Consider the following 72,089-nt stretch of genomic DNA (forward strand, 5'->3'; position numbering starts at 1 on the left):
AATACATCTTCCATGGAGTTATGCTTATTCTGGGCCTTGTAGGCCTTAAACGGGACAGACTCCATCTTGCCCTCTGCCTGGTAGCTTGAGAGGCTTTCTAGGTCAAGTGTAATGTTTTAGTTTTGAGGTGTTGTTCGCTTGGAGAGAACTGGTTCAGGCTGGCCCTTATCGAAAGACTGTATTTTTCTCCACTCCGAAGACACAACTCCAGGCCGGCCGGCTGGGAACGTGTCCTTGGTACGGGGAGGTACAAGAATTTGGTGGGCGGCAGGTTACTGGCCGTAACTTTCCATGAAGGGACAGGTTTTGATATTAGCGAGAGTGTTAGGCAATGAGTCAGTCAGTCTGTAGGCGGCAGCTAGCCGTTAGCATCTATGCCATTAATTATTTTCAAGGCAGACAGTCGCCATTTTGAAGTTCGAGAAAGATTTTGAAACCGAGACTCTTTCTGAGAAAGACTGAAGGAGAAGTAGCGCGGAGCGCACAGAGACAGAGAGAGAGAGAGAGAGAGAAAGAGACGGTAGTCAAGAGCAAGCAAGGTTCCAGTGACTTGGAGGGAAGCAGAGGAGATCGAGCATAGCGGTGCAGACGTGTACCCGTGACTGCTGACGTGTGATTCCGAGACGAGCCAAGACACAGAGACGAGAAGGGAACCTAGATGACTGCCGAACCCCAACTTCATATTAACCAGGTGACCTCCGCCCTTTCCCTTATAAAGCGCGCGTTCTAACCTTTACTTTTCTTTGCAGAATATACATTGTGTAGTATTGTGTTCATTTTTATTGTAATAAAACACCCCAGTTCTTAGTGAACCGACATGTGCCTTGTATTCTTGTTCAATCGGGGTAACCTTGTCTTCTAGTCAAACATTGTTTGCATGAGCGGATGCGAATCCCGATCAGGTAGGAGATGATTGAGTAATGAGGGAGGAAGGGAACATTTGATGTCAGGAGCAGAAGGTACATATTGCAATTTGGAAAGCCATACAAATTTCTATTATCGTAGTTTTATCCTGAGTAGATAATGAGAGACTTCTTCCCTAAGTGTTCATAGGAAAGTGATCGTCGTTGGTACACGGCATTAATGAGAGCACCTAAGATAGACGGTGTGTAGGTCTGCCGGATTGCGGACCGTGTGTGAATGAGAGCACCGGAAGGATACGGTGTGGAGGTCTGCTGGATTGCAGACCGTGTGTGTGGATGAGAGCACTGGGCCTGCAGGCCCATGTGTGTAGACACGCTGGATTGCGTGTCGAGTGAGCACTGAGGGAGATCAGTGTGTGAGAGTATATAATCAGACCTGCCCCAGGGTAGATTAGTCTGGGCCTAAGTGGCCGCGAGACTAGTTGGTGTGAATAGGATATTGTAGAAAACCTATGCATGTTTATTGCGATTTTCCCCATCCTTAGGTACGAGATGTACATACATATATCCATACCCAGTGTAAATACGTTCTAAGGAGGGAGGTGATTACGTTCTGGCTGGGTTAGAGGGGCTCCTAGGAGCTGATCCCATCTGGACCGAAAATCCGGTCGGTACACCACTGTAATATACCTATTATAGAAAAGACAGAGATCCGGCTGCAATTGCCTGCATTCTCCCCGTAAATGTCAAAAAAGTATTTTTCATTTCGGATTTGGAGATCATAGATGCTGCACCGGGATCAGCTAAAAGATTGAGACTAAAAATAGCTGAAAAACAAGCAACAACATATTTTAACCAGGGAATATTTTGGTATTTGTCCAGGCATAGACAATCCTCAACGATAGATCTATTAAATTGCTTATCATCCTCTAGCCAAATAGACCGCCAAGTCATCAAAGGCCTAAGGCATAATAGATCAGCTAAGTGATTGACTGCTAGCTCTCGATGAATTAGTTCAGTCGAAGCTGACATGGGCAAACAAAGGCGGTACAAAAGGGGGTGTTGATGGACGGAGCACCTGAATCAATCAAACACTCACACCCCGTCAAAAGATCTGGGTTTAATCCATCACCGTTCTTTAGCCCACTCTGCCACCCCAGTTCAGACATGGCTATATGCAAATCAGTCTGACCCTGTGCCTCATGGGAACAATCCAGCCCGAACTGCCAAGCCATGTCTTCCCTGGACCGGAAACAAGCTTCCAAGGACTGGTTTCTGGCATTCCAGCCGTCTTCATCCTGGCTTGCTTGAATCCTGTGGTAAAGTGAGCAAGGGACTCACGTCTGAGCATACCCTGCCACACTTATGGTGGCCAAAAGCGGTACAAAAGGGAGTGGTGATGGACAGAGCATCTGAATCAATCAAACACTCACACCCAGTCAAAAGATCTGGGTTTAATCCATCACCGTTCTTTAGCCCACTCTGCTACCCCAGTTCAGACATGGCTATATGCAAATCAGTCTGACCCTGTGCCTCATGGGAACAGTCCAGCCCGAACTGCCAAGCCATGTCTTCCCTGGACCAGAAACAAGCTTCCGGGGACCGGATTCTGGCATTCCAGCCGTCTTCAGCCCGGCTTGCTTGAATCCAGTGGCAAAGTGAGCAAGGGACTCACGTCTGAGCATACCCTGCCACACTTATGGCGACCAAAAGCGGTACAAAAGGGGGTGGTGCTCTGTGCTTTGACTAATTTTAAATGAACCCGACTCTTGTTCAGAGATTCGTATACTTGCTTCCGGACAAATATACAATGTCTTAACTGCTTGACAAATCTGTGGGCCAAATTCTTCCTAGGAGCGATAATAAAGTATTTTAGCCCACTAGTATGGTATTTCTAATTACTTTAATCCACTCCACCACATTGTGCACTACACATAGTCTTCCACTTAAAGTGCTCCTACGTAGTTTCTGCAAGTCGCAGTACGCCCCAGTTCGTAGAGAACTGGGATGGCCCCAATGATGAAGCATGTAACCATGGGGAAACCCTGGTGAGTGAGGGGACTCAAGAAAGACATTTTTCTTTCCTGAAGGCAATCTCTGATAAAATTGATTGGATTCCACAGCCTTACCCTATGACTAAGTCCTCAAACCCTAGAAGTCCGGTTTCATTTGAAGGAGTTCCCCCTTGAGCAGCCAAAAATAACATCATAAGTTCTGGTTTTGAAACTTGACAAAAAGCCTTGCCTGCTGCAAGTTAAGTTTTTGCCCCTTCTACTTCTTCCCAGGTGATATCTGCATCTAATTCTTCATTTTGATCATGTGTCAGTTTTTTAATTTCAATATCCGAGCAAAACTCATTCATTTTCTCTTCTGATCCTATTATTTCATCCTCTGAGTATAATTTGTGATAAAATTTATGAAACACATTGAGCACTTCCCCTAGGGAATCTTGTACCTGGCCAAGATGATCCTGAATCTTGTTGATCCTATTTACTGTTTCCTTCTGATGTAATTTTTTCGATAGGATCCTACCAGAATTCTCACCAACTTCATACATTTCAGATCTATGCATAGCGATTTTTGAGGCTAATTTCGTAGCAAAATTTTGATATATCTTCATTTTTTCAACGGCTATATCTTCTAATTTTTTTTCCATATTTTTACACCTAATTCCCGCCCCCATAAGTTCTATTTCTAGTAACCTTGACTTATTCATCCCATCCTGAATTTCACCACGTATTTTTCGCTGTTTAACAAGAGAATAGCTTAAAGTTTCCCCCCGGACCTCGGCCTTAATTGCAACCCAGACAATAGGGGTGGAAGAGGTACCCAGATAATTTTTTTTAAATTCCATAATCCACTTACACATATGCTCACAGTATACGGAATCCAACAAAAGTTTACACTCGAAAGTCCATGCCTTTGGCGGGGGTCTGCTACTGAAATCCTATTCTAACACAACTGAGTTGTGGTCTGAAATTATCTTAGGTTTAATCTCCATCTTAGCATTTGTTCCTTTTTCAACTGTTATAAAAAAATAGTCTGAGCGCAGATGTTTTCTACGGGGAGCAGAATAGAAAGTTTCCCCCGGAACTGTCTTACCACTAGCACACAATACATCCACCAACCCGAATTCTTTAACTAACCCTCTAGTAGCTTTAAAAACTTTAGTTTTTTTTTCCCCTAATATAAGCAATCACTAGTGATATCAAATCCTCCCCCCAAATGATGGTTAAAATCCATGCAAAGGATTAGTGGAGATGGCCATGCCGCTAATTCAACCATTGATCAATAATTCAGCAATAACCAAGCGTCCCCATAAATCTTCTTTAACCCCTTTGCAGAACCTTGAGGATGCATCCTAAATGAAATTGAGTGACCACATGGCACTACAGGTAGAAATAGTGCCCTCTTGTGGCCAATTGCGAAAGGAATTTGCCTTGATTTCACTTGAGGAATCTGTTCAGGCCTTGATTGCATGAAAATCAGGGTCGCTAGATGACTGCTGTCCTCCTTACATTCTTGCCACCAATTGAACCGCCATCAACCTTGTTCTGAACCAGCTTCAAAATAAGTCTGTTTGGCTACTGTGCCCAGTGGTTGGAAGCAGGCAAAGAACGGGTTCCTTCTTAAACAAACCCTAGGCATACAAGACCAATCCTGTCAATTTCTGTCTCATTTCTCTGCTGTTATCCTTTAACAAGATTTTAGAAAACTTAGTAAACAAGCAGCTCTCTTCTTTTTGAAACAAAATGAGCTTTTTCACCCAACCCAGTTGGGTTCGGCCCGGGTTTCAGCACAGAGACCACAATGTTAGAGGCTTCAGATACAATTAGGCTAGCAGTAGATCAAGGGAAGCAGGTGGCCCTGATCCTCCTCAATCTATCTGCTGCTTTTTACCTAATCTCATATTAAACACTCTTGCAGCACGTGGAAGCCACAGGTGTCTGTGGTTCTGCTTTGACATGGCTCTGTTGCTTTTTGACAGACAGATTCCAGTCAGTCTGGATGGTCCCCTTTGCCTCTGTCCCCCATGGTGTCTGCACCAAGCCCCATATTGGTTTCAAAGTGTATATGACCCCTTTTGCACCCCTAAATGAATCCTTTGAAGTATATACAATATCTCAGGCAATTAATAGGCAGCTGCTCCTCACCCTTGACAGAAATGCATTTAATGCCCTGTGTAACTTCAAGACCTGCTTGACGTCTGTGTTTCAGTGGATGTGTGGTAGTGACCCTTAATGTAATACAAATGGTAAACAGACAAAATATCGACTACAAAATATCGAATGGAGATAATATTGAGTACAAAATATAGGCTGGACAGAATATCGAATGGACAGAATATAGACATTAAAAATATCGTTTTGAAGGTAAGTAATGTAATATCGAATTTTAAATTATAGATAGTCAAAATATCGAAGTACATAATATAGGTTAATAAAAATATTGAACATTTAATAATATCACATTTTTTATAGTGTATTTTATGTATTAAAAGTGTTTATTTATGTTATAATGTAATTTAATTATAGAATTTAATGTTACTTAAATTGTGCGTAATTTAATTCTGTAGCGGGTTGTGGGTTTATAGGGGAATAGGGTGGGAAGTAATTTAATTATAATTAATTAAATATGTACATTTATTTATTGGTATTTGTTTATAATTAATTGTTAATTGATTGTTATTTTGTAATTAATTACATTTTAATTGCCAATTAATTTTATTTAATTGATTAATTGATAATTATGTTAATTTTACTAATGTAATTCCCTTAGCGGGTTGTGGGTTTATAGGGGAGTAGGGTTAGAAGTAATGTATTTTTAATTAATTAAATATGTTAATTTATGTAGTGTTATTTATTTATAATTAATTGTTAAATAATTTTTATTTGGTAAATAATTAAATTGTAATTGCCAATTAATTTTATGTAATTGATTAATTGATAATTATGTTAATTTAACTAATTTAATTTCTGTAGCGGGTTGTGGGTTTATAGGGGAATACTGTGGGAAGTAACTTAATCATATTTGATTAAATATGTTCATTTATGTAGTATTATTTATTTATAATTAATTGTTAAATAATTATTATTTGGTAATTATTTACATTTTAATTGAGAAATAATTATATTACATTGATTATTTGATAATTATGCTAATTTTACTAATTTATTTTCTGTAGTGGGTTGTGGGTTTATAGGGGAATAGGGTGGAAAGTAATTTAATTATAACTAATTACATATGTTAATTTATTTGGGTATTTATTAGATTTTAATCGTTAAAAAACGTTGTAATTACTAATTAATTAATTGTTTATTTTTAATGAATTAGTATTAATAGATAACTAATTGTAATGATTACATTAAATTAGTATTTGTAATTAATTAATTATTATATTATATTAAATTGGTAATTACTTTTAATAAACATTTTTATAGATATTAATATATATATATATTTAAATAATATATGAAGTAGCTACTTTCCCTACCGTTGCACTCACTGGAGTGGGAATAGTAATTTTTACCCCTACGCTATCCAACGCTTTCCCTACTGTTGCACTGTCTGGAGTGGGAATAGTAATTTTTACCCCTATGCTATCCAACACTTTCCCTACTGTTGCACTCTCTGGAGTGGGAATAGTAATTTTTACCCCTACGCTATCCAATCCTTTCCCTACTGTTGCACTCTCTGGAGTGGAAATAGTAATTTTTACCTCTACGCTGTCCAACGCTTTCCCTACTGTTGCACTCTATGGAGTGGGAATAGTAATTTTTACCTCTACGCTATCCAACGCCTTATCTAATGTTTCACTCTCTGGAGTGGGAATAGTAATTTTACACTTCCGCTATCCTACGGTAATAATATTGGATATTTTTTAATTATAATATGTTACTATATATATATGTTTTAACAAATATGATAGTAAACAATTTTTTATTACTTTAATTAATTATTTAATTATTATAAGGTAATTTAAGTATTTTTAAGTATATTTTAATACATAATTTTTAATATTAATTTAATTTAACATTGTTTTTAATAAAGTCGATATTTTTACAAACTATATTTTTGTAAACAATATTTTTTACTCAATATTTTTGTACTTACCTGTTTGTAGATACAAAGTCGATATTCTGTCTGTCGATATTTTTTCGCCGATATTTTTGGTAGTCGATATTATGTCCCTCGATATTATGTCAGTGATCCAATACAAACAAGACAAATATTCTGCTCAGCTGGGACAATTGCCATTGGCCCAAGGATGTCCTCCCCGCCCTTCCCCCTACCATGGTGCATGTAATCTTGGGGCAAAATTCAATGCTACTGCTTCTTTGTCCTCCACGGTGGGAGGGGGGGTGGTGGTGAGCCCATCCTTTGGCCTGACAAAAATGTTAAAGTTCCTCTAACTCCTCCTCCTCCCATCACAAAAAACTGTGATCCAGGCCTTGATCACCTGAAGGCTAGATTAGGCTCATTCTCTGTACTGATGCCTACCTGCCTAGCCCCTGAGGTGATTACAGGTGGTACAGAATGCTGCTGCCAGGCTTCTACTATGCCTTCCCAAGAGACGCCACATTCAGCCAGGCGTAAAAAAACTGCACTGGTTGCCAATAAAAGAATGTATGAGGTTCAAAGGTTTGTTTCTGGCACACACAGGGCTCGATTCCGATCCGGAAAAAAGCGCTTTGAATTTCCGTACAAAACGTTTTTCCCCGTACGAATCGTACCCGTACACATCTCCCTATGAATCTGCAAGTACGATCCCAATCCAAAGCGTCACTCCGTACGACTCGTAAAAAACTCCATACAAATCGAAAGTCCATATGAAATGCATTCGGCTGACGCTTCACGCTACGTCCGAACGTAAATAGACCGCGTCATCCATACCAGGAAGTACGATCTGTGTCGAAGACACTCCGTACGGCTCTTTTGCTACGAGAGTCGAAAACTGCTGTAAATTCAGAGTCCGGCACGACCCGCACCCCGGTACGTGACAAACAAGACATGAACCCCATCGCCCGTGTCATACCAGTCCTGTACGCCCACCACCTCGTACATAGAAACCTACGACGGTGCTGACGGTGAGTACAGCAAAGTCAAACATACCTGTACGTGGTGCCACTCGCGCACATCCCCATCAAACGTCTGTAATGTCGGGGGACACACGCTACCGCATATCATCAGTGTAATAGTGAGACGTGCCGCACCTACGTCATCGATCTCGGGGTACAGTACGCTAGCGCATATCACCAGTGTAATAGTCAGACGTGACACACCTACTTCATCAATCTCGGGGTACGGTACGCTTGCGCATATCACCAGTGTAATAGTCAGACGTGCCGCACCTACGTCATCGATCTTGGGGTGCGGTACTGTAGCGCATAACACCAGTGTAATAGTGAGACGTGCTGCACCTACGTCATCGATCTCGGGGTGCGGTACGCTACCGCATATCACCAGTGTAATAGTGAGACGTGCCGCACCAACGTCATCGATCTTGGGGTACGGTACGCTAGCGCATATCACCAGTGTAACAGTGAGATGTGCCGCACATATGTCATCCACCATGGGGTATGGTACGGTAATGCATAACAAATGTGTAATAGTGAGACGTGTGGGACTTATGTCTGCAGTGTCAGTGTAAGTCTAAGTGATGTGTAGAAAACATACCCAGCAGTGCCCAGCATTAGAATGTGTGTGTGGCTAAGACCCCCACCAGTGCCCAGCAGTGCCCAGCATTAGAGTGTGTGTGTGGCTAAGACCCTCACCAGTGCCCAGCCGTGCCCAGCATTACAGTGTGTGTGGGGCAAAGACCCCCCCCTAATGCCCAGCAGCATAGAGTGTGTGTGGCCAAGACCCCCAGCAGTGCCCAGCAGTTCCCAGCAGCATAGGGTGTGTGTGGCCAAGACCCCCACCAGTGCCCAGCAGTGCCCAGCATAACAGTGTGTGTGGCTAAGACCCCCACCTGTGCCCAGCATTAGAGTGTGGGTGTGGCTAAGACCCCCACCAGTGCCCAGCAGTGCCCAGCATAACAGTGTGCGTGGCTAAGACCCCTACCAGTACCCAGCAGTGCTCGGCATTAGAGTGTGTGTGTGGCTAAGACCCCCAGCAGTGTCCAGCAGTGCCCAGCAATGCCCATCATCACAGGGTGTGTTTGGCCAAGACTCCCACCAGTGCCCAGCAGTGCCCAGCATAACAGTGTCTGTGGCTAAGACCCCCACCAGTAGCCATCAGTGCCCAGCATTGGAGTGTGTGTGTGGCTAAGACCCCCAGCAGTGCCCAGCAGCATAGGTGGTGTGTGGCCAATACCCCCACCAGTGCCCAGCAGTGCCCAGCATAACAGTGTGTGTGGCTAAGACCCCCACCAGTGCCCAGCAGTGCCCAGCAGTGCCCAGCATTAGAGTGTGTGTGTGGCTAAGATCTCCAACAGTGCCCAGCAGTGCCCAGCATTAGAGTGTGTGTGTGGCTAAGACCCCACCAGTGCACAGCAGTAAAAGCAGAAACATACCATTGTTAACCTCATTACCATCAGGAAATAGACATATGTTACTATACCCAAATTTGAACATCACACCAGCTCCCAGGCACACAGCAGTCAAAGCCATTATCAGACAAACTAAAGTACACAAACAAAAAGAAATAGCTTTATTCAACTGGATCCAAAATTAAAACGCAAATAAGAGTCCTTGCTCACAGAAGGCCAATGGCCAGTCCAAACAAGTGAGAATAACAGTTTGTGCCTTCATGGATGTTGACACACCCAAACTTGCCTGCACATGGAGTTCAATCCGCAGTGGAAACAGTGGGGGCATCATCTGTGGAATCCTCCGGCACCGCAGGGACAGGAGAGGAAAGGACAGGTGTAGTGGGTGCAGGTGGTGTGGATTCATCCACACTGGCCGGTGCATTGCAGAAAGTTGAAAGATAAATTTGGCTGCACACTTCAGCCAGTTCTGAAAAACTAACACCTGAACCCGGGGACACATTGGGGGTGGAGGTAGAGGGTTGTGAGTCTGTTGTCGCGGGTCTGTGGATGTGTGTGTGATGTCTGTCCCATCTCCCTGTGGGTGTGCCTACATCCCCTTGAGATTGGGTGTGTGATGATTTGCGCTTTGCCTGGTGTGTGGGTGTGCTGGGTGTGTCTGTTGTGGTGTCTGACCTGTGGCGTCTGAGTGTACGTTGGGAAGGTATGGGAGAGGCTGAGGTTGATGGGTCAGAAGGATTGGAGTGGTTAGATGCTGCTGGGTGGACAGAGCTGCCGTCAGTGTTGACTCAATGGCAGCCACACTCCGACGTAGATCAGACATGCCAGATGACATGCCCTCCATGAACGACAGCAACTGTGTAATGAGTTGTGTATGTCCATGGAGGACAGTCAACATGGATGTCTGACCTACTACAATCTGCCGGAGTAGGTCCACAGACTCAGCACTGAGGGCAGCAGGGGACACAGGGGCAGGTGCTGCGGTGCCGGGACCAAAGGAGACACAGGGGCTAGCACAGACCCTAGGGACCCTAAGAACTGGGAGTGTGGAGATGGTATTGGAGGAGGAGAGGCCAGCCAAAGATGAAGAAGAGGCCATTTCTGCATATACCCCCTCCTCCTGAGAGTCTAATTCCGAGTCGTCCGCATGGTAGGAGGTGTCGGTCACATGGGGTCTGGCCCGTAGACTCTCCTCACCCTCCGTGCCACTACCTCCCTCTGACTCCTCAAAGCAGGTGGCACTGTCGCTTGGTCCCTCTGTGTGGTCGGTGCCTGTGTCTCCTCCAGATTGTGGTGATGATGCTGTTGGCAAGGAGTATAAGAAAAACATATCAGTCACCTGTACACATCTGACAAATCAGCAAAAAAAAACGTTTTCATTTCAAAACATGGCATGCATCATGAGTCACAAGCCACTGAACTATGCACAATGCTAAGCCTAGTCTTGGGCAATCTGAAGAGAACCTTTGTTCAATGTATAGTAGGATAGAAGTAACAGGCAAGGCAACAACTTGTATGAGAGACACATTGATGACCGACTGCCTGACAACCGGATAGCTGATGATGATTCACTGTTCATTTGCTCACCCTGCCACACAAAACCAGACCTGGTCAGGTTAGAATTGCTGTGACCCTGTGCCACATGCTAAAAGTCCTTCATGAACTGCCATGTGATGCCATCCTGGGACCTGGAGCCAAGTGTACCGTCACCTCACACTGGCATTACAGCTGTCTACACCCAAAGTCACATTGTGTGGCTGACCATCTATAAGATTTTCTAACAACATGCAACATATTTTGAGTATATGCACACACACACACTGCACAGTGTGAGTATGCACAATCCAAAATTAGTATACATGTACAGTGTGCTCCTGTAGCTAACATATGACAATTAGAAAGTACACCATGGAAAAAGACCACGGAGGCTGACTCGTGCAGAAAACACATGTTGAGACTCCAGATCAGTGCTAAAATATGAAGAAGGGCAGACACAGTGCACATGTGGTGCTACATGTAAGGTAACAACAGGTGTCACAGGCCTCCCTCCAACATGATGATGTGCTAAGGAATATGCATGCTAAGACATTGCACCTCAGGAGTACCTGTTAAAGAAAATGTTTTGGCAAAGGGCTGGGCAAATGTTGAGTAGGGCAAGGCATGTAAACAAGCATCAGCTGGAACTTGGGCATTCTCATGCCAATGCATTAAGTGCCTGTCTGACAATACCACTCCAATTGTGGGAGTGTTAGCATGCCTGGGAGCACTGCAGGGAGCATGTGACACACATGACAACAAACAGACATGTACCTATCCCCTTCTTGCTGCTGTCTCCGCTGCAACTGCCTATGGAGGTCTTGGAACACCACTTCCAGGACCCGGAGCATGTGGGGGGTGAGGTGCGCGATGCGGCTGGTCCAGCACCGGATGTCCTGCCACCTCTTCTTGATGTTTCTGAGCCTCCTGCGAGGCCCCCTCTCTCTCCTGACAGCCCTGGTGATGTCCAGCCAGATGTCACCCTTCTCATAGGCAGATACCTGTCATGAATGACATCAGTACACCTGGTCCATGTCCCAAAGACACACATTTGCACTAAATACTTGAGGACAACAGGGTATAGAATGATGAACACACTTGCATCATTGTCCAGGAGTATGTGACCTGTGAGCAAATAGAAATGCTCTACTTGCCATTGAAAGGCTACAGATGACATAAGGGGTGCAAACCCCTCTTTGAGCATGGCACTCACTGAGCAATATATGCCACATCAGGGTGCACTGCAGCACGTGACATGCTGTCACACACCCCACTACAACAAATAAACCTCTTCAGACAATACTGTGCACACTGGCACTATCTCCCAACAACATTGCATCTCTCAACTATACATACACAATGGCTGTAGTGTCACACACACAACAGGTGCACACTCCAAGGTAGTGCACACATCACTCACCTGATCCTCTGGTCTCCAATACAGATTGCTGTAGTTAGGCAGGAGGGCATCCAGCAGGGCCTTGTTCTCACCATCACTGAATGCAGGTGCCCTCTCCATGCTCAGCTAATCAGAGTCCAGAGGATACAGAGACAGCGGCTGTGTTTTCCACTCCAATGTTGTGCAGGCAAGTGCCCTCCCACAGCCACATGCTGCCTTATATCTGTGCTGCTGAGGGTCTGTGAGAGCAAGGGGGAGTGTGTGATAGGCCACAATAGTTTGCATCCTATGTTCCATCCAATCCGATGACACATAAGGCCATGACACACATATGCATGGTTTGAAAAGTGAGCCAAAGCTGAACAACAACTTTTGCAACATTGTATACTTTTGCCCAACTGAATTTTCAAGATCACCTGTAGGACACTCTCAAATCTATGTATCCATGACAACCTGACTGCATTCTAATCCTTCCACTGTTTTGAATCACCACACAAGTACGGTGCGATTGCCGTCACAAATGCAACTCATTCAATGGTGAAACGACCTGTACACACGCACGTACCATTGGGGTACGCTCTGCTCGCGTATGTCTACATTGCAATGGGGAACCGAGGCGTACACACGCACGTACCATTGGGGTACGCACTGCTCGCGTATGTCTACAATGCAATGGGGAACCGAGGCGTACACACGCACGTACCATTGGGGTACGCTCTGCTCGCGTATGTCTAAAAGGCAATGGGGAACCGAGGCGTACACACGCATGTACCATTGGGGTACGCTCTGCTCGCGTATGTCTACAATGCAATTGGGAAATGAGGCGTACACACGCACGTACCATTGGGGTACGCTCTGCTCGCGTATGTTTACAATGCAATGGGGAACCGAGGCGTACACATGCACGTACCATTGTGGTACGCTCTGCTCGCATATGTCTACAATGCAATGGGGAAACGAGGCGTACACACGCACGTACCATTGGGGTACGCTCTGCTCGCGTATGTCTACAATGCAATGGGGAAACAAGGCGTACACACGCACGTTCACTTTTGGTACAGTGCGTCAGACATGCTCAAGTGAATGCTTGCGTAGGCTGCGTCCATGACCTCATTCATGTCACCATTGGGAGAGTGACCCCAGTAAATCACATGGCAGGGATGTAGTGTACACTCAGGTTGACGATGTGGATGTATACATCAGCATGGCATTCTTCCATCAGCAGGCCCTAGGTGTGGCAGACAGTGAAGGAGCACAGGAAATGTGATGTTGTGGCTCAGTTGATGTGTGAAGAGCTGTTGAGACATGTCATTTATCATGGTGCACATGTTTTTCACATACATTCAACATTTCTCACCTGGATAATGTCTTGAACATATTTTGATGCACATCAACACTGGAATGGCACACCATTCAGTACATGGAACTGTCACATGATGACTGCAACATGCCCACTGTCACAGATGTGAAATTGACGCACAGCATGACCCTGTGATACCACGTCATGTGTGTGCCATGCTGTTTGCATATGAAAGAAATAGGTCAGTATTATATTCCTCACCTTACAATATCCCCAAGCGTCAGATTGGATCTGCCAATTTGTGCTTAGCAGTACCCTTGTGCGTCGGTAGGCGACGTCTGCGGCTCCCCGTGTGTCGTAGGGGTCGTGTGCGCCATTATGACGTTGTCTGAGTACTTAGACGCCGCCTACGCATGCTGACATCAGTCCTATTATTTTCATGCCAGCAGCGCAGTTCCCGTATAAGTGTTACCTTAGTTATTTAATTTCAAAACTTTGTACGATCCCTTTTGCTGATTTTACTTGAGTCTTCGACTCTGGACGGTGCCAATAAGGATGTCCGGTGTCAAGCCTGTGAGGATTGTGACCGACTGATGTCGTGACTGACCCTCACCGTCGGTGTCTCCACTGTCTCGACGTCAACCACGACAACAAGAGCTGCTCCGACTGCCGAGCCCTGACTTCGGAAGCTAGGCGGGAGTGGTCCCCCAAGCGGCTTGGACTCCAGAAGTTGGCCTGCACTGCAAGAGGTCATGGTCTGGACGGAGGTCGAGGGACCGGGCGCGGGGTTTGAGCCATCAGAGCTCCGGGAGTCGACATCACTCCTCCGGGGCAAAGTCGTAAGCAAACCACAAGAAGTCAAAGAGACGTCATCGCTCTTCCAACCTCCCCACGATGCACGTGCAATGTGGCAGGGGATTTGGGTGACACCGCCCACGCGGATCCGTCAGAGTTGCGGGTGTCGTAGCCTGCCCCACAACCTCCGGTCCCTGGCCAGCATGCGACGCAGGAGGAGTTTCAGCGCTTCCTCATGGCCATGATGTCCCTCAATCAATCAATCAATCAATCAGTGACACTTATAAAGCGCGCTACATACCCGTAGGGTCTCAAGGCGCTGGGGGGGGGGGGGGGGGGTGCTGCTACTGCTCGAACAGCCAGGTCTTCAGCTTCTTCCTGAAGGAGAGGTGGTCTTGGGTCAGGCGCAGGTCGGACGGGAGGGAGTTCCAGGTCTTGGCGGCCAGGTAGGAGAAGGACCTTCCTCCTGTAGTCGCTCTTCGGATGCGGGGGACGGCGGCGAGGGCGTGGTTGGCTGATCGGAGGTGGCGTTTGGGAGCGTAGAAGTTGACTCGGCTGTTGAGGTAGCTCGGGCCTTGGTCGTGTAGGGCTTTGTGTGCGTGGGTGAGGAGGCGGAAGGTGATTCTCTTGTTGATGGGGAGCCAGTGAAGGTCTCTGAGATGTCCGGAGATGTGGCTGGATCGTGGGATGTCGAGGATGAGTCTGGCTGAGGCGTTTTGGATCCGCTGGAGTCTCTTCTGGAGCTTGGCGGTGGTCCCGGCGTAGAGGGCGTTGCCGTAGTCCAGTCGGCTGGTGACGAGGGCCTGGGTGACGGTCTTCCTGGTCTCTGTGGGGATCCACCAGAAGATCTTCCGTAGCATGCGTAGGATGTTGAAGCACGCCGAGGAGACGCTGCTGACTTGCCTGGTCATGGAGAGGGAGGAGTCCAGGATGAAGCCCAGGTTTCGTGCATGGTCAGTCGGTTTGGGTGCGGTGCCCAGGGCGGGAGGCCACCAGGAGTCGTCCCAGGCGGAGGGAGAGGAGCCCAGGATGAGGACCTCCGTCTTGTCCGAGTTCAGTTTCAGGCGGCTGGTCGTCATCCACTCGGCTACCTCTTTCATCCCTTCGTGTAGGTTGGCTCTGGCGGCGGCGGGGTTGTTGGTCAGGGAGAGGATCAGCTGGGTGTCGTCGGCGTAGGAGATGATGCTGAGGTGGTGTTTGCGTACGATGGCCGCGAGGGGGCTCATGTAGACGTTGAAGAGGGTGGGGCTCAGGGATGATCCTTGGGGGACGCCGCAGATGACTTCGGAGGCCTCTGACTTGTACGGTGGTAGGCGGACTCGCTGTGTTCTTCCGTCGAGGAAGGAGATGATCCATTCCAGCGCCTTGTCCTGGATTCCGATGTTGCTGAGGCGCCGTATTAGGGTGCGGTGGCAGACCGTGTCGAATGCCGCGGAGAGGTCTAGGAGGATGAGGGCCGCTGTTTCTCCATTGTCCATCAGGGCTCGGATGTCATCGGTGGCGGCGATGAGGGCGGTCTCGGTGCTGTGTTTGGCTCGGAAGCCGGACTGTGAGGGGTCGAGGGATCCGTTCGTCTCGAGGAAGGCGGCCATCTGCTTGTTGACGGTCTTCTCGATGACTTTGGCTGGAAACGGGAGAAGCGAGATGGGGCGGTAATTCTTGAGGTCGGTGGGGTCCGCTGTTGGTTTCTTGAGTAGAGCGCTGAGTTCGGCGTGTTTCCAGCTCTCGGGGAAGATGGCGGTGTCGAAGGATGTGTTGATGATGTCTCGCAGGTGGGGTGCGATGACAGCGTCGGCCTTGTTGAAGATGTGGTGAGGGCAGGGGTCGGTTGGTGATCCGGAGTGGATGGAGTTCATCGTGCGGATGGTGTCTTCTGTGCTGATCGGGGTCCAGGCGTGGAGGGTGGTGGTGGGGGGGGGTGGCTGGTCGGTCGTGGTGTGCGTTGGTTGGTTGTTGAAACTGCTGTGTATGTCCCTCACTCCTCCGACGGGCTACGCCGCGGATTTGGGCCCAGCAGACACGTCTGGGGGCCCTAGCGGGTCTGGTGCTTCGGCCCCGACGCAGTCTGGTGCTTTGGATCAGACGGCGCCGGCGCCTTCGGCCCGGCTCCGCTGGGCCACACTGCATCAAATTCTTGATCCTGGTCCTCGCTGGTTGACCTCACAACCTCACCGGCTACAGTCCCCCAGGTTTCACCCTCAGCGCTGTCCTTGGATGGTGGCGTCCCCAATACCACACTCTATACGGCTCTGGCGTGGGAACAGCTCTGCTGAACCCGCTTTTGATGCCGCATGGGGGGTATAAATTCAACGAGCCGGGCACATCTTTTGACAACCCTGATAATCATGGAATGGGTGATAAGGAGTATTGGGATTGGTCTGAAGACCCACTGACACGTGAGTGTCAGTTCCAAGACAAATGGACAGGTGGACTGGGGGATGCGAGTGGTCTGGACATCTCGTCAGACACTAGTTTTGTCTCTAATCCAACCGTGGCTTCGGAGGAGGGGGCAACCTACAGTGTGGTGTTGATGCGGGCGGGCAAAGCCTTGCCCCTTCATCTCCCTGTCGCGGACGTGAGGACCAACCTCCTCACTGAAGTCCTTAAACTGCAGTCAAGCTCGGCTGAGCCTCTGCAGCCGTTTCATGAGGCATTGACTGACGCTATTTTGGCCACTAGGTCCAGGCCCGCTGCAGGTTTGGCTGTAGATAGGCACGTGGCCAGACACCAACACCCGTCCCCGGACGACCCATGTGTCCTGTCCTCCCACCCCACCCCAGAGATCCTGGGCATCCAGGCCTCCAATTCACAGACCGCATTCCGCTGGCTCCGCCGGACAGGGTATCCAAGAGGTATGAGCAGTACGGCAAGATGGTATCATCCTCCCTGAGTCTGGGACTGCGGTCTTCCAACATCACATGCCTCTTTGTCCGCTACGCCCACTCTTTGCGGTACACGGTTGCGAAAATGCTGCCCATTGTAGGTACGGGCAAAACTTGCCCAAGCCCTTGTGGAAGGCCAAGCTGCGGCACAGTATTCGATCCGGTGTGGGCTGGATCGCATCGACTCACTGGGCAGAGTGATGGCAACCATGGAGACAATTTGTTGCAAAGCCTGGTTGAAGTCTGCCCAATTTTTACCCGATGTCCAGAGTACACTCATGAACATGCCGTTTGATGTGTGTTGCCTTTTTTGGCAGCAAGGCAGACCATGCGCTTGACCACACTAAGGACTCCAGGGCTACGGCCAGGTCCATGGGCCTGTCATTCCTGCACCAGCAAACTGGTACCTTTTGCTCATTTCGTGGCCAAGGAAGTGGCACACACACATGTGCCGCAAGCCACGCAACGCTGACTAACATCCAACGCAGTGGCGGCAGTGGTAGCCACCGTGGCGGTGGCTGGGGACAACGGGGAGATCAGTCCACACCTTCCCCCGCAACATCTGCCTACAAACCCAACTACTCTGTACTTTCAGGGCCATGTGATGCCAGTGGGGGGCAGGATTCGCCGACACCACCACCACTGGCGCACTGTCACATTGGACAGGTGGGTGCTTAAAATCGTCCCAAGCGGCTATTCCCTCACCCTTTATGCGACCTCTGAAGCCATGCCACCGCAATAAAAACGCGTATCAGGGGATTATTTTCAACTTCAGCATGCAGAGGTTACAGCCCTCTTGGCCAAGGGGGCCATCGTGCCCGTTCCTGGGCCAGAAATAGGGTGTGGTTGCTACTCCCACAACTTACTGCTACCCAAGAATGACAATGGGGGCCTACGCCCTATCTTGGACACAAGGAACGTCAATGGCTACCTCCGGAAGGAGAAGCTCAACATGCTGACAGTGGCTCAGGTCCTACCTGCCCTGGGCCAGGGAGACTGGATGGTAGCGTTGGACTTGCAGGATGTTTATTTCAACATCCCCGTCCTGACGGCCCACCGGCCCTACCTGCGGTTCATGTTAGGCCACAAGCACTTTCAGTTTCCCTAATTCTCTTTGGCCTTACCAGCGCACCACGGATGTTCACGTAGGAACTGGTATCCCGAGTTCATTATGTCAGTTGATCCCCTGGTTCGTCTGCCTCTTCTAGAGGACCATATGTCACAGCAGCAGAGGACGGTCCTCCACCCGTACCTGTACAGTCTCCACCTCCATGCTTGGAGATTGAGCGGCGACAGTAGAGGTCATTTGCCTTTCATCCTGAAGTCTGTAATATCATCCATGCTGCCAGGCGTCCCTCCACAAAGTCGGTATACGCCTGCAGGTGGACCAGATTTGTGGCATAGTGCACACCAAAGGCTGTGGACCCTATTTCTGCACCTCTTCATGAATTGCATCTCTTCCTTCTTCCTCATGCCCAGCAGGGCTCTGCTCTGGGCACTATCAAGAGCTACGTTCCTGCCCTTTTAGACTTACTAAGGCTGCCTGATCAACCTTCTTTGTTCTAGTCCCCTATTGTGACTCCTTTTCTGAAAGGCATCAGACACACGTTTCACCAAGTTCTGTATGTGATGACTTGAACCTGGTTCTTACATATCTGATGTGTGCTCCCTTTGAGCGACTTCACAATTTTCCTCTCGCCTTCTTACTCAGAAGACTGCTTTCCTCTTTGCCATCACCTCTGCCAGTAGAGTGAGTGAGCTACAGGTTCTCTCTACAGAACCTCCTAACCTTTCAGTCCATCGGACAAGTTTGAGGTGCGGAAAACACCCTATTTCCGGCACAAGTTTGACACGGACTTCCACATTGGGCACTCTTTCACCTTGTCCACCTTATTTCCGCCTACGCATCCCCCATAGGAGATAGAGCAGCAACACCGTCTGGACCCAAAATGTTTGCTCTCATACTATCTGGATCGCACACGCCAGTTCCTGGTGGATGAACAACTTTTAGTCTGTCACGTCGGCGCTGAAAAGGGAAGGCCGGTATACAAGCAGACGATCTCTCTGTGGGTTGTCTGGTGTATGAAGGCTTGGTACCCCTTGCCAAAGACGTAGCCTCCTGTTGGGCTGAGGGCCCATTACACCTGGGCCACGGTGGCTACTACTGCTTGGGGTCGGGGAGTCCCCTTGCAAGGCATTTGTCAGGCATCTACGTGGGCCTCGATGCACACGTTTGGAAAACACTACAGGCTGGACAGCCAAGTCCGGAGGGATGTCTTCTTTGGCCGTTCCGTCCTCCTGGATTTTTTAGTGTGATTATTGGTTTCAAGACCCACCACAGGGCGTGGTCTTGCTGGGGTATGTATTCCAAGGTAGGAATCTGATACTAACTACTGTTTCTTAAAGATATTTTGTTACAAAAGGTACGTCACTTGTTCATACTGTTAAGTATATCTGCTGTAGGAGCATAGATGATGTGTCCTTGCTGTGATGAGAGGGTTTCACATGTATGCACACCATGCCACTTGTGCTAATGATCCGCTCATGTGTGTGATGGGATCATAGACCATTTGTCATAAATAAAACATTTGGGCTGTCTGATGATGTCCATGTTTTACTTCTGGAAATGTCACACCGCAATAAGAATATGTCTGATCTGTGCAAATGATGTGGGTGTGTGCATTGCTGTCAGCTGTCTGGATGTGCAGACAAACTCCTAATGCAATTCACGTGACGTGTGTCACTGACGTGATACATTGTCCTGCTCACTCAGGCCTTCCCATCAGATCATTTGTATTCATGTCATATCCATTCCACAGACCACAGGTCTTGTACTTTTCATGGAGGAGTGGCTGCCAGCTGGCACATGTTTCCTCAGTGTGTAGCCCACGCCACACTCAAAATTGTATAGATTTGTTGAGCAGTGTTGCTTGTGCCATGTACATTGTAATTGTGTTTGTCTGACAGATGTACACAATTTACTCCTAAATATGTTTTGCAGGGCACCCCCTCTGCCAAGGCCATTGCCAGACTTGGATGCCATGAGGCAACGTGATTGCCTATGGCGTTACCGCTTCCCGGGACAGTTGATTCAGAACCTGATGGACAGACTGGAACCACATCTGCAACCACGACACAGGTATCCAACTGCGCTGACACCCAAGGTAAAGGTGATGGCGTCCCTTCATTTCTTTTCCACAGGTACGTTCCAATTTACCATAGCTGATGTGGGAGGGATGTCACAAACCATGTATAGCTGGGTATTAAGTGATGTATTGGATGCAATGTTGCTGCACATTGATGAATTCATCACATTCTCGAATCCAGAACAGTTGACACATGTCAAGGGGGAATTCTATGCCCTGGGACGCATGCCACATGTAATTGGTGCAATTGATGGTACACATGTTACTCTGGTGCCACCACAGGCTCAGGAGCAAGCGTACCTCAACAGGATACATTACCACTCGATAAATGCCCTGGTGGTGTGTCTTGCCAACATGCTTATCTCACATGTTTGTGCACGTTTTCCAGGATCATGCCACAATGCATTCATCATGAGCCGTAGCAGGGTACCACAGATGATGCTGCAGCTGCCAAACCATTGGGCATGTCTTGTTGGTGGGTAGAGTCTGTTAGCCATGTATGTCATTACTTCATGAACTGCATCATATTACACACTCATTTCAGTGATGTCAATTTGCAGGAGACGCAGGATATTCAAACATGCCGTGGCTAATGACTCCGCTACGCAACCCCAGGACAGCTTCAGACCAGCGGTACAGCAATGCTCATGGGAAGACCAGGCGGGTGATTGAGCGAATATTTGGACTCCTGGGGCCTTATTTATGAAGGACTTGCGCCACCGGTGCGTCACTTTTTCCCATGTGAAAAAGTGTCGCACCAGTGGCGCAAGTCCTTCATAAATAAGGCCCCTGAAGAGCCGGTTCAGGTGCCTGGACAAGACAGGCGGAGCACTCCAATACACCCCACTCAAGGTGTGTAACATCTTCATGGTGTGGTGCATGTTACACAACATGGCAGTGGAGAAGGCTGTGCCACTCATCCTAGATCCTGATGAGCTTGAACATCCGCCCGTTGAGGATGAGGGCCTTGCCCAGGATGCCAGTGATGAGGAGGTTGAAGATGATATCCGGAGTCACCTCATCCGCAACTTCTTTTCATAATGGTGAGTCATCGGTGCATTTTGTTCAAACATGTACTATAGAGCTGCATGGGTAGCATGCTATGTATGCAGCTGACTATATGCAATGTCACTTTGATGTTTGTTGTGCAGTGTCACACAGGTGCAGATGTAATGCAACAAACATACGTGCTATGTGTGTATTTGGAAAGTACAAGTGTACTACAACATCAGGCTATTCAACATGACAATGTCAGAATGAGATTATACGGAACTTGACCCCTTGCGTGCCTCTCATCCCCAGCTCGCCCTGCCTGTTTTCCATTGGTGTCATCTTGGTCAGCCTGCTATTGCTCATTATGATTGCAACATCAGCCGAATCAACGGAGCATGCATGGACATGTGGAAAAGTCAATTTGGGTAAGGACTCATATGAGGCTGTTTAGCGTTGGTATGGTTTCAATTGTGTGGTACATGTTCTTGCGCATGTTGTTTGTCCATGCATACATGCAACAACACCATGTTTCCTATTACATGTAGGCCCACTCCCATGACAGGATAGTCACCCCATCTGACAGTCATCTGTTGTTGTTTCAGACTCTAGTGAATGCAACAATGTGTGTAGACATTGACACTGAAACATTGCATATACCATGGTTTGACATTGTGTAGGAGGTCACAACCACAGACTCTGTGGGGGATTGCAGCCTCACTGTGTGCATTAGAATGTGTCTGGATCATCACCTCAACCTGTGGGCCAGTCCAGTTTGGTTAAAAAAAAACATGTTGTGTAGGTGTGGCCCAGTGTATGTTCCACATGTTAAGACAACTGTCCTGTGATTCTGTTCGCATGGATGCATTGCCCCATGTTGCAGTATGTCATGTCACTGTCATGTCGTTATCTCAGTGCAGGTTGAGAATACTGCTACGCCACCCTTCACAGTGACTAGACGTTCTGTTTTCATTCACCTGATGCCATGTATGTTGAGCTGATGACATCACAATGGTGGGCTGATGCACATGTAAATATTCTGTGGCACCAGTGGAGTGCGGTCATTCACATGATTCTCTTGTCCCGTGCAGCATTTCTGTGCGACGGTAGGGTACTTTATGTGGCTTGGATCATCATTAATTGCTGTTGAATTATTTTCTACCTACTTGTCATGTTTAGCATAGTGAGGCACCGTTGCTGGAGCAAAAGACTGGCTACAGAGTGCCTTCATTGCATTTACGTCATTAGCTTACTCATCATATGTGATGCTTACAGCTGTTGTGGGTGATATGAAGTTTGCCTTCATGGCCCTTACGGGTACACATGAACAATTACAGATATTACACTTTGCATAAGTTACACTTCCATGTATTTTCATGTGTTTGTAGGGGAGACATCATCATACACTGTGAATTAGTTTTTGTCCACATAGATCTCATTGTATAGTAGCAGACTTGTGAGCGTTACACAAGATTCAAATGGGTAACAGACTGTCCTAGATTTTATGTGTCCGTGTTACAACATCTGATCTTATGTGATAGCATAATCAGTGATTTCAAATTGCCTACAGTCATTACACTTCACAGGTGTGACTGGTACAGTGTATCTCATGAGGTATTTGTAGTGTCAGTGACATGAGAAAGTACTCCTAATGCTTGTTTGCCTCTGTTTCGGGTCTCCCTCCCTGTAGTTCCCATCCTCTCCTTCCCTCGCCTGATCACCCTTTTGTGTCTGTCATTTGTACTCAGACCAAGGGGGTATTTGGAGGTGGAACCCTTTGAGCATCACACCACTCTGATGTAGAAAGGTACGGCCAGTCCCTGGCAGTCTTGTGGCGAATGTTTCTGCTGCATTACAGGTGACATCATTCTATGACTTTTTTTGTCTTCTGGCCAATGCCACTGACCATGTATGTTTGATAATGCTCCATGGCCTCCAAAGCAAAATCATCATGTTGTGCATGACTTGTGATTCCCACAGAATATAGTGCCACTTGATCTCAACGCACATGTCCTTCTTATGTGCAAGTATTATATATGGCCTAATGTAAGATCATTATTGATATGTGTTTACGTGTACAGTGCCAACATGGATGGTGTTGGTTAAGGCTAAAGTACTATAGTGTGTGTGAGGTAGATGGCTGTGTAGCTGCTGTTTAGCTTGGAACACAGTACGTGTAGACTATACCTGCTGTTGCTGTTTGTCCTGTGCCCCATTTGTCCCTAAGGGGCCTGATCCTGTGACTGTGATCTTTGGTGATTACTGTGTCATTTCATTTGCTGTGACCCTGAGTGAAGCAGACACTCCTGAATTCTCATACACATGTAAGTTTGTGGCTTGCCAATGCCCTTGTGGTATGTGCTTGTTTTGCAAGTTGTCACACCCCTTCTGCCGTAATGTCTTCACTCATTCCTGCTGCTGCATACACAGCCACGATGCAGCGCAGACTAGCCAGATCCAGGACCACGCATGCCGACAGGATTCCCCTCCTTCCATCCATTAGTAGAGCATGCTCCAGCCACCCTACACACAGAGAACACAAGACAATCATCCACCTGGTATCACAATACCTCACACTCACCCATTACAGCTTCTCTGCCTGCGTGTGCAACACATACTGGCAAGACTATGCTGAGCCACATGATAGTGTGTCTACGTACCACCAGGTCATGTGCTTCGTACAGCACACACACACCTTCCATAAGCACAATATTGTACAGTGTTACATTGTCAACACCACAGCAGGACACCTCACCTTCCTTACAGTAACGTTGCAGTACACAACCTTGGCACACCTATTCAACATATCTGTCACAGCCAGTGAAGTATCCACCGGGGACACACACCGTAACCACGTCTCTTGTGTGTGGTGTGATGTGGCCGTTCTGGTGAAGATAATTGTTAGACGTGGCTAGGTGTTCTGGATGCGTTGCACCCATCACATCAGTTGTGTACTTGTAGCTCCATAGGGGGAGGTCACGTAATCAGGTGAGCTTGATTAGAGTGCTACAGCCCATTGCCCACAGTCTGTCCTGCCACCCTTTTCCTGTGCACCATTCATCACATCCACAGTACAACAGCCTGCTGATGATAGTTCACATACCTGAGGACACAGATGTAGGTACTCACAACGTGGACACCTAGCTTTTAAACCCTGATCTATACACCTCCAAGTTACTCTTCTGTGCCTGTCAGTAATTGCAGTTTTGTTAGCCAAACCCCCCTCCAGCAGTTACTAACCATCACAGTTGTGTATTTCCATCCATGTATCTAGTTGTTAGAATATTGTGACCTATGTGTGTCCTCACCCGGACTCAGATCCAATTGTGTGGATGGCTGCAGTTTGTTACGTACTCTTGCATTTCATACATTTGCACACACATATTTTTATACTGTGGGTACAAGATGACTACACAAATGTGTATGATGTTTCTTATATTTATTAGGTGATCTTGTGCAGGAAACGTGAGTAGGTGCTGTACAGAAAGGGGGGAAATCCAAAGTTCACTGCTGGAGATGAGATTCCTTACAGTTTGAGTCAACAGAGTCCAGGCCACAGTGATTGGCATCATTGGGCATACTGTGACCAGCAAGTCCATGTTGGAGAGTCTGATAGGTGATGCTGTTGCACCCAAGGGCAATATGCCAGGGCAGGTGTCCTGGGAGTTGTACATGACCCACTGCCTCTCAACGTCTTAGCCGTTGGACGTGGACGACCCTTATTCCTTCCTCACGTGCAGGCATGGACGATGCATGGGACGCTACGTCAAACAGTTACTCCTCCTCCTCCTCCCTCCCTGTGGCTGGTGTTGCACTTTGCCTTGATGTTTCTGGTCTGGTGACACAGGGAGGGTGCTGCATGTTGCCAGCAATCTGACGTAGTGATAGGCTCATATCCCGATGCACCGTCAAGAGCTCAGCCAGTGTTGCCTCCATCCATCCATAATGTCGTTCTTGCCTGGCATGTTGCTCAGCCTGCTGCTGTTTCATCTAGTTGAGGGCCTCCACTACCTGACTTACCTCCCTGGTGTCCGGCCTGTATGCCTCCAGGTTGGTACTCATTTCAGTCATACCGGGCCCTGCAGGTGACTGGCCAGAATCTCGCCTCCGCCTTGCGCCACTCCCACCACCCTGACCCACACGAGCACGGCCTGCGCTTGTGGTCACATCCGATCGACGGGACCCCCGAGTGCTAGCAGGGTGGATGTTGTTGGCTACCTCAAGGGTGCCCACCAAAGGCTGTCCCTCATTTTCAGACTGGCTCTCTGGTGGATCATGGGCAGGGCTCTGACCTGTCTGCTGGGATGTGGTGGGAATGGGTCCATGGTTGGCACAGATGTAGCTGGTACAGTTGCTGCAGGGGTTTGGGATCCAGAGGGGCCAGGTTGGTTGGGGTCATCCACAGTGCGTTGAGTGGTGTCACTGTCAGTGGGGTCATGGTCCTGCTGAGCCTGGGACTGGGATCCTTCTCCCCCCTGGTTGGGGGTGGTTTCCACACGTTGCCCTGTGTGTGTGAGAGACAGACACAGTTAATGCACTATCAAGAAACATCTTAATTTGTTATCCATTATCAGCATCACAGTTCCACAAGCTTAACATTGTTGTCATTGTTCAGTTGTGTATGTAGTGGTAGCAAATTGACATGTACTCAGGGGTTTATTCCTTCTTCCATTCTCTTGACAATGAGTGACACAGCCATTGCTGTGTCTTGTCTTGCCGGCACAACACATATACAGCAGTGCTCTGTTTCAAGCAACATTCAGGATACAGTGTCAATCCTTATGCCTGCATCAAGCATGCACAGAGTTTAGATGCAGCATGTTCATGTAAGAGAGAGAGTTGAATTTTAAAGGATAAATTCATCTACTTTGGATAATTGTTGCTGTTCCGTGATGGCCAAGCAATGCCAACCCCCTGGACCTGTACACCCACTTCTAGATCATGGCTTTAGGACGTGGCACTTGTCCAAGACGCATCACCTTGGCAATTCCCATGTCCATGTTGGTACTTAAGTGCATCCACAACGTTCATACGATGGGGCAAGTGCATTGTGTGAGAGGCACAATGGACTGGAGCATCTGCACTGTGCATGTTGTAGTTGTATGTGTATTCATATGAGTGAGTGTTTAGTACATGACAATTGTGACAGTGTAGCACTCCATTGCCTGTCCCCAGGGGATATGTTTCTGTAAGGGGTGTGTGTGACAGGCCATGCTAGTAGTTTGAGTGTGAATTGTAAGCTTCCATCCTTCGTGGTTTGGCTGCACCCTCATGAAGCATGCTGCCATGATCGTGGATGTGGGTTCCTGTACAGGATGTCTGACCTTGTCCTGGTGTTTGTGTTTGCAATGATCACAGGAGGGCATTGTTCTGCCTACACCAGGGCCCATTGTCTACTACAGAGCTTTACAAACTGCGTGTCCTGAGACAGTACTGTGTCACCTGCAAATGCTGGGTGTGTCGCAGGCACTTAGCACATTACTGCTGGTAATTAAGAGACATCCATAGACACTCTGCTCTATGATCTTTAATAGACCTGTGAAGTGCTCGGGTGCGGCTGAGTGTGTGCCCAGGGAGCCGGGGTGAGGTGACAGAGGGAGGAAAACTGAGGGTGGGATACAGAGGGAGGAGGGTGACAGGGGGAGGGAGCCAGACCTAGGGAGGGAGACAGACAGAGGGAGACAGAGGGGGACGGAGATAGAGGGGGATGGAGACAGAGGGACGGAGACAGAGGGTGACAGACAGAGGAAGACAGTCAGGAGAAGGGAGACAGACAGAGGGAGGAGGGCAACAGAGGGATGGAAACAGGTGGTTTGGGCTCGCTAGCTTGCTACACTGCCGTACTGTGGCAACAATTGATGCATCTCCAAAACGTGTGTCAACCACATGAAAAGTTAGGGAAGCTGTGGTCTACTATCTTGTCTGTAATTTCACACTCCCTGTGCATTGAGCATGGTGCTTGGGTGTGTACCTGGGACATATGGGATGAGAGCAGCCTCCTGCCCTACACCTTCCACCCATTCAGCCTCCCCCATGCAACTACCCCCATACTGTTGTGAACTGCTGGGACTCATGGCCACCCACACCCATACTGTTGGGCACTGCTGGGACTCATGGCCACCCACCCCCATACTGCTGTGCACTGTTGTAAGTCCACCCATATTACATGTTTTTTTTGTATACTTACCAGGCTCAACAGCTCCTTCTATTCCGGGTACTCCCACCGGTGGCAGCAGGGCCATGACTTTCTCCTCCCAGGGCTGGTATACTGGAGGTCTGCGGGGACCACCACCTCCAGTGTTGTGTGCAGAGGCGTAGTCCTGGTCCATCTTCTTGACCATCCTTCGCGGATCATACCACCTGGACTGGCATTCCTGCCTGGTGCGCCTGATGGGTGCAACAGCATTGACCTTGTCAGCGATCTTCTTCCACATGTGAGTTTTTTCAGCTATGCTGGTCTGTCTGACCAATGCGCCAAACAGCTGCGGCTGTACTCTGATGACTTTATCTGTAAGGATCTCATTTTCAGGGTTAGTGAACTTTGGATTCTTTGGTGTGGTCATGGTGTGGGGTGTTTGTGATTGAGAGGGTGATGGTGTGTATGGAAGAAGGCGTGTGTCTCTGATTGTGAAGGGGTGTTGTGGGTGTAGATGTGATAGGTTGTATGTGTATGCATGTGTGCAGGTTAATGGGTGCAGTAGGTGATGTGCTGGCAGGCTCTTCTTTTTGCAAAAAGGTATGTTGCAAAGGATGTTGGGTTGTATGTGTGGACCCTTTTATTGATCCATTTGTGGGTGTGGCTTAGTTTGAATTGGTGGTGTGTGTGTTATATGGGGGGGGTGACTTTTGCCCGCTGTTTGCCTGTTTGTATGTGGCCAGGTCATTGTTTCGCAATGGTGTGTACACACGAGACATGTTTAGTGGTGTTGTGCGACTGGTTTGCAAAGTCCTTGTGCTGGTTTAGGGGTTTGCGTTATGTGTGTGGGTCGTACTTCTGCTCCTTCTGGTTTGGCCCTGTTTAAGCTCACATATCGCGCCAGGATACTCTGTAGTAGCAGAGCGCGTAATAAAATATTTTATACATACATACATACATACATACATACTTGTTTGTGCGGGTGACTTGTACTGGCCGTTGCTGGGTGTGGGGGTTTTTGGTCGCTTGAGGGGGGGGTGCGTGTCATATTTGTGCATGCGGGTTACTTGTACGGGCCGTTGGGGGTGTAGGTGGGGTTCGCAGTCGCTTGAGGGGGGGTGTGCGCGTGGTATTTGTGTGTGCGGGTGACTTGTACGGGCCGTTGGCGGGTGTAGGGCTTCGCGGTCGCTTGAGGGGGCTGTGCGTGTCGTATTTGTGCGTGCGGGAGACTTGTACGGGCCATTGGCGGCTGTGGGGGTTCGCGGTCACTTGATAGGGGGTGTGCGTGTCGTATTTGTGCATGCGATGACTTGTACGGGCCGTTGGGGGTGTAGGGGGGTTCACGGTTGCTTGAAGGGGGTGTGCGTGTCGTTTTTGTGCGTGCGGGTGACTTGTACGGGCCGTTGGCGGGTGTGGGGTTTCTTGGTTGCTTGAGCGGGGTGTGCGTGTCATATTTGTGCATGCGGGTGACTTGTACGGGCCGTTGGGGGTGTAGGGGCGGTTCTTGGTCGCTTGAGGGGGGATGTGCGTGTTGTATTTGTGCGTGCGGGTGACTTGTACGGGACGTTGGCGGGTGTGGGGGTTTGCATCGCTTGAGGGGGGTGTGTGTGTTGTATTTGTGCGTGCGGTTGACTTGTACGGGCCATTGGAGGTGTGTGGGGGGGTTGGCGAAGGCTTGATCGGGGTGTGTGCGTGTCGTATTTGTGTGTGCGGGTGACTTGTATGGGCTGTTGGCTGGTGAAGGGGTTCTTGGTCCCTTTAGGGGGGTGTGCGTGTTGTATTTGTGCGTGCGGGTGATTTGTACAGGCTGTTGGTGGGTGTGGGGGTTCTTGGTCGCTTGAGGGGGGGGGTGTGTGTCGTTTTTTGTGCGTGTGGGTGACCTGTACGGGCCGTTGGTGGGTGTGGGGTTTCTTGGTCGCTTGAGGGGGGGTGTGCGTGTTGTATTTGTGCGTGCGGGTGACTTGAACAGGCCGTTGGGGGTGTTCAGGGGGATTCTTGGTTGCATGAGGGGGGTGTGCGTGTTGTATTTGTGCATGCGGTTGACTTGTACGGGCTGTTGGCGAGTGTTGGGGTTCGTGGTCGCTTGAGGGGGTGTGCGTGTCATATTTGTGCGTGCGGGTGACTTGTACTGGCCGTTGGCGGGTGTAGGGGTTTTTGGTCGCTTGAGGGGGGAGTGCATGTTGTATTTGTGCGTGTGGGTGACTTGTACAGGCCGTTGGCGGGTGTGGGGGTCCTTGGTTGCTTGAGGGGGGGTGTGCATGTCATTTTTGTGCGTGCGGGTGACTTGTACGGGCTTTTGGCGGGTGTGGGGGTTCTTGGTCTCTTGAGGGGAGGTGTGCGTGTCGTATTTGTGCGTGTGGGTGACTTGCACGGGCCATTGGAGGTGTAGAGGGGATTTTTGGTCGCTTGAGGGGGTGTGCGTGTCGTAATTGTGCATGCGGGTGACTTGTACGGGCCATTGGTGGGTGTGGGGGTTCGAGGTCGCTTGAGGGGGGGTGTGCGTGTCATATTTGTGTGTGCGGGTGACTTGTACGGGCCGTTGGTGGGTGTGGGGGTTCGCGGTCGCTTGAGGGGAGGTGTGCGTGTCATATTTGTGCGTGCGGGTGACTTGTACGGGCCGTTAGCGGGTGTAGGTGTTCTTGGTCGCTTGAGGGGGGGCGTGCGTGTTGTATTTGGGAGTGCGGGTGACTTGTACGGGCCGCTGGTGGGTGTAGGTGTTCTTGGTCGCTTGAGGGGGGGTGTGCGTGTTGTATTTGGGCGTGCGGGTGACTTGTACGGGCTGTTGGGGGTGTGGGGGGGTTTGCGTAGGCTTGATCGAGGTGTGTGTGTGTCGTATTTGTGCGTGCGGGTGACTTGTACGGGCCGCTGGCGGATGTAGGGGTTCTTGGTCGCTTGAGGGGGGGCGTGCGTGTTGTATTTGGGTGTGCGGGTGACTTGTAGGGGCCGTTGGTGGGTGTAGGGGTTCTTGGTTGCTTGAGGGGGGGTGTGCGTGTCGTATTTGTGCGTGCGGGTGACTTGTACGGGCTGTTGGAGGTGTGGGGGGGTTTGCGTAGGCTTGATCGAGGTGTGTGTGTGTCGTATTTGTGCGTGCGGGTGACTTGTACGGGCCGCTGGCGGGTGTAGGGGTTCTTGGTCACTTGAGGGGGGTGTGCGTGTCGTATTTGTGTATGCGGGTGGCTTGTACGGGCCGTTGGCGGGTGTGGGGGTTCTTGGTCACTTGAGGGGGGGTGTGTGTGTCGTATTTGTGGGTGCGGGTGACTTGTATGGGCTGTTGGGGATGTAGGGGGGTTTGCGGTCGCTTGAGGGGGGTGTGCGTGTCATATTTGTGCGTGCGGGTGACTTGTATGTACTGTTGGGGGTATTGGGGTGGTTCTTGGTCGCTTGAGGGGGGTGTGGGTGTCGTATTTGTGCATGCGGGTGACTTGTACGGGCCGTTGGTGGGTGTGGGGGTTCGCGGTCGCTTGAGGGGGATATGCGTGTCGTATTTGTGCATGCGGGTGACTTGTACAGGCCATTGGCGGGTGTAGGGGTTCTTGGTCGCTTGATGGGGGATGTGCGTGTCGTATTTGTGCGTGCGGGTGACTTGTATGGGCTGTTGGGGATGTAGGGGGGTTTGCGGTCGCTTGAGGGGGGTGTGCGTGTCATATTTGTGCGTGCGGGTGACTTGTATGTACTGTTGGGGGTATTGGGGTGGTTCTTGGTCGCTTGAGGGGGGTGTGGGTGTCGTATTTGTGCATGCGGGTGACTTGTATGGGCCGTTGGTGGGTGTGGGGGTTCGCGGTCGCTTGAGGGGGATATGCGTGTCGTATTTGTGCATGCGGGTGACTTGTACAGGCCATTGGCGGGTGTGGGGGTCCTTGGTTGCTTGAGGGGGGGTGTGCATGTCATTTTTGTGCGTGCGGGTGACTTGTACGGGCTTTTGGCGGGTGTGGGGGTTCTTGGTCTCTTGAGGGGAGGTGTGCGTGTCGTATTTGTGCGTGTGGGTGACTTGCACGGGCCATTGGAGGTGTAGAGGGGGTTTTTGGTCGCTTGAGGGGGTGTGCGTGTCGTAATTGTGCATGCGGGTGACTTGTACGGGCCATTGGTGGGTGTGGGGGTTCGAGGTCGCTTGAGGGGGGGTGTGCGTGTCATATTTGTGTGTGCGGGTGACTTGTACGGGCCGTTGGTGGGTGTGGGGGTTCGCGGTCGCTTGAGGGGAGGTGTGCGTGTCATATTTGTGCGTGCGGGTGACTTGTACGGGCCGTTAGCGGGTGTAGGTGTTCTTGGTCGCTTGAGGGGGGGCGTGCGTGTTGTATTTGGGCGTGCGGGTGACTTGTACGGGCCGCTGGTGGGTGTAGGTGTTCTTGGTTGCTTGAGGGGGGGTGTGCGTGTTGTATTTGGGCGTGCGGGTGACTTGTACGGGCTGTTGGGGGTGTGGGGGGGTTTGCGTAGGCTTGATCGAGGTGTGTGTGTGTCGTATTTGTGCGTGCGGGTGACTTGTACGGGCCGCTGGCGGATGTAGGGGTTCTTGGTCGCTTGAGGGGGGGCGTGCGTGTTGTATTTGGGTGTGCGGGTGACTTGTAGGGGCCGTTGGTGGGTGTAGGGGTTCTTGGTTGCTTGAGGGGGGGTGTGCGTGTCGTATTTGTGCGTGCGGGTGACTTGTACGGGCTGTTGGAGGTGTGGGGGGGTTTGCGTAGGCTTGATCGAGGTGTGTGTGTGTCGTATTTGTGCGTGCGGGTGACTTGTACGGGCCGCTGGCGGGTGTAGGGGTTCTTGGTCACTTGAGGGGGGTGTGCGTGTCGTATTTGTGTATGCAGGTGGCTTGTACGGGCCGTTGGCGGGTGTGGGGGTTCTTGGTCACTTGAGGGGGGTGTGTGTGTCGTATTTGTGGGTGCGGGTGACTTGTATGGGCTGTTGGGGATGTAGGGGGGTTTGCGGTCGCTTGAGGGGGGTGTGCGTGTCATATTTGTGCGTGCGGGTGACTTGTATGTACTGTTGGGGGTATTGGGGTGGTTCTTGGTCGCTTGAGGGGGGTGTGGGTGTCGTATTTGTGCATGCGGGTGACTTGTACGGGCCGTTGGTGGGTGTGGGGGTTCGCGGTCGCTTGAGGGGGATATGCGTGTCGTATTTGTGCATGCGGGTGACTTGTACAGGCCATTGGCGGGTGTAGGGGTTCTTGGTCGCTTGATGGGGGATGTGCGTGTCGTATTTGTGCGTGCGGGGGACTTGTACGGGCAGTTGGGAGTGTGGGCGGTTCAGGTAGGCTTGATCGGGGTGTGTGCATGTCGTATTTGTGCATGCGGGTGACTTGTACGGGCCGTTGGTGGGTGTAGGGGTTCTTGGTCGCTTGAGGGGGGGTGTGCGTGTTGTATTTGTGCGTGCGGGTGACTTGTACGGGCCATTGGCTGGTATGGGGGTTCTTGGTCGCTTGAGGGGGGTGTGCGTGTCGTATTTGTGCGTGCGGGTGACTTGTACGGGCCATTGGCGGGTTTAGGTGTTTTTGCTTGCTTGAGGGTGGATGTGCGTGTCGTATTTGTGCATGTGGGTACCTTGTACGGGCCGTTGGGAGTGTAGGGTGTTCACGTAGGCTTGATCGGGGTGTGTGCATGTCGTATTTGTGCGTGCGGGTGACTTACGGGCCGTTGGCGGATGTAGGGGTTCTTGGTCGCTTGAGGGGGGGTGTGCGTGTTGTATTTGTGCGTGCGGGTGACTTGTACAGGCCGTTGGCGGGTGTGGGGGTTCTTGGTCGCTTGAGGGGGAGTGTGCGTGTCGTATTTGTGCGTGCGGGTGACTTGTACGGGCCGTTTTGGGTGTGGGGGGGTTCGCGTAGGCTTGATCGGGGTGTCTGCGTATCGTATTCGTGCGTGCGGGTGACTTGTACAGGCCGTTGGCGGGTGTAGGGGTTCTTGGTCACTTGAGGGGGGTGTGCATGTCATGTTTGTGCGTACGAGTGACTTGTACGGGCTGTTGGCGGGTGTGGGGATTCGCGGTCACTTGAGGGGGGTGTGCGTGTCGTATTTGTGCGTTTGGGTGACTTGTACGGGCCGTTGGCAGGGTATAGGGGTTCTTGGTCGCTTGAGGAGGGTGTGCGTGTCGTATTTGTGCATGCGGGTGACTTGTACGGGCAGTTGGCGGGTGTGGGGGTTCTTGGTCGCTTGACGGGGGTTTTGCGTGTCGTATTTGTGCGTGCGGGTGACTTGTACGGGCCGTTGGGGGTGTAGGGGGGGTTCGCGGTCGCTTGAGGGGGGGTGTGCATGTCATATTTGTGTGTGGTTGTGACTTGTACGGGCCGTTGGCGGGTGGGGGGTCGCGTACGCTTCATCGTGTGGTAGGTGGGTGGTATGTGTTGATGCCGCTTGCTGTGAGGCGATGATTTCCGTTGAATCATTCTTCATGCGTGACTACTTAGGGGCGTACGAATCGCGTACAGGCTTACCGAACCGGATCGTACTAGTGTGGTTGAACGGCATGTTTACAAATTGTACGGTAGATTTCTGATGCTAATTCGTACTGGTGTTCGACTGTGGTTTGTACGGTTCACTGAGATTCGTACGGAAATTTGCAGAAATGGATTGTACTACACAGGTTGCTCGGTAGTTTCCCATTCGTACGGATTCGGCTACGGATACGAATCGTACGGCGGAATTTTTTTCCGGATCTGAATCGGCCCCACAGTGTTTTACCACAAATGACATCAGTCCAGCTCGGTCTCTTTGGTCATCCAGGTCCTTGCTGTTAGTCAATCCTCAGCAAAAAAATGGAAATGTAACGCCTTCTCTTATCCGACCCCCGGGGAGTGGAATGTCCTCCCAGTTCGGCTCCCTGCATCTGGGCACATTTTGACCTTTAAGAGACTTCTAAGGCCATGGCTCTTTGGTTCTGCCTTTTAGTACCTCATTTATTTAGAGATCAGACCTGCTACTTAGCGCTTGGACACTCTATTGAGTAGTTGTTGCGCTTTATCAATGTTTAAATAATATTAATGCAAAATTTCTTCAGCAGGTTATGGCTGAAAGACTTTTTGTCCTTGGAGACAAACACGATGAATTATTTTTGTGTGGAATTAGAATGTTATAAATGTTTACACGTACATAACAAGCATATCAAGTGGTGAAGACGTGTTAAGGTAGATGAGGGTGTCGTCTAGGTAATGTTGGATGGAGACATCTCTTTCCACCAGTAACATAGCTTGGTGACAATGAGTACAAATGCAAACTTGTAAAATGAGACCCCACTCCACCAGATATCTGTCCCAAATCATCAGCAGTCCTTGCTACTCTTTAACCTTCCTCAGAATTTTCCACACAAGTCTGTCTGTCACAGGAGGTGTAGCGATCGCTACCATCGACAAGGTACAAGGTAAAGGATTTCGTATATCCAGTCCATGGCGGAAACACTACAAGTCCCAGAAGGCCATCCGGCGCTGGGGGTTGGCTCAGTGGGACGACCTTATATAAGCTCCACCTCCGGAACACAATGGGGCTTGTCAATCGTGTTCTGTATTCGCTCATTGTGGATGAGCCTTCCTTCGCTTCATGTAAAGATCCTGGAGAACAGCGCCGATCAAAAGCCAGCGTGGTCAGTAATCCTAGTCTGCACGACGCCGATCAATAGCCAGCGTGGTCAGATATCCTGGTCTGCACGACGCCGATCAACAGCCAGCGTGGTCAGATATCCTGGTGGAGAACCTCTGGTCCACAGCCATTTCCAGTCGTGCAAGTACCAAGAGGAGTGCGGGCTCGCCTCCTCTTTTTTGTGTATTGTTTCTATTTAAAACGGCGTCTCGACCGCCGCCATTTCTTGTTTACATTCCGGGGAAAACCTTGGTGCTTATTGTCAGTGGCTACTGACAATTTCTGATACTGTTGTATTTGTAACCACAAGGAAAAAGTTGGTTTATTACGTGGTGGTTCCACGTTTCGGTAGTAAGTAATTCAAAGGATCATTTGAGATTACGAACTGAGAGATAGCGGAGTGAAGTTAACTCCTCTGTACTTCTGGTCAACTATTACTAAGGTTCTTTTGTTGAGGATTCCTTTGAGGATACATGGGGTGGAGAAACTGGTGAGTAGAGAGAAGAGGGAAGGGCGGTTGGTTGCCTGTAAGTCTTACTACGGAAATAATCCTTTGTTCTCTGTCTCCCCTGCCTACAGTGTCCCTGTACCAGTCACCTCAAGGTAACAAGACCAGACGATACTTGACGTGCCATTCCCCGATGACAATCTACCTCCCGGCCCCTATTCGTACAGGCTCAAAGAGTGGGTATATTCCATTGTAGGGGTTTGTGCGGAGCGGAGTTGGAAGGACTATCGTCTATCGTCACTGCTGGCCATCAGAGTAAGGTTAGTGGCGCTTGCGTACTCTTGCGCTACTCTCAATCCTGACAGATTGACAAGCCCAAGAATACAGCCCAGCCTAGACGATGGATACGAATGCCACTCTCACCGCCCTGTTGGAGAGCTTTACAGGCCTTCAACAGGAGGTCCAGAATTCCCGGTTAGAGAACCAGGCCTTATATAAAGAGATCTCTGAGTTACGTAAAGACGTATCAGATCTGGCCATAAGAGAGCCGGTGGCGAAACCATTGATTCGGCCGGCCACTCTGCAGCCTCCCCCTTCCTTCCAAACTGGGGGGTCACTAGCAGCCCCTTCCACTTCTGCTGAGGCCACACCGACGGTACATATCATCCAAAATCACGGTATACCCCTGGCTCCTCCTGAAACGTTTTATGGGGACCCACGAAAATTTGAAACCTTTTTGAACCAATGCCGTCTACATTTTTTATGCAAACCTATGGTCTTCCAGGACGAAGCATCCAAAACGGCTTTTTTGATGTCCTATATGGGGGGGAACGCGTCCAGCTGGACTATCCCTTTATTGGAAAAAGATGATCCTGTTTTACATGATTTTGCTGCCTTTTGCGTAGAACTCAGGAAATTGTTTGACAGGAAGTCTCACATGTTGTCCTTGGATCATGAATTAATGACCTTGAGACAAGGGTCCCAAGATCTGTTGTCGTACATCACGACCTTTAACCGTCTCATCGTGGAAACGGACTGGCCGGCCCAGAAACGGATCTCCTTGTTCTACCAAGGACTCCGGGGTGAACTAAAAGATGTCTTAGCTCAGGTGGTACAATTACCTACTACCTGTGAGGAGTTAATAGACTTGACAGTCCAACTAGATCACCGGCTGTTGGAACGAAAGGGGGATAGAAGAGGGGGGGATTACCGCTACTCCTATCCTTTATTTAAATCCCGACAGGGGGTAGATGACAAGGCTAAAACACCAGAAGGACCGGAACCCATGCAAATAGGGGGAATACGTGGGCCCCTTTCCCGGGAGGAAAGAGACAGGAGAAGGAGGCTGAAACTCTGCCTCTACTGTGGTAAAGGGGGGCATTTCATCAATGACTGTAGGGCTAGGAATTACGTCCCTGGAAAAAATCCCCTTCCCCGAGGGCTGGCTGTTCTTAGTTCTGATGAACCGGCGGAAAACTGTCGGTCTTGAATCAGGTAGAGACCTCTGGTTTGAGACGACCTCATGATCCGGTCTCTCCTTTTTTAGCCAATACCTTACACCCTGCAGTCGCCCATATGAATGTGAATTTCGCTCTATGGGTTGCCAACCAGAAACCTGTAAAGGTAGATGCCTTGTTGGATTCGGGGGCGACAGGAAATTACATCGACCAGACCTATGCCTTTCGTATGGGTATCCCCTGTGAGAAGAAGTCGATACCTGAAACCGTTAAAACAGTGGATGGTACCGTACTAACGTCAGGCCCAGTTACTTACCATACGTTGGCCCTCTTTATGAGATTCGGTGAAGATCACTGTGAATACATTCAGTTTGACTTGATCGATGCCCCTCAGTTCCGGCTCATTCTAGGCATGCCCTGATTGACACTACATGATCCGGTGGTGAGTTGGGCTTCCCGTACCGTGAGCATGACCTCCGAGTATTGTAAGGAACATTGTCGAGAAGGAATGCATCACGACTTTCCCCTTGTTCCTTCGATTGCGACCTTCTTGGCTCATGAATGTGTGGTAGATGCCTATTGTTGTGCCAGCACTCTTCCTGAAGAGTACATATCCTTTCAGGCCTTGTTCGATAAACAGACCGCTACCCAATTACCTCCACATCGTACATACGATTGTCGGATTGATCTTGTTCCAGGCGCAGATATCCCCTGTAGTAGGGTGTATGCCCTAACGGAAAAAGAAACATTGTACCTCAAAACCTATCTGGAGGACAATATCGCATCTGGGTTCATCAGACACTCTACCTCCCCGCCTCGTCTCCCATGTTCTTCATACCAAAGAAGGATTGCGAGGAATTGAGACCATGTATAGACTACCGCGCCATTAACAGGGTGACCATCAAGAATCGCTATCCACTCCCCTTAATTCCGGTGTTGATGGATCAGCTGAAAGGGGCGCGCTATTTTACAAAACTTGATCTCCGCGGGGCTTATCATCTGGTCCGCGTGATGAAAGGAGACGAGTGGAAAACTGCGTTTCGAACAAAGTTCGGTCTCTACGAATACCGCGTGATGCCCTTTGGCCTCTGCAACGTCCCTGCCGCCTTCCAGTTTTTTATGGATGAAGTGTTAAGGGGGTGTTTGGAAACATTTTGTGTGGTCTATATTGACGACATTTTGATCTATTCCGTGTCTCTAGCTGATCACATCACCCATGTGAAAATCGTACTGGAAAGGCTCCAACAGAACTCCTTGTACGCCAAACTGGAGAAATGCCTTTTTCATGTCCAACAAGTAGCCTTCTTGGGGTATGTTATTGACGCTCACGGATTTCGTATGGACATGAGTAAGGTGGATGCCATCATTACATGGAAAACGCCACGGAACGTTAAATCTGTGCAAAGCTTTCTCGGATTTGCCAATTACTATTGGCGTTTCATACAAGATTTCTCCAGAATCATCCATCCCATCACAGCCCTCTTGCGAAAGAATGCTCCCTTCAAATGGGGAGAGGAAGCCGATTCCTCCTTCCAACTCCTCAAAGAGAAGTTCACGCAAGCCCCCATCCTTCGACATCCAGACCCCACAATTCCGTTTGTCCTGGAAACTGATGCTTCTCAGTTTGCTCTAGGGGGAGTCCTTTCTCAACGCCATCCTACCTCTGGTCAACTCCACCCGGTGGCTTACTACTCCAAGAAACTCTCTCCGTGTGAAATAAACTACTCAATCACCGACAAAGAGCTTTTGGCCATCAAAAGAGCACGCTAAGAATGGAGACATTACCTTTTGGGAGCGTTACATACGGTGGAAATCATCACTGACCACCGCAATCTTCTGTTCCTAAAGACGGCTAAGGCCTTGACTCCTCGACAATTGAGGTGGACTCTCTTCTTTTCGGATTTTGATTTTTTGATCAAATATAGACCGGGAACTCGTAACGGGAAAGCAGATGCGCTATCCAGGTTGGGTGATGAAGAAACAACTACCTATACGGACCCCCCTTTTATATTGAAAGGAGCCGACTCCTCGGAAAGAGCTATCGCCTTGATCACCTCCGAAGATTTCCTGGACGACGTTCGGGTTGCCCTAACGGACCAAGATATTACTGCTTGGGTACAGAAAGAGCCCGATAATCGATGTGAAAAAGATCAATTGGCCTATCATTTCCATGCCTTATATGTCCCCAACCCTGCATTACAACGCAAAGTCCTGGAATGGTCTCACGATTCTGTTCTAGGGGGACACATGGGCATCTTTAAGACTATCGCTAATGTGGAACGCTCCTTCTGGTGGCCTGGTGTCAGAATGGATACCAAGGAATACGTGAAGAACTGTGCAATCTGTGCCCAGGGGAAATCCAGTCACATCAAACCACCGGGACTGCTACAACCGTTGCCAATTCCACCCAAACCTTGGCACACGTTGTCCATGGACTTTATCGTAGAGATGCCCCCGTGTGAGAAACAAACTGTGATACTGGTAGTAGTGGACCACCTCACGAAAATGGGACACTTCATTCCCTTGCCTGGACTACCTTCCTCCAGTGAACTAGCCAAAGTCTTCCTCCAACACATCGTCCGTCCACACGGCTTACCGAGGGTGCTGATCACGGATAGAGGGACACAGTTCACTTCCCGTTTCTGGAAGGCTCTATGTGCCATATTACAGATTGATGCGCAACTCTCGACGAGCTTTCTTCCGCAAACAGATGGCAAAACGGAACGTCTGAATCAGACGTTGGAGCAATACCTGCGGTGTTTCTCGCTACAGAACGCCACAGATTGGACCATTCTCTTGTGGTTGGCAGAGTTCGCCTATAATAACGCGGTACATACCACCTTGGGATGTTCCCCATTCTTTTGCCTCTATGGATTCCATCCTAACATGTTCCCTTTTGAATGGCCTGCTGAATCCTTGGTCCCTGCCATTCATGAACACCATGCTCATCTTCGAGCTATACTGATTGAGGCACGAAACAATCTCGAACATGCCCAAGAATCCCAGAAAGCCTACGCAGATAGAAGGCGTACTCCTGAGCCTGAATATAAGGTGGGGGACAAGGTATGGCTTTCTACGCGTAATCTACATATCAAGGGACTTACGAAACTGAAACCAAAGTATGTGGGTCCCTATGGCATTTGTGAGAGGATAAACGCTGTGGCCATGAAACTCTCATTGCCTGCATCCTGGACGATTCATCCTGTTTTTCATGTGTCACTCCTGCGTCCGTGCCTTCCGAGTGTGAGATTGCCCGATCGTCCCCTTCCAGTGGAAGTTGAGGGCCACGAAGAGTATGAAGTGAGTTCTGTTCTGGACTCTCGCTTGGTCCGAGGTCGCATACAGTACCTGGTGGATTGGAAAGGGTTTGGTCCCGAGGACAGAACCTGGGAACCCTTGGACCATCTGCATTGTCCCGAGTTGGAGGACCAATTCCATGAGCGATATCCAGGGAAGCCGGGACGTCCGCCGGGACGGCGGTCCACGAGAGGGGGTTCTGTAGCGATCGCTACCATCGACAAGGTACAAGGTAAAGGATTTCGTATATCCAGTCCATGGCGGAAACACTACAAGTCCCAGAAGGCCATCCGGCGCTGGGGGTTGGCTCTGTGGGAGGACATTATATAAGCTCCACCTCCGGAACACAACAGGGCTTGTCAATCGTGTTCTGTATTCGCTCATTGTGGATGAGCCTTCCTTCGCTTCATGTAAAGATCCTGGAGAACAGCGCCGATCAAAAGCCAGCGTGGTCAGTAATCCTAGTCTGCACGACGCCGATCAATAGCCAGCGTGGTCAGATATCCTGGTCTGCACGACGCCGATCAACAGCCAGCGTGGTCAGATATCCTGGTGGAGAACCTCTGGTCCACAGCCATTTCCAGTCGTGCAAGTACCAAGAGGAGTGCGGGCTCGCCTCCTCTTTTTTGTGTATTGTTTCTATTTAAAACGGCGTCTCGACCGCCGCCATTTCTTGTTTACATTCCGGGGAAAACCTTGGTGCTTATTGTCAGTGGCTACTGACAATTTCTGATACTGTTGTATTTGTAACCACAAGGAAAAAGTTGGTTTATTACGTGGTGGTTCCACGTTTCGGTAGTAAGTAATTCAAAGGATCATTTGAGATTACGAACTGAGAGATAGGGGAGTGAAGTTAACTCCTCTGTACTTCTGGTCAACTATTACTAGGGTTCTTTTGTTGAGGATTGCTTTGAGGATACATGGGGTGGAGAAACTGGTGAGTAGAGAGAAGAGGGAAGGGCGGTTGGTTGCCTGTGAGTCTTACTACGGAAATAATCCTTTGTTCTCTGTCTCCCCTGCCTACAGTGTCCCTGTACCAGTCACCTCAAGGTAACAAGACCAGACGATACTTGACGTGCCATTCCCCGATGACAATCTACCTCCCGGCCCCTATTCGTACAGGCTCAAACAGTGGGTATATTCCATTGTAGGGGTTTGTGCGGAGCGGAGTTGGAAGGACTATCGTCTATCGTCTCTGCTGGCCATCAGAGTAAGGTTAGTGGTGCTTGCGTACTCTTGCGCTACTCTCAATCCTGACAGGAGGTGACAGCAGTTACATACCTTTTCTTATGATTAGATACAATACATGTTACTGCCAGCCCACCACATTGCCTTTTGCTATTAGTGTTCATGATGGCTCTGGTTCGCACAAAATCATAATAAACACAAGCCCCATTAAAACATAATTTTACATTCTGAACACAATCCAAACAGAGTACCCCACTACAGCACTTATGTGCTATATTTCTAGAATCCTATATGGATGCACATTTGCTTAGGGTTACACTATCCAAAGGCGAGTAGTAGGACACACTTTGCCCAATATGTTCTCATTTTCCACAGTGATACTGTAAAATTCACATTTGCCAATGTCAGTTAACCTTTTGTGGTGTTCTTCATGGCTTTTTCTTTGTGTAGGCGAAACTACTCACTTTCCACCAACATTCAGTTATCTGCACAGTTTAGAAGAAGTGATATGTTTGTTTAAAAATAATACGTTGTGTTGTGCGACAGCTCCTCCTCAGACAAATTCATATTTTAGCTGCTCGCTTTCATGACAACGAATGTCATTTCCCTTGACACTTGAGAGTTTTCCTTACTCGTCTTTGCTTGTGTCTGAATAATGCTGTGCTTAATGAGAGGTAAAGACACAAACTTTACTACAGCCAGTATGAGGGCAACACTTTTTGTTCTAATTCTGGTTCTCCCTCCATCTCCAGCTTTACTCAATGTAGTGTGATTCTGGACGGTACACAGACAAAATATCGAGTTTTAAATTTCGATATACAATAATATCGAAGTTTAAATATCGATGGGACAAAATATCGAAGGTAAGTAATATCGACAGTCTTAATATCGATATTAGTATGATATCAGTAATATCGAAGTTTTAAATATCAATGTCAATAATATTGAAATAAATAACTTCGATGTTACTAATATCAATTTTTAAATACATTTAGTGTATATTATATTGTATTTATTATGTTTTATTATTTATTTTTAATGTAATTTAATTAAATATTGTCTTTTACTACTGTAGTGGGTTGTGGGTTTATAGGGGAATAGGGTGGGAAGTAATTTAATTATGTTAAATTATTTATTAATTAGTAGGAATTATTAATTAATTAATTGAGAATTAATTTTTAATTAATTTTATTTAATTGATTAATTGATAAATATGTTCTGTAGCGGGTTATGGGTTTATAGGGGAATAGGGTGGGAAGTAATTTAATAATAATTAATTAATTAATATATGTTTGTAAATATTTTAATTAATAATTAATTGGTAATTAATTTATATAAATTAGTTAATTAATTAATATAATTTTGTACATATTTTTAATTATTAATTAATTGGTAATTAAATAATATTAATTAGTTAATAACATTAATTATAGTAATTTTTTTATATATACTTTTTTGGGAAAAATAATATTAATTATTAAATTAAATTAATTCCAGCTAATGTGCTAATATATTTACTTTATTGTTATTGTTAATTAATAATTAATTGGTAATTAATTAATATTACTTAATTTTGGGTAAAGGAGTATTTTTAGGGTTCAGGGTCAGTTTTCAGTTTTTGGGTAAAGGGGTATTTTTAGGGTTCAGGGTCAGTTTTCAGTTCTTGGGTAAAGGGGTATTTTTAGGGTTCTGGGTCAGTTTTCAGTTTTTGGGTAAAGGGGTATTTTTAGGGTTCAGGGTCAGTTTTCAGTTTTTGGGTAAAGGGGTATGTTTAGGGTTCAGGGTCAGTTTTCAGTTCTTGGGTAAAGGTGTATTTTTAGGGTTCAGGGTCAGTTTTCAGTTTTTGGGTAAAGGGGTATTTTTTTAGGGTTCAGGGTCAGTTTTCAGTTTTTGGGTAAAGGGGTATTTTTAGGGATAAGGGTCAGTTTTCAGTTTTTGGGTAAAGGGGTATTTTTAGAGTTCAGGGTCAGTTTTGGGTTTTTGGGGTACAGGGATATTTTTAGGGTTCAGGGTCAGTTTTGGGTTTTTGGGGTACAGGCGTACAGGGTAAAAACAAAAAAAATTACATTAAATCAATTAAATAACATTAAAAAAAATACATTAAATTATTAAGTGTTTTATTTATTTTAAATGTATATGTATTAGTTTTAATTTTCTTTTAATATTTTTATTTAATATTTGTAAAATTATATGTATTTTAACATTATTTTTACATTATTATTAATACATTTAAAAAAACGATATTTTTAATTCCGATATTTTTGTACTACGATATTATTTTTTCGATATTTTTGTACTTACCTTTATGAAGATATGATTCCGATATTTTTGATGTCGATATTTTTGTGCCGATATTTTTGTATTTCGATATTCTGTCTGTCGATATTATGTCAGACATTCATTCTGGACATGTCGTTCAATTTAACTTAGCATTGGACACTTCTAAACTCTTAGAAAGTGGATACTAAGAGCTCATATAAAGTGTCTTTTAGCCCCGCCCCTTACTAATGGTTGGCTTCACTATCACCATTTTTTCTTCCTTTTCATTGATGAGTACATTTCTATGTATACCAGCTTCACTTTGTCTCCATGTTTTTGTTTTCTTCACTGAAGCATTGCCCAAGCACTGTTTGTCAATGTCTTCTTATCTCAACCTCCCCTACAAACAATTTTGTGATGATGACGCAAATCACCAGCCTAAGCGCAGCACATACAGTTCTACAAAGAGGTGGTTAAATACATAAGGCCATCAAGTAGCACACCCACAAATGAGAAGTTATTTGGTTGTATCTGTAATGCACTAATCCATAAAATATGGGAAATTGTGTTTCACAATGGCATAGTGAATCAGCAACTCCTCCATGGCTCAATGGTTTGCATTCTGCCATATCAAGGGCATCTGCACTCAAGCTTCTCCAAGCAATCAAAACATGCATCTCTAAATTCTGTAACCTTTGCCCAAATGCTGTCCTCAAAGAGGCCAGGCATCAATAATATTTCTCCTCAAATCCCAATACTGTCAATGTTCTCAGACAAACACCATATACCAACCATACATACGCTTTGAGAAAATGATGTCCATAACAGATCTACCAAACCAGATAACTCTTTTTCTTGGTAGTAGTAACTATTCCCCAAAGATTACTTCACTGTTAATATATAGCTCTCCAAATGTCACTTGTAAAAAATAAACTATCATATTCTTGAGCAAGGCTCCAAGCCTTTAATCATTGTTTCAATTAAATGCTCATTATTTTAGCTTGAATAATCCTAGCACGAGACACATTTTATAATTTTTTGTGAGCCTTCCATATAACAACGTTTTTGTGCTTTAATGCAACCAACGGACTACTCTTTCAGGACCTTCCACCCAGTGTATTCATTTGTAAGCTTCACAAAGAAAATACTTTGGGGAAAGCCCCTTGCAACACTTTTGCCCCGGTGTTGCATCACTTTTTGTAACTCAACTTCGGCGTAAACAAGGTGCCACATTCCGGCCCATTTAAGACGTGACACATCTATGGAGATGAGTCACCTTGTAAAGCCCTGCGTCACATTGTACCTGGGTCAGGTAAGCAGGGTGGGCGCAGGGCGGGCGCAGAAAAGCCTCATAGAAGTGACGCAGTGAAATCTACATGATTTTACTGTGCCACTTCTAGGACGCCACTTCATCAAAACCCACACCTGCATGGAGCACGCGTAATGAGTGATGCGGTGTATTGGGAATAGGCCTCCTCATGCATTGCCGGAGTTGTGTCATGCTTGTGACACGACTCAAGCAATACATGACTTTTGCGCCATCAGAAGCATTAGGATTTCTGACGCATCTGTCAATGCTTGTGCCATGGTGCACCGTATTGGTAATACGGCACATCCATGGTGGCTCAAGGGTTCACAAGGAGAGTCAGGGACACTGAAGCATCTCTACAGATGTGTCAGTTTCAGTAAATCTGCCCAAGTGTTTCTGGTGTTCATCACAAACACCTCATGTTAGTGATGAGCTTTGCCCACACACCTCATTCTGCATATCTCACTATACCTATCTTTTGTGAGTGTCTCATATGTGTTCCGCCCAGCAGGATTTTTTACATTGGTAAGCATCTCTCTTCCACACAAACACTGTACATCTCATTTTTATGAACATCCCACATGAGGCTAATTCTTATTGCAAATGTATCTCATAGGACCTCTTATATTTTTGTGCAAGATAATGTGGCTTGAGTGCACTCTACACTCATATTATCCATCTGCAATAACGCTTCTCATAGATAAGACAGCAAAAGTTTTTGTATTGTGTTGCTAGCTTTGCAATGCACTAAGGGTTTCTCCACCTCCCAGCCACAGGAATGCAGGCTATAAACTTCACATTTTTGTGAAACTTTTATCGCTCTCCTTCTTGTGCCCTGCTAAACCAGGGACTTTAAAAAGGGATCCGACTGATTTCAATACTCAAACAGACACACAGAAACATATACCATACTATTAGACCAGCCACCTTAGGAGGTCCTCCTTCAAACCTTTTGCCTGCTTGCCTTGTCTTTCTGCTGATTCTTTTTGTTGGCCTTAGGGCTCTGAGCACTTTACCACTGCTGACCAGTGCTAAAGTGCATGTGCTTCTCCCCTACTCATGGTAACATTGGTGTATACACAATTGTCATATTTAATTTACTTGTAAGTAGCTTGTACAATGGTATATCATATACCCAGGGCCTGTAAATTAAATGATACTAGTTGGCCTGCAGCACTGATTGTGCCACTCACACAAGTAGCCCTTTAAACATATCCCAGGTCTGCCACTGCAGAGCATGTGTGTGCACTTTTACTTCCATGTCAACTTGGCATTAAAATTCCCATCTCAAACACAAAAGCCTTACCAGGGTGGGGAGAGGATGTCTATGATGGTGCATGACACTAATATGTGTGTGAGACATCTTCCTCCATTAAGGATGGCTTCCCTCATGTGGCACCCAACCAACTGATAAGACCCCCTCTAATACCTAGGATAGAGTCCTGTTTCTGTATCTGCCATACTCGCACCCCTCTTTATGTGTTAATTGTATTATGTACTGGAGGAACGCGTGGGTGCTTTTTCCTCCCGCTCTTTGTTTGTGATATGGGCAAACTATTCCAGAGTCTGTCAGACTTCAACCCACATCTCTCAGGGCCGGCTTTAGGGTATTGCAACCGGTGCAACTGCACTGGGCGATGGCCCCAAGGGAGCTCTGACCTCAGGCAGGGCAATGTATTTTTACAATAACATAAGATATAAAAGCACCTGCTGCAGAGTTCCTAGTGTGTTCAGCTTGCAGGCAGCAATAACAATGTCAAGATAACTCTTGTAATAAATGTTCCTGCTGGAAAGAGAGATCACAGTTTTGTCTAGTGACAGTTTGGACTCGAAGTAAAATAGCGCAGAGGGTTAACATGCCTGCTGCAATGAACAGCTCTGTATTTTATGTGGATAACTTTGTGGATTAGTTAATCCAGCCTTTACCAGTGATTTAAAAAAAATGAAGTGCAATTCGAGAGAGGGGTTATGGAGAGATGAAGGGCCCTTTTGTCAGATGGTAGTGCGGGAAGCTGAGGAAGAGGTCATGAGAGGGTGGGGGCAACAAAAACTATTTTCATACAGGGCCCTACCATCGCTAAAGACGGCCCTGACAGCTCAATCGTGACTATGCACATTTTGTCCTCCAATAGTCGAAACAAAGAGAAACAGAGTCCATCGACATCTTTTATGCACACCCGAGGGAACAAGTAAGCACGTGCAATTAGGACAATGGCAACAAAGGAGTGGGAATACAAATCATCCAAAGCTGCTGGTCAGCAGGCCTTAGGCAGTGGACCCTCCAGAAGTTACACAGTCAGCCTCAATGAAATCATGGCAATGAGCAGGTCACATGAGCCAGCAGATACACATGCCACTACAATGGAAACAGCTATGGCTTAAACGGAAATCAAACACAGCGACCCATCAAAACATAAGCAAATAATGCTCTCCGCGATAGACCATCGCCTCCTCATATGTCCTCCTAGTCCCAGTCCCTACAGAAGTGAGGCAATCCTGCCGCCAGACAGGCTAGTCTCAATGCAAAAATTTATTTTATGTCTACTATATAAACCCCTCCATCCCACTGCAATGCCTATTTTGTTTTCCTGTCTGACCTGCTGTCGAAGCGGTAGGTTTTATTGCTCTGTGTCGGAGATGCCGTGAGTGTTTGGTACCTTCTTTTGCTTTTGTCATTCTTATTTTGTACTTTGCAAAGCTGACTTTACCGGTGTTACGGTCTGTCGCTTCCCTGCTCTGTTCTCCACGCGCTCCCCGCGCATATGCTTGGCTGTGGCGGGTAGCTTTCTCTGCGGTCAGTGGACAGGTCGTTCCGGTGCTGAGGGCAGCAGCCGGATCCCACCACCATGTCTTGTGTATATGTGGCTTTGGGAAGGGTGCAGGCTTGTTTTTTTTAGCAATTCAAGACTTGTGGGTTTTGAGACTTGGTTGCTGGGGGTTGGTATATTTGGGAGTTGTTGGGCACTTCCTATTCTTCTGTTGGTTCCTGTTTGGTGCTTGTTCCTTCTACCTTGACCATGGGGGATGAGGAGTCGATCCTAGTGCCTGACAAATCTATTTCAAAATGGAAAAATGTGCAGGACCTGCAGAAGGATGACCTGCTGCAGATTTCCAGGTTGGATTTGCAGGATTTGATTAATTCTGCTGCTTAGGCTGCCCTGATTGAGCCTTCTGCCAAGAAATCTAAAGGGGAGGATGAGGATGTGGAAAATTCCCCTAAAGTAAAACATATCCAGGGTAAAGTCTTTTCGGACATGTTGGCCCATATTCGTGAGGTCATGGAATGTGATTCCAAATCTTTGGTGGATGATTGTTTTTATTCCCAGTATAATAACTTTTATCCCTGGGCCGTGAACTCTGCTCTGCTCGCGGTGTTTGCAGAGTTTTCAGCACTCCCCGTTATGATGAGATTGTGGAGTTCCGAAAAATCGCTCACTTTCTTCAACGTTAAATTGGCAACTGCGAACAATGAAAATAAATCTCCGGCGAGATTTTTCGGAGTTCGTGATCATCAATATCAAGTTGGCGAGCGCGAGCATGGAAAATCAACATCCCGGCGAGATTTCTCAATGTGGGGTGTCAGGTTTCTCATTGTGAGTGGTCGAGTATGCTCGCCACAGCTCGCGTTGAGAAACTGCCCCTTCGCATTGAGAAAGCTGCCACTTAAGTAAAAATCTACTTGAGCGGCAGAAAAGGAAAGCAGGGACCGCTTTCACTGTGCATGGTGCAGTTTGCAATGATTGCACAGTGCGGACAAGCATTCAGCACTGTGCAATCACCACGGACAGCATTTTTCTATCATACTCCGCCCCTTGCGGAGCTCTGCGTAGTCTAGCAGAATTTTTTTTTGCACATCGCAGAGTTCCGCATAGTGCAACTCTGTAAACTCCGCCCAGGGCTAGTACCTTTGTGGTGGATGACTTGCCTTTGCATGAAGTCATTAAGGATATTCTGGCCAAAGAATAGCTTGAGGTCGACAAGCAGGGCATTCCTTGCTTTATGGGCAAGAGGTGTCGCTTTGGCGGAGTTTGATGAGTCTTCAGAGGAGGTTTCACTTCTGATCTGGTTGAAAGGAAGGTTGAGACGGCCTTGAAACGTTCCTATGTTGAGTCTCATTTTGGGATTCAGGGCTCTCACTTACTCCGCCTATGCCTTTCAGGTCCTAATCAAGTATTTTTAGAAGTTGTTTGACTGCCTTCTGGATCAGGGGAATTTCACTCCTATCTGAGTGCAGTTGGAGTCCTTGGCGCAGTTTCTGTCTGATGCCACTTTTCATACACTCTGAGCCGTCACCTCGGCTGCGGGGCAGCGGTGCCTGGTAGACGGTAGCCTATGGACAAAGCCTTGGAGTCTTGAGGCTGCGCAGAAGGCCTTAATCATAAACTACCTTTTCGGGGTCTCTGATTTTTGGGGACTAATTGGACACAATGGTGCAGCGTAAGAGAAGAAGTTGTTGAAGCCTTTTCAGTGTGTCCAGAAGAAGTCCTTTTTCCATAAGCAGAGCTTTCAGGGTGTTCTCTCCGCTTCTCAGCCCTTTTATGGACAGGCCGATAGTCCGGGACTTTGTTCCATAACAGGTCCTGGCCTCAGCAGGACCTGGTATGGAATGCAGGAAACCTGCTCTCTTTCAAAAACCAAAGCCGATTGCTTTTCTGCATGGGAAGCAACATGGTATCTGCGCCCCTTTTTACATCTTTCTGCAATGCAGCCCCCTGGCCCATACTGGAGGTTCCTGGTGGGCTAGTTGTCCCCCAGGGACCCCCAGTATTCAAGGGGATTTAGTTCCCCCTCTGGAAACGCGCAGGGGGGCTACGATGCAGAGAGGTGTAATGAGGGCATGCCCCTTTTTACACCTCTCTGCAATGCAGCCCCCTTGTGGATACTGGAGGTTCCTGGTGGGCTACTTAGTGCCCAGGGACCCCCAGTATTCAAGGGGATTTAGTTCCCCCTCTGAAAATGCGCCAGGGGCTGCTTTGCAGAGAGGTGTAATGAGGCCAGGCCCCTTTTTACACCTCTCTGCAACGCAGCCCCCAGGAGCATACTGGAGGTTCCTGGTGGGTTAGTTGGCCCCCAGGGACCCCCACTATGCAAGGGGACTCAATCCCCCAACTTACAAAACGCTACGGGGCACGTTTGCACAGTGGTGAAGGTAGGGGGCAGGGCTTGAAGTGATATGTGTGCAAACATGCCCTGTGGCGCGTTTTAAGTTGTGGAATTAATTCCTTTTCAATCCAGAGGTCTACTAGGGGCCAACTAGCCCAACAGGTACCTCCAGAAAGCGCCACGGAGCTGCGTTGCAGAGTGTTGTAAAAAGGGGGCATGGCCTCTGAACACCTCTCTGCAACGCACAGAGATACTTACTGAGTGAATGATTGCATTAATATACGGTAATAAAGAAAATTTTAAAAAAGTTTAAAAAAAGGGAAGTTACTAGAATAATAAGGCAGAATAAAAGGGAATGAATGTTAATACTCCTATTAAAAAAATTAGTAACCTATGGAAATGCTTTAATAATAAAAACAAGTCGAAATAAAGCATTTTAGAAACTATACGAAAGGTAAAAAAAAGTATGGAAAGAGGCACATTTACATCAACACGTGGCACGCTAAAACAGTGGAAATGAGAACACCTGTCAACTGAAAAACGTGACTTAATAGTGGGAGGAGCAATAAATTGATCCCATAGACTGTTAAGTAACCAAAAAGTATATAAACCACACCCATGGGATGATTAGTTTCATTTCAGAGAATCAATACGGGCAAAGAAACTACGAGCAAAAGAATGATTCGGGACTGTGGAAACATCTTCAAATTATCTTTCATTTCCTCAGAGGGAACATATTGTTAATGTATATTTAAAAATACATTAAACACTATTTGCCCTCCAGAGGAGTTGGATGAATTTCAACGAAGGAAGGAAACAATATCGAAGAGAGGTAAATTATCTGAATGGGAATATAGGTTATTTAATGAATTAGTACGTGCAAAGTAATGATTAGGAGCGATGTAATAATCTTCAATTTATCTTTCATTTCAAGATAGGGATCATATTGTTAATGTATATTTTAATTTATAATATACTGTATGAACCTACAACTGGAGTTGATTGACTTACAACCAACAATTTTTTTTTTAGTATGTAATGTAATGTAATGTAAAAAGGATTTGTAGAGCGCTGCGTTCACCGGACGGTTTCTTGGCGCTGATCACTAACCCAGGGGGAGGCAGAGGGGGGAGAAAGAGGAACCTTATGTATAAGCACCGCGGAAAAGGTGAGTTTTTAGGAGAGACCTAAAGTGAGGGTGGGAAGAGGAGAGTCTGAGGTCCAATGGTAGAGAGTTCCAGAGTGAGGGGGCCAGGAAGGAGAATCTAAGGCCTCCGTGCTATTTTACGCCTAAACCTAGGTGTCTGGAGGAGAGCGTGATGGGAAGATCGGAGGTGTTGGGGGGGGCGTACGGGTGGAGAAGAGACGAGATGAAAGAGTGGCCGATGCCGGCCAGGGATTTATGGGTTAGGCAGCCAAGTTTAAACTTGCAGCGTTCCGACACAGGGAGCCAGTGAAGGGCTTTGAGGAGGGGACGGACGTGGTGATGTTTTGGTTGACGATAGATTAGGTGGGCGCCCTGATTCTGAATTAACTGAAGTCTCTTTATTTGGTATTGCGGAATGCCTGCGTATAGGGCGTTGGCGTAGTCGATCCGGGAGATGACTAAAGCCAACAACGCCAGGGTGAGAGCTTCAGTGGTCAGGAAGTGAGATATTTTTCGAATTTTTCTGAGCTGATGGAAGCAGGAGGATACTATGGCACTGACCTGATGATTCATGGAAAGATCCTGTGAGATGTAGACCCCCAGGCTTTTTACTTTATCAGCGGGGCTATGGTGGGGGGCCAAGGGAGAGGGGCCAGAAAGTAGAGTTCCAGGGATTGGCTGGGCCTCCGACAAGAACGGGCTCCCTCTTGTCGGGGTTAAGCTTGAGGTGGTGAGCGCCCATCCAGTCGCTGATATGACAGAGGGTGGACTGGAAGTCCTGGGCCGCTTCCTGCGAGTCAAGGTTGAAAATGAGCTGAATGTCATCTGCATAATTAAATGCAGTGACATTCCTTTCCCGGAGGGAGCGGATCAGGGGGGTAAGGTATAAATTAAAAAGGAGCGGAGACAAAGACGAGCCCTGTGGGACTCCGCAGGTGAGTTTCATCCTATCCGCCGAGAATTGGGAGATTCGAACAGATTGGTGGCGGTTCGTCAGGAAGGAACAAACCCAGTCAAGGGCCGTCCCTCCGATACCAGCCTCCTTGACACGGTCGACCAAGATGGAGTGGTCGACCATGTCAAAGGCTGCCGACAAGTCCAAGAGGATTAAGGCTTGGCTGGTGTTAGAGTCAGCGCCTCTGCGGAGTTCCTCCATTACAGAGAGAATAACCGCCTCAGTTGAGTGGGCGGGTCTAAACCCAGCCTGTTGAGGGTCCAGGAAGTTGGAGTCCTCAATAAAAGAACTTAGGATGCTGGTGACATATGACTCAAGTACTTTGCTTAGGTAGGGAAGAAGGGAAATGGGACGGAAGTTGGCCATGATCGTAGGGTCGGCGTTGGGTTTCTTCAGAATAGGTACTACTTCCGCGTTCTTAAACTGACTGGGAATCTCACCGAGCAGAAGGGAGTTGTTCAGGAGGGCCAGTGGAGGGGTGGGGCAGGCTGAAAAGGCAGCCCGGAAAATAACGGGGGGGCAGCAGTCTGTGGGGGAAACAGAGGAGACTTTGTTAAGCAAAGCGATGAAGAATTCTTCTGATATGGGGGGGAACTGAGTCAGAAGGTGAGGGTTAATAGAAGGTGCAGCCTCAGTGAGGGGTATGGCCGGGGGTGTGTAGGAAATGCTATTTTTGATTTTGGTAATTTTTTCTATAAAAAAACAATTGAGGGAGTCACAGAGTGCTTAAGACGGAAGAGGTTTGATGGTCACCCTGTCCGGGTGTGAGAGCTCGTCTACGATTGCAAAGATATCTTTAGATTTCTGCGCAGAATTGAGGATTTTTATGGAAAAGTAAGCGGTTTTAGCGGCTGATATTGCTCGTTTGTACTCTCCCAGTAGTTTTAAAAAATGTGGTTTCTTTGAGGGATCATAGCTTCTGCGCCAGCAGCGCTCGGCCTGGAGGACACCAAGTTTTAAGGTTTTGAGACTGTCGGAAAACCAACGATGTGCGTCGTGGGGGTGCTTAGTTCTAATTAATTTAAGGGGGGCAACCTTGTCGCTGGCGTGTTCTAGCCATTCAACTAGTGCAGCTTCTTGGGAGTCAATGGAGCCAGGGCTGGCCGAGACCGAAGATGTTAAAGAGGTGATGAATAAATCAAGGTCTGCTTTGTTCCAGTTGCGAGCTTGGAGGCTGGGGCCTCGGCTGCGAAGGGGCGGGGAGGGACCAGAAGGAGAAAAGAAATTAAATGGTGGTCGGACCAGTGGCAGGGTGAGATCGTGAGCGACTTGATTTCGAGATTATAGGTCCACACCTGGTCTAGGATATGGCCCTTGGAGTGAGTGGGTAGATGAACGTGTTGGATACCATTAAGCCCAGTTAGTAGATCAGTGAAAGCCAGGGATTGGGGGCTTTCATGGGTATCTGACGGCAAGTAGTTGAAATCTCCCAGGACTAGGAGTTTAGAATTGTTAATGGTAAGCTGAGAGAGCAGGTCACCAAAATTCGAATAGAAATTAGGCATGGATTGGGGGGGACGGTATACCAGAACGCAGGTAAGGGGGGACACAGAAGATTCAAGTCTAATTGCCAGGCAGTCCACCTGAGGGATGGTGAGGAGGGAGAGGGAAGTGAACCTGAGGGAGAGATTGATAATGGCGGCTACGCTGCCTCCTGGTTTGCCGGCAGGCCTATTGGCATGGAGTATATAATACCCCGGAGGGATGGCTGCTAAAATGACGGGGGAGGAATCCTCATTCAGCCAAGTCTCGGTTAGGAGAAGAACGTCGGGTCGGTCTGAGTCTAGGAGGTGGAAGATGTCAAGTTGGTGTCTGACGAGTGAGCGAGTATTAAGGTAGATGATTGCTAATTCCATGTTAGCGGGTGCCTAAACGAGTGGGGGATTAGGAGGAGGGGGAAAGACTGAGGGTTCAGGAGTGAGGAGGGACGGGAGGGACTGTAACTCAGGAAAGGTACTGCGAGCTTGATAAATACCTAGTTGTTGCAGGCATGTAAAACTGGTGGTGTCCAGTGACCGAAGTGAGTGCAGTGCAATCAGGTCCCTGGGAGTGAAGGTGGTAGTTTGGGCAGAGTGACATGGCCCGGGCCCCGTCCGGCCGCGGGCGGGCGCAGACGGGCTTGCCTTAGGCGCGCCTTCGGGGCGCAAACGGCGAGCCCGCTGCGCACGTCCGCTGCGCTTCCGGTATGGACACATCCTATATGAAAGTGAGAGGGAGGTTGGAGAGAGGTGTGGCCTAAGTAAGTGGGCGTGGCCTGATCACGCGAAAGAGGCGGCAATTATAATCAAGGCTGGCCTCGCCCGCCCGCTGCAGCGCTGAATCGGCTGTTTAGGGGGTCTGGGAGTAGCCAAGAGGAATCCTTCATTTGGAGCAGGCAGGTAAACAGTGTATTTAAAATCAAACAAACAAAACAGTTTTTAAAAGGAACAAAATAACGTGGCTCCCGGCTGCGCCTCAGGAGAGATAGTGAGTCAAACGAGCGCTAGTTCTCAGCGCTTAAATACGCTTGGCGAAAGGGGCGTGGCCTAAGTAAGTGGGCGTGGCCTGTTCACGCGAAAGAGGCGGCAATTATAATCAAGGCTGGCCTCGTCCGCCCGCCCGCTGCAGCGCTGAATCGGCTGTTTAGGGGGTCTGGGAGTAGCCAAGAGGAATCCTTCGTTTGGAGCAGGCAGGTAAACAGTGTATTTAAAATCAAATAAACAAAACAGTTTTTAAAAGGAACAAAATAACGTGGCTCCCGGCTGTGCCTCAGGAGAGATAGTGAGTCAAGCGAGCGCTAGTTCTCTGCGCTTAAATACGCTTGGCGAAAGGGGCGTGGCCTAAGTAAGTGGGCGTGGCCTGATCACGCGAAAGAGGCGGCAATTATAATAAAGGCTGGCCTCGCCTGCCCGCTGCAGTGCTGAATCGGCTGTTTACGGGGTCTGGGAGTAGCCAAGAGGAATCCTTCGTTTGGAGCAGGCAGGTAGACAGTGTATTTAAAATCAAACAAACAAAACAGTTTTTAAAAGGAACAAAATAACGTGGCTCCCGGCTGTGCCTCAGGAGAGATAGTGAGTCAAGCGAGCGCTAGTTCTCAGCGCTTAAATATGCAAGTATTTCTTTATGATGAAAAAATGTACTAAAACCAAAACTCTTTATCTTCTAGAGTGAAATTGGGCTAAGAGTATTTATATTAAGTAGTGCTTTTTGCAAATTTCACCCGTGAAGAATACGAGGATTATCTTCGGAAGCACTTTTTTGAAAAAAAAGTAATATAATTGTGGTTTAAAATGTCATGATTGTTAAATGTAATAATGGCATGAAATGTACATAAAAAAGAAACCAAAACTGTTTATCTTCTAGAGTGAAATTGGGCTAAAAGTATTTATATTAAGTAGTGCTTTTTGCAAATTTCACCCGTGAAGAATAGGAGGATTATCTTCGGAAGCACTTTTTTGAAAAAAAGTAATATAATTGTAGTTTAAAATGTCATGATTGTTAAATGTAATAATGACATGAAATGTACATAAAAAAAGAAAGACGAAGTAGTGTTTGTTGGTAGCACTTCTATTCTACTTTATCTGAAAGTAAAAGAAGCCCAAACATTTATAAAAAGATGATGGGGCAACACTTATATAATGTAAACATAAGGAATGAGTGCTTATGATAAAATAAAATAAATGTGGTCGAACGCGTGATACTAATGAATGTAAAATAGTTTTTGTATTTCACCCATATGATTAATATAAAAGACTCAATAAAATTATTTTGAAAACATGAGCATTTTTCTTTCAAGGATGATTTGAAAGTTATACATTTTATATAAGAATATAGTACTGCACGCTAAAGGAGAAAAGTCAGCACAATTATGATAGAATAGGAAATAGAATAATGTTTTTAAATACTTTTACAGTAAACAAACTCGTAAGCAGAGTACACAGTTTAAGTTAAAAGCACCCTACCACAACTAGTTTTTGAAACGCATAGTAAAATAAAGTGCGTCACAAAATGGGCTACATACATGGTGACTGTATCGTAACATCACATAGAAAAAAGAAAGCCAATCAAAATTAGCATGAGGAAGGTAGACATAAGTACACAACAGCCAATCACATTTTTTCAAATTCTGCGCAAGGAAAGGGATTGATCGCTAATACGTTTTCTTACAATGCTTGACAACCAATCAAAAAGAGGTGTTGAAAGTTTCTGTTTGTAACATATGAGTAAATGAGATATCTTTGAATGTACTTGCAGCGAGAAGGAATTATTAAAGATGACTTGCTTTTGCAAGACCCCGAAAGGCTTCTTCCTGAATAAGTACGCACTTCACTGCCAGACCCCATTTAATGATTATCCAGGCTCTCAAGACTAAACACGTTAGAAATCATCTCTCATCACTTTCTCTTCTTTTGCCCAGAGCCCTCGAAGGCCCTGGAGACTGCCATGCCGAAGACCATCTCCTGCAGTGTCTCGGAGCCGGGCGGCCCCCCTCCCAACATTTAAAAGCCCCGGGGGGAGGAGTAAATTAATCAAGACTGAATACATTAGTACAGCCCACTCCACTTATGCTACCAGGAAAACACAACAACACTACATGGCCCAGATTCCATTGCAGTTGTTTGTTAGTTCCAGGTCTAGTTGTCAGATCGGCACACACACACTCCCTCATGGTTGGTATACACCCACACCACACCCATCCAGCGCATCTTTGAGCCCAGTACTGATCCTGAAAAGTATTTCTAAACATACTTACCAGTAACTTGAATTTCTTTCCATAGGCTAACATTGACTGGTTTCACTTGGAAATTCTTGTAAGTGTGGAGTTTTGGAACTTTAAAATATTCACCTAAAATTACACTAACAACGAATTCCGATTACCTCACCTGTTATCAGGAGAGTACCCACTGTTGCAGCTTTTAGCCCAGCACTGACCCTGAAAAGTAATTCTAACCATACTTACCAGTAACTTATATTTCCTTAAATAGGAATCTATTGTATGGTTTTCACCAGAAAAGATTCTAAGTGTCTATTTTCACAAAACTACAAATATTCCTTAAAAATCGCCTGTATGACTTAAACGCATTCTTTCAACTGTTGACAAAGAATACACCAGTGCTGGATCTAGGATCCACCACTGCGTAAGAAAAAGTAATGATAACAGTATTTACCTGCTAAGTGAATTTCCTTCCACAGGCTAACATTGACTGGTTTCACTTGGAAATTTTTCTAAGTGTGGAGTTTTGGAACTTTAAAATATTCACCTAAAATCAGCCGAACAACAAATTCCGATTTACTCACCTGTTATCAGGAGAGACCTCAGTGCTGCATCTTTGAGCCCAGAACTGATCCTGAAAATTAATTCTAACATTAATTACCTGTAACTTGTATTTCCTTCCATAGGAATCCATTGTTTCTACGAGTCTATTTTCACAAACTACAAATATTCCTTAAAAATCGACTGTATGACTTAAACGCATTCTTGCAACTGTTTACAGGCGATGCACCAGTGCTGGATCCAGGATCCACCACTGAGTAAGAAAAAGTATTGATAACACTACTTACCTGCTATGTGAATTTCCTCCCAAAGGATAACATTGGTGATTCTATGTGAAAAGGTTTCTAAGTGTCAACTTTTAAAATACAATAATATTCCTTAAAAATCTCTACTGTAACCAAAACGCTTTTACTCAACTATTTACAGGAGATGTCCCAGGACTGAATCTAGGATCTAGTCCTGTGGTTAGAAAAGTAATCCATAAAGTAACTAATTGCATTTAACTAGAAAATTCCCATTCAGCTCAATGTTGCATTGTGTTTGAAATTGTGTTGCCCATTGCAACAACTGTAACTACTTTACTTAAAAGTCTATTGCCTGTTTGCAAACTATTTAAACTAAAGTAACTCATTCTGAGAAAGTATATTTTGTAACGTAATGTATAATGTAATTATGATGTAATTTTAAAAATAACATATCTAACAATAAATAGTGTAAAAAAGTGTAGCAAATCAGTGTCAAAAAAATAAATATAACAATTAATACATTTAAAAATTGCAATTTACAAAACCTTTGAAATTCACTGAAAAACATAGGTTTCAGCCATCTTATAATTAGTAATTAGCATTTAAAAAACCTTTGAAATTTACTGAAAAAGCCAGAGGTTTCAGACATGTCATAGTTAAGAATCAGCATTTAAAAAACCTTAGAAATTCACTAAAAAACTATAGGTTTTATGGATGTTATAGTTAGCTGGACATTTCACTCGTACAAAACCATTGAAATTCCTCCATTATAGGTAGTTGTACTAAGTATAACTTGCGCCCCCGCAATCCACTGCTGATGATGTCACATATTAAATCATTCATGACATGGTCAGTGGCATCACTGATGACATCACTGATGACATCTCAAATGACATCACTGATGACATCATCCACGTGACAATCTGATACATCTTATCATACACTAGTATAACCTTTCAACACTCATTATAAAATATGGAGTACCATATTTGAAACCAACCATTCACCAATACCAGTTTCTAAAAGCCCACTCAGTGATTCCTACATCTACACAAAAATCTAAACACTTACCTATAGATTCACTCATACATGCTAAAAAAGATCAATAGAACACTATGTTATCCGCTTATACACCTACATCGATATTACACACAGCACACATCCTTTTTCACTTATGCAGTCATCCAACTCACTTATGCAAACAATTGATCACACTTACATTTACTAAGCTACACACTTATACAAACGCCACTTTATTTATTCATATAGATAGTAACTCATACTTAGTGTGTTATAAAATCACCATTACAAGTATACAGTTTTCGATACAGTCACTCATGCAATCACTGAGTCTTATGTATACTTATTTATATACAACTGTCACATACACTGCCTTTTATATTTCATTGAGAAATATATTTACTCATCACCACACCTATAAAGAGATTCACTCACCGAAACAACTGTTTCCACATACAGTCTTAACCTCATATACCTAATAAATCAACTATTTACACATCTTTGGACAGTCACACACCTCCCACCCAACCACACACACATTCACTATCCCATACAAATACTCACTTAACTAATTAATAACTAATATAGACTTTCACATAGCTAGTAACCAACTTATGTAGTAATTTACACAACAAGAGATAGAGTGATACAGGTATTCACACAGATTAATCACTATCCCATATATTTAGTGAGACACTTTAAATTAATCACTTAGACAGTCAATCACATTGCTACTAAATCCTCCATTCAGACACTTATACATCCACTTAGTCTTCAATGCAGATTGCTATTAAGGGAGGGCGTAAAATCCGTTTCGCGGGCGAATTTGCGGATTTTCCGCGATTTCGCGATCCGCGAATCTCGTGAAATTGCAATAAAATCCGCGAATCAGCGGGGACGCATGTTCAGCCAAGCAAGGGTTGCAGCAGCAGGTGCAAAAGTTGAACCTAATTTCTTTGTAACCTTTTACAAAAGGGTTACAAATAAATTAACTTCAACTTGGACACTGCTAATTGCTTCCTAGCGCCTTGTTGCCTACTTGCAACTATTCTCTGACCCTGCTCTGACCCTTGAAGGAGGGTCAGAGAATAGTTACAAGTAGGCAACGAGGCACCTGTCCAAGGAATTAAACCTCATCAGGAAGCACTTACAGATATAAAAAACAGGAAGAAGGAAGAGGATGGCAAATACACCCATTTTGAGTTGTCAGGAGGGGTTAAACTAAAAGAGACCTTTACAGCACAATTTTCATATGCATTTTGCTAAAAATAAAAAGCTGTATGTTCTGTAGGGGCAACTCAGGAATCTGGCCCTTCAGAGATCCGGCCTCTCTTTCTTTCTCTCGTTCTCTCTCTCCCTCTCTCTTTCCCTCTCTTTCTCTCTCTTTCTATCTATCTATCTATCTCTCTCTCCCTCTCCCATAAACGACTGCATGGGTAACTTCGCTATGCAAGCGGCTCGCGAAGACGCAAAAAGCCCCGCGAACACGCAAAAAACCCCGCGAACACGCAAAAAACCCCGCGAACACGCAAATAAAACAAAAATCCGCAAATTTGCACAAATTCGCGAATTTTGCGGATCGTGAATTCACAAATCCGCAAATTCGCAAATTTGCGGATTGCAAATTCGCAAAATTTGCCCATGCTTAATTGCTATATATATATATATAAATATATATATAATACTTATTTAAATATCGAACCAAACCACATTTACTGGATGATGTCATCAATGATGTCATCAGTGATGTCATTTGAGATGTGATCAGTGATGTCACTGACCATATCATGAATGATTAAATATGTGACATCATCAGCAGTGGATTGCGGGCGCGTGAATTATACTTAGTACAACTAACTATAATGGAGGAATTTCAATGGTTTTGAACGAGTGAAATGCCCAGCTAACTATAGCATCCCTAAAACCTATGGTTTTTTAATGACTTCCCCTCGGCGCGAAGAACAGGTACAGACCACTCAGAGGACCAAGTCGATAATTTCAGTGCTATTTATTCAGTCAAATGGCACCCAGTCAGTCCTGGCCAGTGCCCCAGCATGACGCGTTTCAACAGAACAAGTCTGTCTTGTTAACCTGACACACCACAAACCTTGTGATCATTAAATAATGAAACTTTAACAAAAAAATGCAGTAGGCAGATACAAAGCACCTGTGTGAACATTTGAATTGTGGTCACATGATCATAAACATCAAAGACATACTGCTCATGAAAATCCCTAGCTGTTTATCAGTTATTTAAGTGCTTCAAATTTAGAGTTTAAAAAATACATTTATAAATAAATTAATAAATATTGTAATTCAAAACAATGAATATTTAAATATTTACCTCCACATAATTATAAAAACCTCTTGTCTAAATATGTGCAAAAAATGCTATCTGTAAACAAGTACTTCATGTGCAAAGTCTGCAATAATACAAAAAATCCAAAATGGAAATATTATGGTGCAAATCTGCCTTGAAAAGTGCCTTAGTGCAAACCCTTATAAAAGTGCAAATGTGCAAAACATAACAAATATAATCAAATATTCACAAAAAAGGTTCTACAGCAGCAATGTATATCCCCTGGAGCCCCACGAGAATGCCCTTAATTTTACCACATTCAAAAGAAAACAGTAGCAGCAAACCGATAGTCCCATGAGTGAGACAATGGTAAAGAATGATGGGAATCCAATCATGTTGATTTGAAATACGGGCCAGTGCTCCCAATTTAAACTCAAACATCCAAGTTGAAATATAAGTTCTTCCCTGTAGCTTCTAAAAGATGAGATATATAATAAGGAATCTGGGGATTAGTTTAAGACCGTAACTAAAAGACCTAGAAAGGACAATGTTGTCAAATCTACTGGGCTATGTGGCTACTGTGATACTAGAGTGGGATATATCGATTGAATGGATATATGGGTATACAGTCCATAACTGTGGAACAGACGACTAGGCTAGTTTTACAGAAAATTATGCAAGTCTTCCCCCATGTTGAGCCCATTTGGCATTCTAGTATCGAGCTCAAGGATGAACTTGCTTTCAAATTGTTTTAGTTGGTGTTCATGGTTACCTCCTCGAATGCACTTAGGAACTGCCCCTATTACTTAATAGTCCAAGTCCTTTAAAATGTTGTTATGTGCTAACTTAAGGTGCCTGGCCACGGGTTAGTTAGGATTAGAGTTGACCACTGCTCTAAGATGTTGAAGTATGCGGTTGTAAACTTGAAGCTTAGTGCTACCAACATACCTTAAATTGCACGTGCAGCGTAACACATAAACTGCATACTCTGTGCAACATGTATAAAATCCATGTATTTTATTTGGAGTGTCACTAAAGGGGGTCAAAGATTCTGTTGTGCTGGTCCCAAATTTACATGTTCGGCACGAATTACATTTTACAAATGCATTTTTATGTGTCAGCCAGGTACTAGAGACCATATCCTCTGGACTATTTCTCACTAGTTTGTCTCTCATAGCTAGTGACGTTCTAAATGTTAATGCTGGTGCATCTGGTAGCATCTGAGAAAGTGTGAGATCAGTCTGTATGATGGGTCAATTTTTCTGTAATATTTGCCTAATCTGTCTGTGTTGTTTCGAATATGTAGTGATAAGCCTTACAGTTTGTTTCTGACTATCAACTGGGTTTATGGTATTGATGGTTGTCTCTGTTAAGGAACATGTATTACCTAAACTGCTCTAATGTGATGAAGCATTGGCTTTGTTGCGTGCTTGATTAAGATCTTTCATATTATAGCCTCTTCGAAGAAATCTTGAAAATGCTTCAACTTGACAGACTACAAGGTCAGAATAATTGCTACAAATGCGTTGAATCCGCAGAAATTCCCCGGAGGGGATACTGTGGATAAGATATTTAGGATGGGAACTAATTGCATGAAGAACTGAGTTCCCAGCCACTCATATGAATTAAATAGGCATCTTCTATGAGGAGAACAAGGTCTATGTATCAACAAAGAGAGAGGTAGGGAGATTTCAAGGATACTCTCTTAGTCCCCGGTTAAATGTTAAACAACAAAAAAAGAGAGAGATCTGAACTGGTCAAGCCCACGGCTACCAGAAATGTGGAGCAAAAAGATAAGTGGATAGTATTGATCACAGTCACTCTAGTTGAGTGGGATCACAGTCACTCTATTTGAGTAGGAAAGCCCTCACACACCGACCTAGTCAGTGTCATGCTTCATCATCGGGCCCCACCGAAGAGACCGAGTGTCTCTTCGGTGTGCTGCGACGCCAGAAAGACTGCGGAGCTGGTTGTGTGGGGAGGATGTGTTGTGAAGATTCTCAAATTAAAAGTGACTAACAGGGTATCAAAAAAACTTTAATAAGTGATCCCTAAGACACGTGTAAGTGGTATATGTGTCTGAATTTAATAGCCAAGGTTATTAGGGTTTAGTTTAAATTCAGCTAAATACCACAAATTTATTAAAATCAGTCAACATGTTTCTGCCTTCAATGTGGTATATATTCACCATGGCATTCTTCAGGACTATAACCCCGGCGGTATGGACACTCTAATAGTCCACCCTGACCTGGGGGCGTGAAAGTGAAAAAGAAAAGTGAAAAAAGTGCTTAAAAATTGGGAGAGCGATTTGCTCAATCCAAAAAACCCCGAAATTAGGGGTGTATCAGCACCTGTAGGAAAAGATATACAAACAAACACATAAAGACATACATACAATTAGTATATGCCAGCGTAGACTTATCGTAGTGCTCCTAAGATGGTGGCAAACCTATGTGTGCACACAATAACAAATAACTTATGCACCATCCAAGTAGCCCTTTGGGAATATTAGTATTTGCTAGGAGGTGAAGTGCTAGAGGTGGTTTAAAAACTACTATTGTAGTGAAGGAGATAAAAACGCGATGTGAACTCTCCATGAGAAGGGATCAATTTGACCAAATGGTCAGTGACCCCCACAAGATGGTGAAATATGGAGAAACATCTCACTTTAAAAATGGGCGCTACTTGCACCATGGGTCTCGGGAGGGGGGTTGGAGCGCGCTTGGCACATCCTAAGAAAAAGTACAGAGTCGAAATGTCAGCATAACCCTTACAACACACAGGCACTTAGCTTTGTTAGTCGTAGTAATCGTTCCGCTGTAGATGTAGACTCACGCCCTCAGCGCTCACAGCCCGCTTTTAAACCTGTTGCAACCCTCTAGACCGGACCCCGACGATGGAAAGCGGGGCCGGTGAATGCGTATAAGAGCGCTTTGTTTACGCGCTCGATTCCGGGTTTGGGCGTGCCTCGCTGTTTTCGCGATGGGCGTGTCTCGGCGAAAGCGAGGCTTGGGGCGCACACGCCCACTAAGGCGGATGCGCGTTACTGATCGGACCGAGGCTTGGATTAGGAAGCCTATCCCTACGCTAAGCCTCAGGGGGGTGTGTACACGCTGATATTTGCTATGACGACCAAGGGCAATTATTGTCTCTCGGAAAAAGGAGCGAGGGATTAGCTGTTTCGGTCGGCAAGATTTACTTTGCTTTCAGGAACTCGGAACTGCTATAAACCAGTGGGTTAAATAAATAAATGAATGGGGACAGTGTGAAAGAACACATATTTAGCAAAAAAAGGATTGTGATTTTGTACACATAGAATGATCTGTGGACTGAGATGTTAAAGCACACAGAGTTTTTTTGAAAAATAAATCGATTATTGCACGTTTTTAAACAGATCAGTTCTGTGTAGTATTTGACAGCCATCTGGAGTTAAGGGGTTCATGTTAGGACTGTATTCCAGGGGATATCGTCGTTGAGCCCATTGACATTTGTCCCCAGACGGTATACCCAACGCTGTTCCTTTTCGAACAGTCTATTTTGTATATTCCTTGCACCATCAATTGCTTCAATGACAGTCCACGTCATCATGTCATTAGTGGTATGATTCTTTTCTAGGAAATGGCGGCTCAGCTTGGTGGTTACTTTCTTGCACCTTATGTTACTCCGGTGTTCGCAGATCCTTTGTTTCACTTTTCTAGTGGTCATGCCAACGTACCGAAGGTTACAGGAACATGTGATCAGATAGACCACATTGCATGAGTTGCAATTAGTATGAACCCGTTGCGTCCACACTTTCCCTTCTTCCAATGTCAAAGTTTTTGTAGGTTGTGTTAAATGGCAAACACTACAATCCGAGCAGGGATAATGCCCGGTGATTTTAGGGAGTCCCCACGATGTTGTTACTGATGGTGTGATATTCAGTGGATTCTCTTTTGGGCGTGTGTGGACCAGCGTATCTCTTAGACTGCGTCCCTTTTTAAAGGAAAAAAGGGGTTTTTCCCAATCCTTTTTAAAGGTTCTTACAATACTCCAGTGTTTATTTATACTCTTTTTCATGGTGTTGGAGAGGCTGCTGTATGTCGTGACACAGGTGAGTGGAAACTGATCTGAATTATTTGTTCTTTCTTCAAGGAGAGCTTCCCTTGGCTGATTTTTAGCTCTTTTAAATCCCTTGTTTAGAGTGGAGTTAGGATAGCCTCTATTTCTCAATTTTTCGGTCAGATTGGCTGATTGACTTTTAAAGTCAGTGGTTGTGCTGCAATTCCTCCGCAGCCTTAGATATTGCCCGTAAGGTAGATTTTCTTTTAACGGGCGCGGGTGAAAGCTGTTAAATTGCAGTAGATTGTTTTTTGCAGTAGGTTTATTGTGGGTTTTTGTAGCCAGTGTCGTTCCGCTGATTGAAATAACCACATCTAAGAATACGATTTCTTTTCTGCTTGTGGTGTTGGTAAATCTTAGGTTAGGGTCTAAGGTATTGATCCATGAGAGGAAATCTTTCAAGTCATTATCACTACCATTCCAAATGAGTAGGATGTCGTCAATGTAGCGTTTCCACAAAAGCATTGACGAAAAAAAGGTAGCAGTTGGTGGTAGGATATATTTAGCCTCAAAATCTGCCACATACAGCCCCGCCACGCTCGGCGCGAAGGTGCTGCCCATGGATGTCCCAGAGCATTGTAGGTACAGTTTGTTTTTAAATGAGAAAAAGTTTTCTTTTAGTGCTATGGTGGCACAATCGATGATGAATTTTTTTGGGGTCTGGAATTCCCAGTCGGTTGAGTCTAGGGCCTTTTTAAGGACCTCGATTGTGTCATCCTGCGGAATGCTAGTATAGAGGCTTTCCACGTCTAGTGTTACAAGGGTGATAGAGTTTTCAGGAAAGTTTATTTCTGTCAGAAGTCGTAACAGGCTCTTGGTGTCCTTCAAGTAAGTCGGTGTGGACTGGACTAATGGTTTTAAAAAATAATCACAAAATTGTGATAGCGGTTCCAGAAGTGACCCTATGCCAGAGACGATAGGGCGTCCAGGTGGAGGGAGTTTGTTTTTATGCATTTTCGGCAGAGTGTAGAAGTAGGGTATTATGCTACTTGTATTATTCAAAAATGCAGCTTCATTCTTGGAAATCTGGTCTTGGTCCTCTGCTTGTTTTACCATAGAGCTGATTCTTTTAGCAAGATCTGGGGTTGGATCCAATGTCAGTGGCGTGTAATTTCTAACGTCGCTGAGTAGATTTTTACAGGTGGTCTCATACGCAGTTGTGTCTTGGATGACGATCCCTCCGCCCTTGTCCGCGGGTTTTATAGTTATGGAGGTGTCGTTTTTTAATTGTTGCAATGCCTCGAATTCAGCAGTACTGAAATTCCCGAATGTTTTCGGGTTCTGGCAATGTTCAAGGTCCTTAAATACCGCTTGCTCAAAAGCAGTTATGGCTGCCGGTATTGTGTGTGAGGGTGGGATGAAGGTGGAGTTAGGTCTTAAACCTGTGTCACCTTTCCTGATTGATTCTAGTGGGTCTATTTTTCCATCAAAAAAGGCTTTCAGTTTCAATTTGCGAAAGAACCCTGCTAATTCGCAGTGCATTTTGAATTTATCGGGTTTGGCTGTGGGGACAAAACCCAGCCCCTTCTCCAAAACTTTGATCTCCACAGGAGTAAGTACTCTAGTGGATAGGTTTGTCACTAGACTTAGACTCCGCTCGGACCCGGCTGCTGGTTGCTCCGGGTGTGGTTCGCTACTGAGTCTTCTTCCTGCCAGGTTACTCTGGTGTTCCCTCTCCTCTTGCCTCGGCCTCTCCGGCCGCTCTCTAAAAAAGGCTGTCTATACTGTTGTTGGTAGTTGGCCGGGGGCATGAAGCCTGGGTTCCAGCCCATAAAAGGAAAAGGTGGCTGTTGGAAAGCATATGGGTGGGCACCCATCCCCATTTGTGGGGGGTACCACTGTTGGTGATTGCCTTGATTACCATGTCCACTTCTGTTCGTTCTATTGCCACGGTTACCCCTTCTTTTAGTTTGTTTGAAGGAGTTATTACTAGAACCGCTGCTATTCGATGAGTCATCATCTGAGTAGTCTGGGTTATTGGCATTACGTGCTGGTGGAGTGAATGAGGCCGCAGAGTAGGGATATACTTTCTCAAACTCAAATTTCTTTTGGTCTTTTTGAAGTTTTGTCACCTTTGATTGCATTAGGTTGTCCTTGTATTCGCTCATCTCCTTGTTAAGTTCATCTAGTCGTTTTTTATAGCCGGTGATAGTGGCTTTGAAGTGAGTCTCCGTTTCCCTGATTTCTATCATGATGGATTCCGAGAGTCTTAAGGCTGTTTTGATTATCAGGACCATCCAATCGCGTGTGCAGTGCCATGCGATTGCGGCCCAGTCTTTCCGGAAGGCAGCATCATTCAAAAAGATGCGTGGGGCATTAGTCACCAAAAGTCCTTTCGGTGCTGTGTTGGTTGTTAAATAGCCCTTCATGATTGTACCATGAAGGACGGTACGTATGTGCTCTTTCTTTTTTTCTGACAGGCTGTCCCATTCGGCAGTGTTGGCTATCGCCTGTGATATGTGAGGGTCTGCAAAGACTGCAGCATCTGACATCAACTCCTCGATTTCTGCCTCAGAGTATGTCAGACCCAGGTTCGCCATAGTGAGATGTAGGTTAAAAGAGCAAGCAACAAAGGAAGCTGTTGTTGTCTTGCTCACAGTAAAAGAAAGCTCTCACAGCTGTGCGCTGCTATAATATGTATCAACAAAGAGAGAGGTAGGGAGATTTCAAGGATACTCTCTTAGTCCCCGGTTAAATGTTAAACAACAAAAAAAGAGAGAGATCTGAACTGGTCAAGCCCACGGCTACCAGAAATGTGGAGCAAAAATACTCGACTGGGCCGCAATCGCATGGCACTGCACACGCGATTGGATGGTCCTGATAATCAAAACAGCCTTAAGACTCTCGGAATCCATCATGATAGAAATCAGGGAAACGGAGACTCACTTCAAAGCCACTATCACCGGCTATAAAAAACGACTAGATGAACTTAACAAGGAGATGAGCGAATACAAGGACAACCTAATGCAATCAAAGGTGACAAAACTTCAAAAAGACCAAAAGAAATTTGAGTTTGAGAAAGTATATCCCTACTCTGCGGCCTCATTCACTCCACCAGCACGTAATGCCAATAACCCAGACTACTCAGATGATGACTCATCGAATAGCAGCGGTTCTAGTAATAACTCCTTCAAACAAACTAAAAGAAGGGGTAACCGTGGCAATAGAACGAACAGAAGTGGACATGGTAATCAAGGCAATCACCAACAGTGGTACCCCCCACAAATGGGGATGGGTGCCCACCCATATGCTTTCCAACAGCCACCTTTTCCTTTTATGGGCTGGAACCCAGGCTTCATGCCCCCGGCCAACTACCAACAACAGTATAGACAGCCTTTTTTAGAGAGCGGCCGGAGAGGCCGAGGCAAGAGGAGAGGGAACACCAGAGTAACCTGGCAGGAAGAAGACTCAGTAGCGAACCACACCCGGAGCAACCAGCAGCCGGGTCCGAGCGGAGTCTAAGTCTAGTGACAAACCTATCCACTAGAGTACTTACTCCTGTGGAGATCAAAGTTTTGGAGAAGGGGCTGGGTTTTGTCCCCACAGCCAAACCCGATAAATTCAAAATGCACTGCGAATTAGCAGGGTTCTTTCGCAAATTGAAACTGAAAGCCTTTTTTGATGGAAAAATAGACCCACTAGAATCAATCAGGAAAGGTGACACAGGTTTAAGACCTAACTCCACCTTCATCCCACCCTCACACACAATACCGGCAGCCATAACTGCTTTTGAGCAAGCGGTATTTAAGGACCTTGAACATTGCCAGAACCCGAAAACATTCGGGAATTTCAGTACTGCTGAATTCGAGGCATTGCAACAATTAAAAAACGACACCTCCATAACTATAAAACCCACGGACAAGGGCGGAGGGATCGTCATCCAAGACACAACTGCGTATGAGACCACCTGTAAAAATCTACTCAGCGACGTTAGAAATTACACGCCACTGACATTGGATCCAACCCCAGATCTTGCTAAAAGAATCAGCTCTATGGTAAAACAAGCAGAGGACCAAGACCAGATTTCCAAGAATGAAGCTGCATTTTTGAATAATACAAGTAGCATAATACCCTACTTCTACACTCTGCCGAAAATGCATAAAAACAAACTCCCTCCACCTGGACGCCCTATCGTCTCTGGCATAGGGTCACTTCTGGAACCGCTATCACAATTTTGTGATTATTTTTTAAAACCATTAGTCCAGTCCACACCGACTTACTTGAAGGACACCAAGAGCCTGTTACGACTTCTGACAGAAATAAACTTTCCTGAAAACTCTATCACCCTTGTAACACTAGACGTGGAAAGCCTCTATACTAGCATTCCGCAGGATGACACAATCGAGGTCCTTAAAAAGGCCCTAGACTCAACCGACTGGGAATTCCAGACCCCAAAAAAATTCATCATCGATTGTGCCACCATAGCACTAAAAGAAAACTTTTTCTCATTTAAAAACAAACTGTACCTACAATGCTCTGGGACATCCATGGGCAGCACCTTCGCGCCGAGCGTGGCGGGGCTGTATGTGGCAGATTTTGAGGCTAAATATATCCTACCACCAACTGCTACCTTTTTTTCGTCAATGCTTTTGTGGAAACGCTACATTGACGACATCCTACTCATTTGGAATGGTAGTGATAATGACTTGAAAGATTTCCTCTCATGGATCAATACCTTAGACCCTAACCTAAGATTTACCAACACCACAAGCAGAAAAGAAATCGTATTCTTAGATGTGGTTATTTCAATCAGCGGAACGACACTGGCTACAAAAACCCACAATAAACCTACTGCAAAAAACAATCTACTGCAATTTAACAGCTTTCACCCGCGCCCGTTAAAAGAAAATCTACCTTACGGGCAATATCTAAGGCTGCGGAGGAATTGCAGCACAACCACTGACTTTAAAAGTCAATCAGCCAATCTGACCGAAAAATTGAGAAATAGAGGCTATCCTAACTCCACTCTAAACAAGGGATTTAAAAGAGCTAAAAATCAGCCAAGGGAAGCTCTCCTTGAAGAAAGAACAAATAATTCAGATCAGTTTCCACTCACCTGTGTCACGACATACAGCAGCCTCTCCAACACCATGAAAAAGAGTATAAATAAACACTGGAGTATTGTAAGAACCTTTAAAAAGGATTGGGAAAAACCCCTTTTTTCCTTTAAAAAGGGACGCAGTCTAAGAGATACGCTGGTCCACACACGCCCAAAAGAGAATCCACTGAATATCACACCATCAGTAACAACATCGTGGGGACTCCCTAAAATCACCGGGCATTATCCCTGCTCGGATTGTAGTGTTTGCCATTTAACACAACCTACAAAAACTTTGACATTGGAAGAAGGGAAAGTGTGGACGCAACGGGTTCATACTAATTGCAACTCATGCAATGTGGTCTATCTGATCACATGTTCCTGTAACCTTCGGTACGTTGGCATGACCACTAGAAAAGTGAAACAAAGGATCTGCGAACACCGGAGTAACATAAGGTGCAAGAAAGTAACCACCAAGCTGAGCCGCCATTTCCTAGAAAAGAATCATACCACTAATGACATGACGTGGACTGTCATTGAAGCAATTGATGGTGCAAGGAATATACAAAATAGACTGTTCGAAAAGGAACAGCGTTGGGTATACCGTCTGGGGACAAATGTCAATGGGCTCAACGACGATATCCCCTGGAATACAGTCCTAACATGAACCCCTTAACTCCAGATGGCTGTCAAATACTACACAGAACTGATCTGTTTAAAAACGTGCAATAATCGATTTATTTTTCAAAAAAACTCTGTGTGCTTTAACATCTCAGTCCACAGATCATTCTATGTGTACAAAATCACAATCCTTTTTTTGCTAAATATGTGTTCTTTCACACTGTCCCCATTCATTTATTTATTTAACCCACTGGTTTATAGCAGTTCCGAGTTCCTGAAAGCAAAGTAAATCTTGCCGACCGAAACAGCTAATCCCTCGCTCCTTTTTCCGAGAGACAATAATTGCCCTTGGTCGTCATAGCAAATATCAGCGTGTACACACCCCCCTGAGGCTTAGCGTAGGGATAGGCTTCCTAATCCAAGCCTCGGTCCGATCAGTAACGCGCATCCGCCTTAGTGGGCGTGTGCGCCCCAAGCCTCGCTTTCGCCGAGACACGCCCATCGCGAAAACAGCGAGGCACGCCCAAACCCGGAATCGAGCGCGTAAACAAAGCGCTCTTATGCGCATTCACCGGCCCCGCTTTCCATCGTCGGGGTCCGGTCTAGAGGGTTGCAACAGGTTTAAAAGCGGGCTGTGAGCGCTGAGGGCGTGAGTCTACATCTACAGCGGAACGATTACTACGACTAACAAAGCTAAGTGCCTGTGTGTTGTAAGGGTTATGCTGACATTTCGACTCTGTACTTTTTCTTAGGATGTGCCAAGCGCGCTCCAACCCCCCTCCCGAGACCCATGGTGCAAGTAGCGCCCATTTTTAAAGTGAGATGTTTCTCCATATTTCACCATCTTGTGGGGGTCACTGACCATTTGGTCAAATTGATCCCTTCTCATGGAGAGTTCACATCGCGTTTTTATCTCCTTCACTACAATAGTAGTTTTTAAACCACCTCTAGCACTTCACCTCCTAGCAAATACTAATATTCCCAAAGGGCTACTTGGATGGTGCATAAGTTATTTGTTATTGTGTGCACACATAGGTTTGCCACCATCTTAGGAGCACTACGATAAGTCTACGCTGGCATATACTAATTGTATGTATGTCTTTATGTGTTTGTTTGTATATCTTTTCCTACAGGTGCTGATACACCCCTAATTTCGGGGTTTTTTGGATTGAGCAAATTGCTCTCCCAATTTTTAAGCACTTTTTTCACTTTTCTTTTTCACTTTCACGCCCCCAGGTCAGGGTGGACTATTAGAGTGTC

Source organism: Lissotriton vulgaris, chromosome 3_2 (genome assembly GCF_964263255.1).
Source record: "Lissotriton vulgaris chromosome 3_2, aLisVul1.2, whole genome shotgun sequence".
NCBI classification, from domain to species: domain Eukaryota; kingdom Metazoa; phylum Chordata; class Amphibia; order Caudata; family Salamandridae; genus Lissotriton; species Lissotriton vulgaris.